Below are 61590 nucleotides of genomic sequence, written 5' to 3'. Positions count from 1 at the left end.
TCGGGACCATTTTGGTCAAGCTGTCTTCCTGACGGCTCGAGTAAAATGGTCACGACATTGCAATGTGTCTCTAAGTAAGTACCTTGTACCGTATGTTTGATTGCACTTTACTTTCTTGCTGAACTAATTTTCAGTAAAGCTTTTAGACGAACTTAGACTTTGAGGTGACTTGTTTTATGGTGTGTCTGCCTCCCGTGTTTAACGTGATTTTTTCCCTGACAGGACCTTCCCCCAAGAACCAATTCACAGGACCGGCTTGGAGTTGCTCAGACACCAGGCACTCCAGGTGGAGGTCTTCTCCGATTAGTACCTGAACGGATATCGGGGACTGCCGCACCTTTGGGTCCTGGGCCTTCACGCCTGAGAAAGAGGAGCCCAGGCTGCAGTTACAGCTCTCTCAGCACCTCCTCAAACGAGGTGTCTTGTGTTGAACGTGGATCCCTTGCCCAGAACTGTGATCACACCCAACCCGATCAAGGAAGCCTCAAAGCACTGTTCCAGAGCAGTGCCCGGGGCAGGAGAATTTGACAGACCTGGATTCTTGTGGAGTCTGCCCAACTTATAGCTAGACCCCCTCACTCACTGCCTTGTAAGGAAACGAGAGCCCTGGTCTCTCCCCCTTCTTTCCAGTTTCAAGGGATCCCTGGATTTCTCTTAGCCTGAGATCTGGGTGTGGGTGGAAGGGAAATGAAGCCCATTTCTGGTGTTGAGGTGGAGAATAGAATCACAGAATCACAGGATCATAGTGCTGGAAGGGACCTTGGAGGTCTTTTGGTCGAACCCCCAATCATAATTATAAAAATTATAAGAGGAGACATGAGAATAAGAGAATTATATGCATTCACATTTGTAAGGGGTGCAGAGACCCCCCAACTCAACTGAAGGTTCTTTAAATAAAGATACACAAAACATGAGTGAAATCAGAGGAATAGTAAAGCCTCATTGATTTTCTTAAACTAAGCTAGCTCTGCACACATTCCCACCTGTACTTTCTCACCAGGACCCAACACAACCAGGGTTGGCCAAGGCACTGAAAGGGATGAAGAGAGGATGGATGGATGGATGATAGATAAATAAATCTCCAGACAACCTGATCTACAATTTCATCTAATCCAGTTGAGCACGGCTGGCTTTTAAGTGTCAAAATAAAATTGCATGCCTCTGGATTCCCAAATTGGACAGTACAGCCATCCTCAGAGAACTCAGAGAATTTTTGCTTGTAATTTCATCCATAAGTCTCGCCCCAAAAGACTGGCAGGGCATTTGTCCATATAAAGGAACTGGTGCTCCAGCCTTCTTCCGTTTACTTCTATGGGCACAGACTCCATCAAGGCCACCCTCTCCATTCTCCCCGAGGCATCAACTACTGTTTTCCCTTTTGCCAATGACAAAGTGGGTTCTGTTTCGGGGGGTTTCGCTCAAAACAGAATACGTGGTGCTGGTGTCTATTAACCATGGGGTCCCCAGGTGATAAAGCAAAGACCCCGGGACCCCGTCAGGCGCTGTCTTCAGTTCTAAGGGTTAGCTGGGCGCCTCTTCCTTTTTCCGGGCAGTCTCTCCCCCAGTGCCCCATCCTTTTGCAGATCCTGCACTGATCTCTTCTTAGGGAGGGCCTTCCTCCTCGGCCCCTGCCCCTCCCTCTCCCTCTTTCTATTTTGCCTGGAGTTAGTCTGCACCAATCAATCGGCGCCCCAATGGTCTCTGCCTCTAAGCTTCCCTCCTCCGGCCACGGCCACGGAGGGAAAATTTCCTTTTGAGATGGCCAATCTTTGTTACAAAGATAAATTAATCTCTCTTTCGTCATTCCAGACCGGGAATCTCCCAGAGCTCGCCAATTTTTAATTACACACCCGAGAGGCGTCCCCCTGTGAGGGTGTGGCTTACTGGCACAGCTGCCCATGCCAGAAGTCTTCCGCACACCTAGCGCTAGGACTTTTCTCCACGGGTCCCGCTCGCTTTCACTCACACACGCGGACCGTCACTCGCAGCAGGACGGGACAAGCTAGTGGCGAACGGAGCACACTGGCTTTCAACTCTGGCAGTCGTTGGTCTCAGACCTCGTGCCAAAATTGGGGCATCTATTCCCCGTTCGCTGAGCAGTCCTGGTCGCCCCCGGGAGGCAAGACAATAGGCACACACCCCGTTCCTTTCAACCGGACCGCCCGGTTTTTCCTTTCAACTGGAAAAACCTGCTTGGAGTACTCGAATGTACTCACCCGTTCTGGTGCAGCTCAAGGGAAATTCCCAGGCAGGAATCGTCAGATCTCCCCTTTGTGGATCCCTTAGGGGTCACCGGGCCCCAAAGGGCCTCCCCCCTTTCAGGATCACCGGACACTTAAAGAAACCCCAGACAAGCCCCCATTTTTGTTAGCCAGATTTGAGTTTCTGACTCTCCCCAGTTAGGATTCAGTCCAGCAGAAGATCGACACGAAAGTACCAGCTGAGATTTTAAAGTGTTATTGAAAGTGAGCCAATAGAGTCAGCTGGCTTCTCCCCTTAAGGCAGAGAAGAGCCTCGGTCACACCCAAAGAAGAAGAATTTATACACATTCCTTACACAGAGATACAGCAATTAACAAACGATTGGCTGAAAGTGGCATAAGGCTGGGATCCTCCTTATTACTGGGGAAAACCTATCTTCCCGATGACCAACTGCTTGCTAGTCAGAGTTCGGGGTTTTATTGCTTGATTGTTTCCTAGACTGCAGGGGGATCGCCAGAGCGGCTGCAGGTTGTTCTGAAGGCTAGCAGACCGGGGTCACCTCCACCCGAATCCTTATGGCCTCAACACTTAAGGAGACAGGACGTCTGCCTAGAGCCTTCCACGTAACAGAAATGAGGCAAATGCGTGAAGGTTCATGAACGTCAGCTTCCTTGTCATCCCTCTGGCTTCCAAATGTAAGGAAATAAAAGGTGAGAGAAACTGGGAGCCCTTTTTTATAAGGTTTCAGTTTGAAGCGACCCGGCCCTCCTTCAGCTACTACTTCAGAGGCCACCCCAAAGGGAGATGGAGAAGGAGACGACCAGGACAGGACAGGTGTTTGGGTGACTGCAGGTGCGGGCAGCCCTTAAACAAAGCGTCATCAGAAGCTCTGAAGCCGCCATACAAAATGCAAGGAACAGGTGTCAACGTGCATGTTTCCTCGGTCCATCCCACGGCCCTCACCAAGCCAGGGACCACCGTTGGCCCTCCCGAACCTCACTGCTCTGGTGCCCTTCCTGGCCGCTCCTGCCTGTTCACCTGGCCCTTCGGGGGGGGGGGCAATGGGAGACACCTTTCCCCCAAGGGTCCAAAATCCAGGGCTGGCCCTTGCTGGGGCACCTGCTAATCCCCGTTCGCAGCAGTGGGCGCGTCTCCCCTCAGTATCCAGCTACATCTAACCGTGGTAACCTATTAACCATATTCACCTGCAGTTGAAATCTCTTGAGGAAACAAAGGATATGGGGATGGGTCCACTGCAGAGAAAAGATCAAAGGGAAATCCCAGTTAAGGTGATGAAGAACTTCTTGAACCATCAGTAATCTCTAAATGTTATATCTCCTTGAAGCAAAATGTATAAAAACCCTGATCTCTTTGTGTTCAGGGAGCCTCTTTAGATAGAGGCATCCCCTTTACTGCGGCGCACCAATAAAGGAATTTACTCTAAAGAGTTTCTCGGGTCCGGCGAAGTTATTGGCAGTCGTCTCCGGGCTAAGAACCCCGTTTTGGGTCCAGGAGTTTGGCGAGCCAGCCAGGAGACCTCTCGGACTTCAACACCAGTACAGTATCGATGGGAAGGTGCGCCCTGAACACTTTGTTCGGTCCCCTCAAGAGTGTGGTGTAGCCGAACGCCAGAGTGGTCTCTGGAAGCGAGAAACCGAGAGCCCAAGGGGTCATTGCAAGGGACGGAGGCAGAGAGTGGCTGGGTGGACGGGTGACGGCTGGAAACGGCAGCAGAGAGGCGAGGGTGAGTGGCATTTGCCTCTAATTAGGGATTGGGCATGTGAGAAATGATAAAAGTGTTTTTTTCGCAGGTAAACTAATTTGACAGTATATGCTTTAAAATAAACTCTAATGAGCAACTAGTAGTAAAAGGGGATCTCCCAGGCCCCTGATTTTCTAAGCAAAGCAAATAGAATGACACAATCAAGTTACTAGTCCTCAATTGCATAGGGGGATCTTAGCATAAAGTAGTACCTGACTGCTTAAAATAATAAGAGCTGAAATGCAGAAGATGTGGTAATGTGTAAGGGAACTCGTGTACGTGAGTCTCTGAACCGACCTGAGTTGGTTTTGTAATAGTTGCACAAGATCTGAAACCACCTCGCTGAGCACGTACTGCTAATGTCGAAACTGCCATAGAAGGAAGGAAATGAATATGGGAAAGGGGCTTCTAAAATAAGGGTAACGGGAGATGTAAACTAAGGCGGGACTTCCGTGACTTGTATTAGGCGTATCGGATAGGTTGCAAACTCCTGAGTGCCTAACCAATGGGGAAATGCAGGAGGGTCTTTTCGCTCCTGCACAGGGAATAAAAAGTGCATGCATCTTACCACAAGGTGTGCCTACTTACTGGACATCCGCTGTTGCAACAACGTAGTATTTAGCTTTAGCTGGTTTGTGCGCTGCGGAGTTGCCATGTGGTTGTAATAGCCTATTGGTAGTTTCTGAGGCGTTTCTGATGTATGGCAGCGTGATCCTTTTCATGGCTTGTGTGGGTTGTGTTGTAATAAAAAGTGAGTCAGGCACTTTTGATACAGCTGCGTGGGTATCCGTGTTGTTGGAAGACGACAAATTCCTGGAACATGGGCTCATCGGTCCAGGGGCGTCTCCTTGCAATACTCCTTGCTGCCTAACCCCTATACGTTGCTGACAACTATACCAGCCTCTGGGGCGGTTTCCAGTTTTGGATCTAAAGGATGCCTTTCCTGCATCTCGCTGGGAGAGGGAAGCCAGAAATTGTTTGCTTTTGAGTGGGAAGATCCTCAGATGGCACAAAAGACCCAGATATACTGGGCTGGGGTTTTTTGCCCCAGGGATTCAAGAAGAGCCCAACTCTATTTGGGACGGCCCTGGCCAGTGATCTGGGGTTGTGGTCATCCCCCTTGAAAGAGACTGTGTTTCCAGTAGGCAGATGATCTGCTGTTGGCTTCGCCATCAGCCTCAGAGTGTGTGGAGGCTCTGCGGTCTCCTTAAACCACCTGGCCACGTGTGGATACGAGGCATCAAAGATAAAGCGCAGCTAGTCCAGCGGAAGGTTGTTTCCCGAGGGTTTGAGCTTTCACCGGGACAGAGGGCGTTATCAAACACAGGCTCCACGCACTCGGAAACAGCTAAGGCGGGCTCCTGGAGACGTTGAGGAGTGGCACAAGGGCTTTCAGGATAATCAAACACGGCTTTCGCAGCCTCCAGCGTTGGGACTCCCCGATCTGGAAAAGCTCTTCTCCCTTTTCCTGCAGGAGAGGATTTTGGATCTACTTGTTCCTGACTCTCTATTCTCAATTCCAGTAATTTCACTGCGATTTCCCCATCTTCCCCAGTAATCTTAACTCCTAATTGTGCAATCAACTCCTTTCCGGCCAAGTTACAACTTCCCTTTACCAACACAAAATCGCACCACACCTTTGCCTCTTTACCCGAGCAACACACCATAGTAGGTTTGAATACCTGGATCTAATGGGCAGCTGGTGGCATTTACAGCCCGGAGGACCCTGCCCACTTCCTCAGGTCCAACAGGATCAAACTGTTCCCAGATAACAGGGCAGGTCCGTACCCCAGGCATCCATCTCCACAGGCCATGCCACACGCTTGGCATCCAACTGGGAACGATCCAAGCGATTTTATCCTCCAGATGCCCAGAAAACCCCTCTGTGAGGCTCCGTGGGTGGGTCACTGGGCCCCCCTTTCCCAAAAGGGATCAGGTGACCTTAAACAGGGCCGCTGGGCGGCATTCTGCGGATGCATAAGAGCAGAGAAATATTCACCGCCACAAGGTAGGCCTTAATGGCGGCTCTCGCCTGTGTTCAGTTGGATTCGGTCCTTTTTTTCCTCCAGTGGCCCTCTAGACATCTCTTAATAATTTTCAGACCCCTCAACTCCTCCATGAACCATGGGGAGTATCGGTCTCGATGGGTCAAGGGGGGCCGCATGGGCGCGATTTGTCCAAGGCTTCGGCCACCTTCCTATTCCAGGAGGCGGCCAGGGTCTCCATGGACCGTGCAGCAGCTCCTCGGGTATAGCCCCCACCTCCCTCTGGGACCCCATCGGGTTGATCAGTTGCCGGGGGCGACCAATCGAATGGGCCTGCCTCCCTGTGGAGTGGGGTGGCATAGGAGAATCTCAAGGCCACCCAGGCATGATTGGATCATGACAAGGGGGCAGCTGTAATTCCCCCTTCAGATCACATTGCCTCTGCTCGGACAAGAAACCAGGTCCAGTCTGAGGCCACTGTCCTGAGTCGAATAATCAAATAATCTGGGACAGGCCCATGGCTGCCATGGTGGCCATGAACCCCGGGGCTGCCTCCAAGGCACGTCCCAGGGACGGCAGATTAAAGTCCCCAGAACCATCAGCCTGGGGGTCTCCACCGCCAACCCAAGTCCGCCTCCAGAACTCAGGCAGGGGGGTTGATGCCCAGCAGGGAGGCTGGTAGAGCAGCACCAGTCCCAGCTGTTCTCGCGAGCCCAACTTCAGGAACAGGGTCTCACAGCCGGCCACTCGTGGAGCAGAAGCCCTGAAGACCAGCAGAGACTCCCTGTCAGAGTCAGCCCAAGAAGAGCAACGAGGCAATCCAGTGCAGTTCAGTTCCTTTATTGGCTCGCACCTAATAACACTCTTTAACTTTTCCTCCATTCCAAGGGTCAACTAGGCATCTTGCAAGCCTTGCCCGCATCCCAGCCAAACCTATTTTTGCCTGCATCCCACCAACTCAGAGGTCCGTGAAAGAGCAGTGGAGATGGAGGGAATTGCCCAGTGCCCATCACCTCTACCTAGTCTGGGGGAGTTTGGGGAACAGTTGCCACTTGGCGAGTTTTGAGGTCATATGGCGAGCACTTTCACAAAATGGCCACCACAGTGGGTGAGGGCTGGAAGGACACACCCATTTAGCAGGTGGGCGTCCTTCCCTCTAAAGCCCTAGGCTGCAGCTCTGAATTCTTCTTCTTTTCTTCGAATGCTTCCTGTGATGGAGGACTTGGATGAGGAGGTTCAAGGTCATGGGGAGAAGCATCTCCTCAGCCCACAGACTGAGTGTGTGAAAGCAAAGAGAATGAGACTGGCACCACAGTAAGGAATTCGTAGTGTTTAGTTGCAGACTTTGGGAGTTAGAGTGAGTCTGGCGAGATTGCTGTCAGGTTCAGCCCAAGAAAGTCCACGAGACGGTTCTGGAATTGCTCTGCTCTTTATTAGCTTACACCTACTAGACAGGATCTCTGGCGGAGGGTAGAGTGCAAAAACAGCTTTCAAAACGTTGCAGGTTCAGTGCTGAAGGAAGTCAACTCTTAAGGGTACAGACAGAAGGCTTAAGAAAAAACTTTGTACCACCTCTTAGAGGTCTGCAGCGCTAAAAAGGTTTATTTTCTTGGAATAATAAAGTTTATTTTTCCTATTTTAATACAGCGATCCTTCAAAAAATAACACTAGTAACCACAGGATGATGACCCACTTATCTAGGCTGATTCTCTGTCCCAGTCCAAAAAACTGCATCGACTCAGGATGAAAGTAAATGATCAAAGTTAGGCATTTGAGGCTGAAGAGATGACCTCTGAAATTATTATTTCTGCCCAGCAGCTCAAGAAATTTAGCTCAGCGTTCCTGATTCATCAGTCCAGGAGACTTCTCAGATGTATGAACCCTAAAGATGGGACCAAAAACTCAGATCACCAAAGAGTAAACAGCAAATCTCACACACTCACTTTTTCATTTTTCAAAGCAAGACAACGCAAAGGTAAAAATCTGTATTTCCTGAACTTCGTTGTTTCAGGTTCTGCTAAGAAATGTGGCCATCCCATGGTGACCACCCATGGGATGATGGATGCACTGAAGGCATCTTCATGCACTGGGGTCTTTATGTGGTGCCTCTAAACCTGCTGACATAATTTATATGGTTAGGATCTTTCCCATTGTCATGCATGTAGTGGGTGGGTGGCTGGCTAGCTTCAAACAGGGAATTTGCCCCAAACATGTGATTTACTCCCACGTCTCTCTCGGTTGACTGGGGTGGATCTCCGTCCATTCCTGGAAATCAAGTTGGGGTGCCACCTACCGATCATAGAGACCATGGTGCCTTTCCCCGAAGCCAGCTGTCTCTCTGGGTTGCCTGCCCTGAACTTCACGCAGTAGTAGGTCCCAGCATCTTCAGGGAGGATGTTTCGGATGGAGATGCTGAAGTCTGTGTTTGATTCTGGGTTGACCCTCACCCCCCAATTTGAAGCTCCTTCTTTATCACTGTATATGGGAAGTTGGCTTCCATCTAGGCCTTTGTACCACCGCACTGCTCCTGGTGGATTCTCCCCAGTCAGGATACACGTCAGATTGAGGGTCTCTCCGGCTGTCACCGACAGGGATTCCGGACGTTGCATTATCTTCACATTCTGTCCTCCAACAACTGAAACAAAAAGAGACACTTTTATATTAGGTTTTCTCTAGAAAGTGGTCACCCCTGTTCTTTAGAGATAAGAACAGCTGGTGCCTCTTTGGAGAACAGAATTACTTGCATTTCCTGAATGCAAACTTTCTGGACTCCGGGATCAACGCTCTAGGACTCCTGGCCATTTCTGAATGACCGCCTTGCAGCTTCCTAGTTCATACTTGACCACCTGTGACCAGTTGGCTCATCATTTCAGAGATATTTCCTTACCGAAGCAGAGGAACAGAATGACCCAGGGCAAAAAAGCAGGGGGGGGGGGGCAGGAGCGATTTCCTGGTGGCCTCACCAGTGACTTTGCTAGTGGGAAGCTGGCAGGGAGCATCGGAAATCGCTCCTCCTCCTTCTCGGCTGACCCGTGGAACTGTCTGCCACTTTCCTGGGGGGCAACCAAGGGAGCCTCACACCATGAAGAAAACTGCACCCCTGCTCCCCATCCTGCCATGTCCAGGGAGGGAGGGGGTTGACCCGTCAACCACCGGCACCCTGCAGCCAGCTGTGCCTCCCCAGCAGGCATCCAACTCGCTCCCTTGTCCTTCCTCCAGCGTCCGCTGCCGTTAAGAGATTCAAAATCTTGGTCTCGGTTTCAAAGCAGCCAATTGCCACTCACCCATTGCGCCTTCCCGCCATCCGATTGGGTGCAGTGCCCAAAGGCAGGCGGGAAAGCAGGCAGGGATACGCCCATCCCATCTTCCACTGAACCACGCAACCTACGGGTTTCTGGGAAGTGCAGTCGGAAGGCGCGGTGGTGCTGAAGCAGTCACAACTTTGCCAAAGTTCAACCCCACGGAAGTCATGGGTCCTGGGAGAACAGGCTGCTGGATGAGATGGGCCGGGGGAGCAATCAGGGCCCAGTGTATGTTCTGGTCTCCCTTTCCTTCACCACTTCCCAAGACCACATGGAGCACTTTTAGGAGGCAGCCCCCAAACCCCCAAACCGTCTTTCCCAAAGCGAAGGCCAGGTGGGAATAGGCTACATACCTGTTTCAGTTTCTGATATGGAGAGAGAGACACAGGTAGAGATATACATGTAGAGAGATAGAGAGATAGAGAGATAGAGAGATTTATTGTATGTATGTATGTATGTATGTATGTATGTATGTATGTATGTATGTAATTTATATGGCTGCCCAACTCACGGTGATATAGATATGGAGATGGAGGTGGAGGTTTTACAGTTGGGAAAGGTGCAAAAAAACCTCCCCAAAACCAGAGACCCAAATTTTGAAATGGGGGGGGGGAATATTTCTGCCATGCAGTAAAGCTACTGCTTGGATGGAGGCTAACGAGAGACACGTTGGCCTTGAAGAACATCATGCATGTTCTAGCGATGTTTCCCCCTCCTCTTTCACAGGGCCAGTTGGGCCACTGAGTCTCAGTGAGGGAAGTTTCGATGCTGGTAAAGAGAAGGACTTTGTGAGGCACTGCAGAGTTCAAGGGCGAGAATTGCCCCCTCAGCCCAGGCAACAGCCCCTCAGCCATTTCCAGAGGGGGAATTATCAATGTCTGCTGATGATCCTGCCGTCCTGCCCGGTGCCCCCGACCTGGCCCCTGCCTATGACTGTCCTCTGGCAAAGCTGTGGGGTCCAGCCGGGGGGATGGCCTGGAAGAAAACGGATGGTTTAATCTCTTACTTCGCCTTCAGCATTTCCTGCCTTGCCAGTCCAGCACCGAGGGGCTCCGTTGGTGGGCTGTGGTGAAGCCCTCCCTTGGCTTTAAGCTGGCCTGGACAGCCCTGGGCCCTCCACAAGGTTTCAGTGCTGTTCTGAATGAACTAGATCTGCATTTAAGAACCAAGTGCTCTCTCTCGAGGCAGAGCTTGGTCCTCTGCAGCCAGGAAGGACGCCCGCTTCTGCCGGTGGTGCGTTGCTGGATTGGCCACCAGCTGGTCACCGTCTCAAGCTGTCTGCTGCTTTTGCCAACAAAGGATTTCTTGTGGTTTCATTTCTTATGCCTTTGCTTCCCTTTTTCCCTGGGGTGGGGGAAGCCAATTTGCTGACTGCGTAACTGTTTTGCGTACTGCATGGGTGAGTCCTCAGTGTTACAACCATGGCCTCTCACTGGCAGGGCTGCCCGTGTGAAGGGTTGTGGGGGTCTGGGAAAGGAATGGAGGGGAGAGGAGAGATCAACAATCAAGGGGTAGAGGGTGAATCAACTTATCTCACACAGGGCAACTTTTAATTCAATATAAGAAACAAACTCAGCTCAGGGGAAGGAAGCCGGGAAGAGCCCTTTCAAATCCTTCAGAGATTCTGCCTTAATGAAGTCACTTTTTACGAGGCTGGGAATTTCCTCTTCCAGTTCCCAGGATGTTTGTATTTACTCCAGAGGTGCATAAAAGTTCCCCTCCTGAAATTGGGATAATTGTTGCTTCCTTGATCTTCTCCAGCTTTGTGGGGCTTCATGTCTTTACCTGAGGTTGGAGCTCGTTCATTATCAATCTCCCCCCACCTCCACGTTAGATCCCATGAATGGAATTGTACTAATTCAATTCTTTATTTATTCAATAAATTAGAGTGCCCCCAGTTCCTCCAGCAGCTTCTCCCCTCCCCCAGCCTGTAACTCCAGCCGCATGAAAGGAGGCTAACCATCTGCCCCAGACACTCCCCTCCAATTGACCAGCCCTGCAGCCCCACACATGAAGAGGAGTGAAAGGAGTGCCTCTTTGTTTTTCCCCAGGGAGCAGATGAAGGTCATTAGAGGAAAAAACCAAGCCATTTGTGTTCCTTAACTTGTCCCACCTTCAAATGGTTAGGATACCACCACACTCCATCCTTGAGGCAGAATTGGCTCCTTGATTCAGACCAGGCAAGTCATGTTGGGCTGTTCTTCTGCTGACTCAAGGATGGGAGGAATGCGCCATAGCACAGCCAGGAGGAAGAGTCCTTGGGGAACCAGCTGGGGGTCACTCTGCCCCTACGGCTGACTTGGTTCTTTCCACCTGTCCTTCAGTGGGCAGACACCTGGACAATTATGCAATCTACTGTCCCTGTGGAGGCTGCCCTTGAATGGGGGAAAAGGCTACTTGATCAGCAGGAGAATGTCAGTTTTTCTCACTCCTGGGCTGGAGATGAGATGAAGGTTGGTGTCCTGGGAACATGGCAGAAAAGAGCTTGTTTGAGCCATGGGGGACAAGCAAGTGGGCATCAACAGAAGGATAGGATCAAGATCAAGGGAAGTGATAGTACCGCTCTACTCTACACAGGTAAGGCCACGTTTGGAACGCTGCGTCCAGTTCTGGTCCCCACCATACAAAAAAGATGCTGAGACCCTAGAAAGAGTGCAGAGAAGAGCAACAAAGATGATAAGGGGTCTGGAAGCTAAGTCCTATGTGTAAGGTTTGCCCCGTTCGACAGAGAAACTCTCGTGACACGTGTGGTTCACAAAGAAGGTTTACTCATGCGTAACGTAGTAGTCACAAGCAAAGCCAGGACTGGCTTGGTACAATTGCATCACTTGTTATATTCCCCCCTTCCCGCGCTTTTTTCCCGCCCCGCGATCACGTTGCAGCTGCGGATTATGGGCCCCCAATAATCCCCCTTGATTGTTCATGATGGCAGGATCGGTCAGGGTCTATTGTCCTTGATTGCCAGTCCCCCTCCGGCTGGGTTGGTTCCTCCCCGTTACGTGCAAGCCCGCGGGTTCTGTGCTGCGTTGCGATCTTGTTTCGCTGCCTGCGGCCCCGTTCATTGCTGGCTCGCGCCGTTATCAGTTTATAGTTAAAAGCTTCCGCTGCGGTTTTCCGGTTTGGCTGGGCGCAGGTGGCCCGTTAATTAGCGGCGCTTTCAGTTCCTCTTTTCCCCGCTAGCTACCGCCGGTGGATTCCGCGTGGTCTGGCTGCGAGCTTCCCTGAAGCCCCGTGCTTCCCTGAAGCCCCGTGCTGACCGAACCTGACATACCGCCCCCCTGAAGACAATTCCCCCCGGCTCTATTTCGGCTTCCCGGGGTATTTCTTGTAAAAGTCCCGCACTAGGTCCGGTGCCCTTATGTGGGTTTTACTCACCCATTCGCTGTGGGACTTGGGAAAATGTTTCCATTGCACTAGGAGCTGGGTCTGCCCCTTGTGCCTCCGGGCGTCCAGTATCTGGTTGATCTCGAAATGCTGCTCCCCCCCGACCATGATGGGTGGTGGCACTCCCTCTGTCTTGTGCCAGGCGTTCCCCGGCTGGTGCAGCTTTAGCAGGCTGCAATGAAACACCGGGTGGATCCTTCCGAGGCTTTTCGGGAGCGTCAGCCTGACGGTTACTGGATTGATGACCTCTGCAATGGGGAACGGCCCCACAAACCTCGGGCTGAGTTTTTTCGATGCCTGGTGCGTCTTTAGGTTTTTGGTTGACAGATACACCTGGTCCCCCACTTTCCACGGCTCCTCGGGGAGCCTCTTGTGGTCCGCGTGTTTCTTGTAGTCGGCCTTGGCTCTTTGCAATGCCGCGTGCGCCGCTCGCCGGGTCGCGTCGATTTGGGCGAACCAGGCATCCAGGGAGTTGATCTGGGATTCCGGCTGAGGCAGCTCCTGCATGGGGACGAAGTCTCTCCCGGTGGCTACTTTGAACGGAGAGAACCCGGTACTCTTGTGGACGGCGTTGTTGTATGCCACTTCCGCGAATGGTAGTAGCTCTGCCCAATCGTCCTGTTGGTGCCCCACGTAGCAGCGCAGGTACTGTTCGAGCCCCCCGTTCAGGTGTTCCGTGGCTCCGTCCGTCTGCGGATGCGCCGCGGAAGAAAGGGCTTGTTTCGTCCCCACCCGCTTCAGGAACTCCCTCCAGAACCGCGCGATGAAGTTGCCGCCCCGATCGCTGACGACCCGTCGGGGCGCGCCGTGGAGCCGGTAAACATGTTGCACGAACAGTCTTGCCAACCCCTCTGCTGTGGGGACTCGCCGGCACGCTACAAAGTGCGCTTGTTTAGAGAATAAGTCCGTAACCACCCAAATGGCGGTCTTCCCCTTACTCTCCGGGAGCTCTACTATGAAGTCCATGGCGACCTCTTGCCATGGGCCGTCGGGTTCCGCTACCGACTGGAGTAGCCCTCTAGGTTTGCCTTTGGCCCCTTTCGCCGTCGCGCACACCGGGCAACCCCCCGAGTACGCCTCCACGTCCTTACGGAGTGTGGGCCACCAAAATTGCCGCCGGATTAAGTGGAGCGTCTTTACGAAGCCGTAATGCCCCGCGCTCCGGCTGTCGTGGGCTCTTTCCATGACCTCCCGTCGGCAACCCTCGGGCACGTACAGCTTTCCTTCGTGCCACCACAACCCCTCTTGGCTGGTTAGCGCCTCTCGGTTCTGCTTGAGCCAAGCGTCCCGCTCCGCCGCCTCCGCGAACCCTTGCCTTACTTCAGGCGCCGCGTCCCGTCACTCCCCCTTGGTCTGGCTTCAGGTCACCGCCTTTGCAGCCAGTCTGCTGGCAGGGATGATGGAGTCCACGATCTCCTCCCGTAGGCTGGCGTGCTGGGGCATGCGAGACAGTCCATCTGCTAGGAAGTTGCGCTTCCCGGGGATGTGTTTTAGTGTGAACCTGAACCTCCCGAAGTACTGGGACCACTGCGCCTGTTTGGGGGATAGCTTACGCGGGGTCTTCAGGGCCTCGAGGTTCTTATGGTCCGTCCACACCTCGAACGGTTCAGCTGCCCCCTCCAGTAGATGCCTCCACGTGGCCAGTGCCCACTTGACTGCGTACGCCTCTTTCTCCCACACCATCCACCTTCTCTCCGTCTCGGTGAATTTGCGGGAGGCGTAGGCGCATGGGTGGATGGCCCCCTCCGGGCTGGGCTGGAGCAGGACTGCCCCCGTTGCCACGTCTGACGCATCTACTTGGATTATAAACCGCCGATCTGGGTCAGGATGGCGCAGGATCGGCTCTGCTGTGAACCGCCGTTTTAGCTCCTCAAACGCCCCCTGGCATTCTGCAGTCCACGCAAGTGCCATGCTGGGCTTGGGGGGTTTCCCAGTGCCCTTGGTCTTCAGCAGGTCGGTTAGGGGAAGGGCGATTTGGGCGAAGTTCGGGATAAACTGTCTATAGAAGTTCGCAAACCCTAGGAAGCTTTGGAGTTGCCTCCGGGTTCGCGGCGCTTCCCAGCCCAGGACATCCTTCACTTTCGCCGGGTCCATCTCAATTCCCCGGCTGGATATTCGGTAGCCGAGGTAGTCTAGTTGCTCTCGATGGAACTCGCATTTCGATAGCTTCGCGTACAGCTGTGCCTTCAGCAGTCTCTGGAGCACCGTGCGCACCAGGCTCACGTGCTCCGCCAGGGTTTCGGTGTAGATGAGGATGTCGTCCAGGTAGACCAGGACGCCCCGATAGAGTAGGTCGTGCAGCACCTCATTTATTAGCTGCATAAATACCCCCGGGGCCCCTTTTAATCCGAATGGCATCACGGAAAACTGGTAGCTTCCGAGCGGCGTGTTGAACGCCGTCTTCCACTCATCTTTTGCGCGGATCCTGACTCTGAAGTAAGCTTCGCGCAAGTCCAGTTTTGTGAACACCCTCCCCTTAGACAGATGCGACATCAAGTCCTTCATCAGGGGGAGGGGGTATTTGTACTCCGTGCTGATTGCGTTCAGCCCCTGGTAGTCCACGCACATTCGAAGCGAGCCATCCTTCTTCTCCCGGAATAGTACCGGGGCCGCTAATGGCGACTTCGCGGGTTGGATGAACCCCCGCACCAGGTTCTTGTCTATGAACTCCCGCAGAGCCCCCATTTCTCTCCTTGACAGGGAGTACATTTTCGGCTTAGGCAGGGTCGCCCCTGGCTCTAACTCGATGGCGCAATCACTGGGCCGGTGTGGTGGGAGCTGGTCGGACTCCTTCTCCCCGAACGCTGCCGCCAGGTCTCGATACTGCCTCGGGATTCCACCGCCTGTCGTGGGTTCCCCGGGCCCGGCCTCTCTCTTTGCGGTTGTCTCGCCAGTCGCCGCTGCCTCCCCACGCCTCGGGATCGTTGCGGGTCTCTGGGGTCCCGGCGCTGCTGCTGCTGCTGCTGCCGGCCGGGTCTCAGGCTCTGTCTGCTCTCGCCCCGTCTCCCGGTGTCCCGGACCCTCCACTTGCCCGTCTGTGGTTGCGGCCGCACCCGTCTCCACGGCTCGGTCCCCTCGGCTCCCGCACTTCGCCGGCCTGTCGACCCCGAACCGCACTGCCTCCGCCGTCCAGTCGACCCGTGGGTTCCGTCGTCATAGCCACGCCAAGCCGAGTACCACCGCGTAGTCGGCCACCGGGACCACCACAAATCTCAGTTCTTCCCGGTGACTCCCGATCGTCATCTGGACCGGCTCGGTGTAATACTGAGCTGGCCCCCCCCCTGCCAGCGTGCCGTCTAGCTGGCTGAATGCAATGGGCTCCCGGAGGCGCCTCAGCTGTAGTCCGAGCCCCGAGACCACAGCTGGGTGCATCAAGCAGTGGGTGCAGCCTGAATCCAGTAGCGCCCGCAGCTGTGCCTCCCCTCCGGATCTCACCCCCCGGATGTGTATTCTCACCCGGAACGGAGGGCAGTCCTCATCTCCTATTGGGTCCGCGCGCCTCGACTCCTCTGCTCGCACTGGGACGCCGTTCAGTGCGAGCGCGCCTCGTTTCCCGTCGGCTCCGAGTCCTCTCCGGAGGACGCCGTCTCCGGGGTCGACCACCCCCCGCGTCCTTTCTCAGTCACCGCCGCCACTGCCCTCTTCTGCGGTCGGTCGCCGGCCCTTTTCCCGGTCGCACGCGGGGGCTTGACTTCAGGCCGTGGTGGGGCTCCTTCCCGCTCCGTCGGGCACTGCGCCGCTCGGTGGCCTCTGCCTCCGCACCGGAAGCACAGGTTCGGGGCTCTGGTCGCCTCTCGCACCCCGGTGGACTGCCGCCGACTGCTCCGCCTTTCCTCGGGGGTTCTCTCCCTCGGCTGGTCCCTCGTCTGGTCCCGTCGCCTCGCGCTCTGTTGGATCTGCCGCCACGCCGATTCCGCCGTTCCGGCCAGCCAGATCCAATCTTTCACTGTGGACGGGTCGTCCCGCCCCAGTGCCCGCTCCAGGATCTCTGGATTGAGCCCCCTCTTAAAATACTTCACCCTCAGGGACTCCGGCCAGTCCGTGAGCTTCTCTGCCAATCTCCGGAACTCCAGGGCGTACTCTGATACCAACTTGCCCCGCTGTCTGAACTGCAGGATGTCGTCCTCCGCCCGCTTGGCGCTCAATGTGTCCTCGAATCTGTCCCGGAGCGCCTGCATGAAGTCCGGGAAACTCCGTAGTTCCGCCGCATTGGCATCGTATAGTCTGATCACCCAGCTAGCTGCTTGACCATCTAGCAGCTCGGCCACGTAGGATACTCTATCCTCGTCCCTAGCGTATAGGTGACCACCCCTCTGCATGAACCCCCTAACGTGCGTCAAAAAGTGCGGCAGCTGTTCAGGGTCCCCTGAGAACTTCCCAGTGATACCTCGAAGTCTCAGGGCGTCTGCCGCCCGTCGGTCCACCGACCGGGGCATCGTGGGCGGTGCCGGCTGAGGTGCCGGACCGCCACCCCTGTTGCTCACCCTCTCGCTCACCGCAGGTGGTCCCACTCTCTGTAGCAGGGTCTGGAGCATCGCCTCCATGGCGTCTAGGCGCCGCTCGACTCTCTCCTCTAGTCGGGCGAACTTCTCGTCCCACTCGCGGTTCCGGGACCCTGAACCTCGGGTCATCGTGACGCCTGAACCGTCTGGCCCTTGGTTCACGCCCATCGACCACCGCTCGGCTGGAGGGCGCCCGGTCCTGGCCGCTGTCCCGTCGCTCCCGGGTGGCTCCGACCGTCCCTCCTCGAGCCTGGGTTCCTCGTGCTCCAGCTGACCCACGGATTCCTCGTCGCTGGTCATGCCTGTATTGGAAAAGGAAACGCTCCTCGGTGGTACCGGGTAGCGCTAACGGTGAGTCCTGGCTTTATGTAAGGTTTGCCCCGTTCGACAGAGAAACTCTCGTGACACGTGTGGTTCACAAAGAAGGTTTACTCATGCGTAACGTAGTAGTCACAAGCAAAGCCAGGACTGGCTTGGTACAATTGCATCACTTGTTATATTCCCCCTTCCCGCGCTTTTTTCCCGCCCCGCGATCACGTTGCAGCTGCGGATTATGGGCCCCCAATAATCCCCCTTGATTGTTCATGATGGCAGGATCGGTCAGGGTCTATTGTCCTTGATTGCCAGTCCCCCTCCGGCTGGGTTGGTTCCTCCCCGTTACGTGCAAGCCCGCGGGTTCTGTGCTGCGTTGCGATCTTGTTTCGCTGCCTGCGGCCCCGTTCATTGCTGGCTCGCGCCGTTATCAGTTTATAGTTAAAAGCTTCCGCTGCGGTTTTCCGGTTTGGCTGGGCGCAGGTGGCCCGTTAATTAGCGGCGCTTTCAGTTCCTCTTTTCCCCGCTAGCTACCGCCGGTGGATTCCGCGTGGTCTGGCTGCGAGCTTCCCTGAAGCCCCGTGCTGACCGAACCTGACACTATGAAGAACGGCTAAAGGAACTAGATATGTTGAGCTTAAGAGAAGACTGAGGGGAGACATGATAGCAGTCTTCCAATCCTTGAAGGGCTGCCCCAGGGAAGAGGGTGTTGATTTATTCTCCATAGCACCTGAGGTTAGGACAAGAAGCAATGGGTGGAAGCTCGTCAGAGGGAGATCCAGCTGGGAAATACTGTAAGGAGGAATTTCCTGACCATGAGAACTATTTAGCAGTGGAACAGCTTGCCTCCCGGACTTGTGGGTGCTCCATCACTGGAGGTTTTCAAGCAAAGATTGGACAGTCATTTGTCCAAGATGGTATGAGGACTCCTGCCTTGGGCGGGGGTTGGACTAGAAGACCTCCAAGGTCCCTTCCAATCCCATGATTCTATGATATCACATAGAAAAATGTCATCTGAGGTGTTGAATGTGTGGTCCTAATATCCCAAAGTCCCTGTTAGGGTTTTTCTTAATGTGGTACAGACCACAGACACAAAGACTGTATTTGTTTTTCCCCACACAAAACTGTTCTGTTGTTCAAAATGAAACTCCCATCTTATTCTTCCATCTTCCTATTACTAGAAGTTTACAACTATTTCTATTCTCATTTAATCTATACATTTCTGTGTTCCATTTCTATGTTCCTATTCCTATGTTAGCACTGCTTTTTCTTATCTTAACTATTTCTTCTTTAAATCTTTCCTTTTCCTCCAGGTCTTCAGCTCTTGTAGCCAGTCCCAGTCCATTTGCAAGTGAAAACCCTTTTCACTCCTTTATAGACTTACGAATGGGCTTTTCTCTCCCCCCTCCCCCTCGCCAGCACTCCCAGTCCTTTGTTTCTGGAGCTGGTTTGTAGAGCGCTGCACCTGGGCTGCTGAACGCAGTGGGCTTGACTGGGTCTGTGGACTCTGGTCCCTCCGCCCGTCTCTCAGCGGTCTTGCAGCTCAAGGATTGCAGTTTTCTCTTGCTGTCTGAAGACCACTGTGGAGGTGCTTGCCTTTGGGTTGAAGGTTTCTCTTTCCCATGTCTCTGCTGTCCTCTGGGCTCGACTCTTTTCCTCCACACATCCACATACCTGCTTGTTTTCAGATCCCTTTTTATAAAGCAAACTCTCCAATTAAGGAGGGTGGGGCTGTTTTAACCCTCCTTCTCAGGTAGCCCAAAATGCTGGATCCCAGGAAGAAAAGATGCCTGCTCACTCCAGGGGGTGAATGACTTCCATGGTCCCCACTCTGACAACGGCATCAAACCAGGTGGCCCCAGTTGATCTCCAGAACCTCCGATGCTCTTCTCGTTTGTTCTCCTACCACTTGGGCTGGGAGGCAATGGGAGAAATCTTCTCCTCCCCAAATTCAGCATCTGGGACTGGCCTTTGCTGGGAAATCTGCTCATCTCACTGTTCAGAACAGCACAGCAGGTTTTAAGCAGCCTTCATATTCATGGTGCAGTGGATTTTATTCCAGCTGTAAATCTGAGAATGGAAACTGCCTGATTTCAAAGGTCAACACTCACCCAGATCCTGCAGAAGGAGGAGGAACAGCAGCTGAAGTGATTCAGGGATTCCCAAGAAGGACCTCAAGGCAGCCATGCCGATAGTAGCAGGAGAAATGTTTGGAGTTTCTCATTTCTTGTCCCACCAGATCTTTCCTTCAGCAGAAGGAGCAAAAGAGGAACTCTTGTTTCTTTCTTCTAAAATTGGACAATTTCGAAAAATCATCTCGAAATCAGCAATATTCAGTGGCTAGTCTTCCTCTGTAATCAAAAAAATTAGAAGCTCCAAGCCAGCTCATTCCTTACATCCTCCTAGCCTTTTCCACAGTGCAAAGTGTGTATGTGTGAGAGAGAAAGAAGAAAATGCAGTTTTGGGTGATGCTAACTAAAGGTGACTTTGGGAAAGAAGCTACTGAAGGAAAAGCTAGATAGAGACCAGATTCTCACAATACACTAAACCACATGAAAGCTAATCAGGTTTAAAACTAAACCAGCTTCCCATGTTGTGTGAACACAGCTTATAGGCATAGAAGGTCATGTAGTCCAGCCCCCTGCTGTTGCCTGCCTTCTCTGACCTGGTGTGTTGTAAGAATAGGGTCTCTGAGTGTGCTCACCTTACCTGCAAAGCTTCCTCCAAGAGTTAATATGTTCAGACATACCAGGATCCCCTTGCCCTACACAGCATGTCACCTGATCCAGGAGTAGACCCATTCCTAACTCTAGTTGCTCTAGTATGGATTCAGAGGACACATGGGAAAGCTAGAGATTGTGGCAGAAGAAGGAGAACCTCTGACACACACAGGTCCCATTCAGTGGTTTAATGGTTTACTCCAATGACTTGGTGGTCCAGTCAAATAATGGGCAAAAGGTTGGACCTGGGCTTGGAACAATCATCAAGGTGTTTCACAAGGAAACAATGCATATAGGGTCTGGGCTGGGCCCAAAGAGCCTGTTGGAGGTCTCAATTCTCCTCTCCCAGAAGCCCCTGAGACCAGGTACCTTTGTTCCACCTCCTGCTTTGGTGGAGTAGCTTGGTAGTTTTCATCATTACCTCCTATCTTCCAGGCAGTTGCCTCCACCTGTCTTCCTCCCTGAAACTCTGGTGGGAATGATAGGGCCACCACGCCCTCTGCATCTTCCTAGGAAGAAAATGTTACCCCCCCAAATCATCGTCATCATCATCATCATCATCATCATCATCATCATCATCATCATCATCATCCCAGGTCTTCGGGAAGGACTTGATAGGTGGAAAAAATGCCAAGCCCAATCAAAACATCTGGCTGACTGTGCAACAATCATAGCCACCACCACCACCAGAGGGAACTCAATTCTGTAGTGTGCACACACACACCCTTGAAATACAGCTTTCTGTTCCTTATCTCCTTTGGTTCTGCTTTTATTTCTTCAACAGGACCCCCGTTCCCTAACTCTAGTCAAGAGACAAGGGGGTTAGGGAGTGGATTCCTCCTGCTAACTTACTAAAGATCATATCTGGGGCAAGATGCGTCTGAACACCTGAACGAGCAGCTGGCCGTCTAGTCTTCTGGCTCTGAGAATAAATGTCGGGGGTCTTGCCCACCCATGTGTGAGAATACATCAGCTTTTTCAGCCTATTCTGGCCATCCACACGTGCTCCCATAGCATGCAATGTGGTCCAAAGATACCCCCTTCCTAAAAATTCCTGGGATTCCTAAGCCAGACCTGCTGCCCAGTCCTCGTTCCCCAAATTTACTTGATGGACACCAGGGAAAGGCTGGAAACGAGGCAAGGATTTTCTAGAAATGCTCAGGGTTGATTCTTGGTATTGAAATGGCTGGGATGGCCCCTTCGTTAGGTAGCTGACTCAGCTGGGCTTTGACCCTAACCCTACTGTCCTAGTTCATCTTAACACATTATATATCTGGCATGGCTGCCCCAGGCAATGATAAACTAAGCAGACAGTGGACTGTATGGGGAGACAAGTGTCTTTATAGAATTAAAGATGATGGCACATATCACATCACAGCAGTGTTTGTCAACCTCAGCAACTTGGCTGGCTGGGGAATTCTGGGAGTTGAAGTCCACATATCTTAAAATTGCTGAGGTTGAGAAACACGGCATTAGAAGAAGAGCAAGCAAAGGGGCCTCTAATCTTGTGTGTGTGCTTGTTGGGGCCTGTGATGGTGCTGTTGGTCTAGATGTAGGGGCAACAGAGACATCTGGACTGATTGCAGGGTCTGGTTCCCATGGTGGCATCATTGTCCTGTTCTTTCTTGTACGTGAGAATTTGCTTCAGGTTGGGTGGTTGTCTTCCTGCCAGTATGGGCCTGCTGCCCAGCATCTGAGAACATGCAGGGCCATCATCCAGGATGGATTGTAGCTTATTAATAATCTGAGCTGTAGGTGAAAGTTATCTGGGAAGTTCATTTCCCCTCCTGAAAAGGTGTTGGGAATCGGAGTTCCTAAATTGAACTTTCAGCCTGTTTCACTTCCCGGGAAGATCTGGCAAAATATCTTGCAAGGCTGCCTCCGCGTTTCTTCATTCGGAAAAGGCCAAGAAGGAAGAGACACATAGCTACTTTGTTCAGGAAAAGCCCCATCCAGAGACCAAGGGTGGACTGACGCTGTGAGCCTGTGGGGAAAAAACAGTGGGTTGTTTTGAATTATCTGTAATAAAGCCAGAGGTTTCCACACAAGGAGTTTAGCTCCTTCTACTGCTAAAAAAGTGCTGATTTATTAAGACAGAAGAAGCAACAGCATCCGTTCTGAGTTTTCTTACTAATAAAATTTTCTTATTAGCGCAGGAGGCTGTAGCTCTGGAAAAAGTCTGAGATTTAGCTCCCTCCATTAATGAAGAAAGAGTTTGATTTGAGAAGCTGCAGCCTTGGGGCAGGTGAGTGAGGAATTGGGTGGGGGAGAGAAGGTAGTGAGGGAAGGGGGCAGCCCATGGAGAAGACAGGACAGGAGAAGGATGGTGAAGGAGATACCCTATGGAGTTCTTGGTGCTCTCTGAGCTTGGTTGTTTGCTTGCAGATGTTTAATGACCTAACCAGGGACATCATCAGTGTGATGTAACATCATCGGACTCCCATGGATGATGTTCCCGAGTTGGGCCATGAAACGTCTGCAAGCAAACAACCAAGCTCAGAGAGCACCAAGAACTCCACAGTTCAACCCTGAGCTGCAGATATTCCCTTCTACAGAAGCTACCATAGACCCAGCTAGGACAGATGTGGACCTGAGGGGGAATGACACACTTTTGACACTCTATCTTAATAAGATGTGTCAATACAGCCATAGTCACCTTCTCCTCTGGGATCACCAAGAAAGGCATATTTCTATTTTCTTCAGCCAGGTCTTGAACTTCCTTGCCTGGCTGGGGATGATGCACAACTGCGCAACCCAAGGGAACTCTTGCATGAGAACCGCCATCTGACTTCTAGTCTTGGGTGAACTTTTGCTAAGTTGCTCAGGATGCTAAACAAGGCTAGATTTGTGTGATTTGGATACTATTCCTCCACACTGCATATAACCATGGCATCAGAGACTCATCTCTGTACAGAATTGACCAGAAACAAACTAACAGATGCCAAACAATTACCACTGAAAACCTGATTTAGTCCATGTCCCACTTGCTGTAGCACAAACATTTTTTGCAACCGGTTTTTGTCGGCCGCATCCTAGGTTGTTGGCTTCATCTTATCTCTAGCCTCAGATTAAGCTACAAGTCCTCCTTAGCCATTCAAAAAGGATTTCCCCTTCCAACCCCCTCCACTGGCAGCCTCAAGGGGCATCAAATCAGTTCAACTCAGCACCATTTCTTCAGAAGGGTGCAAGGAGGGGGATTTCCAGGAAAGAAATGGTGAACTGCCAATGTCTGTGGCAGAATGAAGAGCTGGTGAGTAGACTGGCTCTTCGTAATTACTCTCCAGAATCAGAGAGATTGCCCACAAGTGCTTCAGACAGTTGCTCCTCACAAGGAGACCGCAAGACTCCAGCATATTTAGAGCTCTGGGAGATAAGGGAATAGCCATCTTTTTGGTCAAACCATGATTGGCACCTTCAAAAAGGACACTTGGTTCACATACTTCCTTTTCTAATCACTTACAGAAATTGCTTGTTAATTGCTTTTCAGCTATTAGGAACCTTTGGACTGACAAATTTTATAGCACTGGGTGAGTTTCCCTCAATTCTTAGTGAAAGAAGTTTTAAATACAAGTTTAAGGGCTTAATTTTTTTTTCTTTTGGAATAAACAGCAAAAGGGTGATTAAAACTTTGATTTTAGAAAGTTACAAATGGACTAAGGGTCCAGATAAATTTGAAATAAATTTTGGAATTAATTATAAGAATCCTTCCCATGGGAAACTGCTTTTGTTTTGTATTCTCTTAAAAAAAAAAGATAGGATGAGATTTTGAACGTTGGACACTAGAGGGAACCAGAAGGAACTAAAGATTACAATTAAAGGAGAAGAACACTTAAATTTGACTTACTAATACAGAATGGAGCAAAATACTTTAACATTGGATGTATTGGGGGATATTTGTGAACAAAGGACCCAGAAGATAATTATAAGAGTGTTTGCCTCTATAGATAGACTGTGTTTAAAAGATGTTATCGAAGAGGAACAAGAGAATTTAAAAATGACAGGCTACAAGAAAGATATGAAAAAAGGTACTACACTGGACATACAAAAGAAACTGGCTGATCTCTTAATAATTAAAAGGGCTGTACAAATAACAAACCAAGAGAATGATCTGGATAATTTTCCTATTTGGATTTACAAAAAAGGCTTGTTAAAGCTTTGAAGAGTTTTGTGAGAAGGGACTAAGAAAAAATGAAAATAAATTAAGTTCTAGGACATTATTTGAAGGGACTAAAATCAAGATTGTCAGAAGTAAAAGGAAGGAATATAAAATTGGTTTATTTGATCATGGTTAAAATAGGTTGTTATCTCTGGTAACCCTTAATGGGCTTTTGCTGATCCAGACTGAAATGACGAGGCTTTAAGGATTTGTTTATAGATAAGAAATGGGATGTGGGAGGAAGAGATCATTTGTTGTATTTTAAGAGAAGGTGATAAAAGTTATTTAAATTGTTTATACTTGTCCTGATGAAGGGGGAAGTCATTTCTTTATATATTTCTTTTCTTTTTCCTTACTATATTCTCATTTTTTCTTTTCTATTTTTCTTTCTATTTTTTTCTATTTTCTTTTTTTTTTTAGTTTGTTTTAGTTTTTAACTTTGTAATTGTAATGTTTGATAAAATTACTACTAAAAAAAAGGGTGCGAGGAGGGTTGACAAGTGCTTCATCTCAGTTGGTGGGGAAAGCCCTCACCTCTCTTAGACAATCATTTGAAGGGGAAATTATACATTGGACAGAAATGGTGTTTGCACCAAGGATAGTCTGGCATTTGGCAGAATCCACCCACCATGGAAGGATTCTCTGGCCCAATCTTCCCCTTCCAAGTTTTCAGGAGCAGTTTGCGTCCCTGGAGAGATATAACCATCCATTGGGCATACTTGCAGAAGAGTGGGAGATGGTTGGACCATGCAGCAGTGCTCCTGGAGGCCCCATGTGAATTGGGGTATGGGGAGGCCCACAGTGGGCAGTCTGCCTGCAATCCACAAATTTGAACCCAGGCGTGGCTGCAGCACTAACACCCAGGCCCCCAGACCCAGAAGCCAAATAAATAAACTTCTCCCACAGCTTTTTCACACTGACCTTTCACAACCACTAGAGTCCCACGTCCTTTGAGCCAGTCCTTGCTGTTCCCTGCGCTTTTCTTCTCCTTCACACAGTAATATGTCCCTGCATCTTCCAGAGTAACATTGTGGATGAAGATAGTGAAATCTGTGCGGGAACCTGGGGATTTCCTCTTTATTTTTTGATTGTTTCCAGGAGTCTGCTTGCCTGCATAGATGAGCTTCCGCTGGGGACCTTCTCCCAAGTACCATTTCACAGGACCAGCTTGGAGTTGCTCAGACACCAGGCACTCCAGGTGGAGGTCTTCTCCTATTAGTACCTGAACAGACTCTGGAGACTGCCGCACCTTTGGGTCCTGGGCCTTCACGCCTGAGAAAGAGGAGCCCAGGCTGCAGTTACAGCTCTCTCACGCCATCCCAGCACTTCCCAAACAAGGTGTCCTGTCTTGAATGTGGATGCCTTGCCCAGAACTGTGATCATATCCAACCCGATCAAGAAAACTTCAAAGCACTGTTCCAGAGCAGTGCCCGGGACAGGAGAATTTGACAGACCTGAATTCTTATGGAATCTGCCCAACTTATGAAGTGAAGTGACCCCCTTCATTCACTGCCTTGTAAGGAAACGAGAGCCCTGGTCTCTCCCCCTTGCTTTCCAGTTTCAAGGGATCCCTGGATTTCTCTTAGCCTGTGATCTCGGTGTGGATAGAAGTGAAAGGAAGCCCATTTCTGGTGTCGAGGTGGAGAATAGAATCACAGAATCACAGAATCACAGAATCATAGCGCTGGAAGGGACCTTGGAGGTCTTTTGGTCAAACCCCCAATTATAATTATAAAAATTATAAGAGGAGAAATGAGAATAAGAGAATTATATGCATTCACATTGGCAAGGGATGCAGAGACCCCCCAGCTCAACTAAAGGTTCTTCAAATAAAGATACACAAAACATGAGTGAAATCAGAGGAACAGTAAAGCCTTGTTGACTTTCTTAAACTAAGCTAGCTCTGCACACATTCCCACCTGTACTTTCTTACTGGGACCCAACACAACCAGGATTGGCCAAGCCCCTGAAAAGGACAAAGGGAGGGAGGATGGATGGATGGATGGATGGATGGATGGATGGATGGATGGATGGATGATAGATAAATAAATCTCCAGTCCTGGCACTCCCCTCCCGTCACTCTGCCCAGACCCAGCACACATCAAGTGCACTCATGGAAAACATGAGTGAGGAGGTCCAAGGTCATAGGGAGTCGGAGAGGAATCTCAAGCATCTCCTCAGCCTACAGCCTGAGCATGTGAAAACTAAGAGGATGAGACTGGCACCACCCTAAGGAATGCAGAGTGTTTAGTTGCTGTCATTGGGGGTTAGAGTTAGTCTGGCAGGTGTTAGAAGGTTGGGGCATGTAGACATTTTTATATATTAAGACATTTAGATGTTTAAACATCTAAATGTCTTAATATATAAAAATGTCTACATGCCCCAACCTTCTAACAATTGGCGACTCTGGTGGGACTCGAACCCACAACCTTTGAATTAGAAGTCCAATGCGCTATCCATTGCAAGGATGTGTTAATTGCTGACATGGTTTGCCTCTTCCTGACTGGAAAGGCAGCAACTCATGTAAGCAGATAAACTGTCTTGACCTGATAGTCTCTTCTTGTTCAGATGACCCCTCACAAAGAAAGATAAGCGGTCCTGACCTTGTTTCTTAGGGATGTATGTTTACATATGGCTGTTAACACTCAAGGTGATAGAAATTAGTTTACATACAGAAAGGAAGAACCTTATTTGGCATCAGAGAAAGGGGTCCTGGGTAAGGGGAGGAGTATGGATCAAGGTAACTGGCTTTGATTGGATCAGAAAGTCATGACATCTTAACGTGGGTTTGAATGTAACAGAAGGTATATAAGGTACTGTGGGGAGGGGCCCCAGCGCGGCCGCCCACCTAACTGCCTGCTGTCATTGCTTCTGCACTTGGGTGAAGAATAAATCTCCTAACTTCATGCAATTTGTCAGTGTCTTTACTCCCGGCTCAGAAACGGACTTGGTAAGATAACTTTTTCTTCCAACACAGGATTCTGTCTAGTAGGTGTAAGCTAATAAAGTAACTGAACTGTTCCTGAATTGTCCCGCTGAGTTTCTTGGGCTGAGCCTGACAGTGCCAAATCCATCACTAAAGCAGATCTGAACAGCAGACTGAAGGTTAGCAGATTAACACAGTCACAAAGGAGCCAGATTCTGCCTGAGGTCCTTTGCCTGCTGCTGAGCTGAAGAGCCGTCCATGGCAGACAGTTAGATTGGCATGAAATGGGCAGCCCCATGGCTGATTCTCCTCCTGTTTTTATTGCTTCTGTGCCCTGTCACTGCAGTCCCCAAACTTCACTCCAAGGGAATGGGACAGACAATGACCAGACACTTTTACCCACCTTGAGGATGCCTTAGATGGTGTGGGAATAAGAGAGAAAAGGCTACGTGAACACAGAGACAGCCAAGGGAGACCGAAGCTGGCTTGGGGATGAGATGAAGGCCACCTCAAAGGGAGATGGCGAAGAAGATCAGGCCAGGCCAGGTGCTTGGGTGAGGTGCAGGTGTGGGCAGCCCTTAAACAAAGCATCATCAGAAGCCCTGAAGCCGCTATCCAGAATGCAAGGAACAAGTGTCAATGCGTACTTTTCCTTGATGCATCCCAAAGCCCACTCCAAAGCAGGGACCACCATTGGCCCTCCCCGAACCTCAGTGCTCTGATGCTGTTCCCAGATATTCCTGCCTGTTCACCTGGCCATTCAGGGAGGGGTCAATGGAAGAAATCTTTACCCCAAAGGATCCAAAATCCAGAGCTGGCTCTTGCTTGGGAATATGCTAATCTCCCTGTTCGTAGCAGTGGAGCGCATCTTCCCTTAATATCCACCTTCCAGCTGGAAATCTGAGCAATAGCACTAGCCTGATTTCAGATGCAAACACTCACTCAGGTCTCGCACAAGCAGGAGGAGTAGCAGCTGAAGCAGACCAGGGATTCCCAAGAAGGGCCTCAAGCTACCCATGCCGATCACCGCAGGAGAGACGTCTGGGGTTACTTCACATCTTGCTCCACAAGACCTTTCTTCATCAGAAGGAGCAAAAGAGGAACCCTTATTTCCTTCTTCTAAACTTGGAACAATTGCCCAATTTTGGATTGTTTATATAAAATATCTAAGTTCAACCAAGGGGAAGAGAAAAGAAATTGTGGGTGGAGAAACAAGGATGGTGGAACAGGCAGAGAGTGGTAAGACATCATCCACACTGTCCACAGGTGACGAGATTCTCAAGACAGAATAAACCTTTATCTAAAGCTTCTTTAGATAAAGAGATGCAGGACCTGAGAGAAACCAGAGCAGCAACAAAGCCTTATTGATTTTCTTAAGCAAAGCTAGTTCCACACACATTCACACCTGCACTTTCTTACCACACAGCCAGCCCCCACACAATCAGGCACCGGCAAAAGGGAGGGGAGAGTCTGATCCAGCACAGAAGTAGCTCCATTCCTTTCTTGGCTTCACTTCATCTTATGCAATGACTTGTTGCTGAGCAGATTCAGACACACGTCTTTTCTACAAGAGCTTAGGTGATAGAGAAATTAGTTGTGTCTTCCTGCACTCTGCCGCAGTTACCAGAATCTTTTGATTTAATTCGATTGCCTCCCCTTGTGGTTTCTTGTTTCCTCTTTGTGTGCCTGGCCTTGTTTTCACCTTATATAATAGATAATTCCTAAGCTCACAAAGATGGCTCTGCCAGCATTGACTTGGCTTGTGGGAAGCTGGAAGGGAAGGTCACAAATGGTGATCACGTGACCACAGGACGCTGCAACTGTCGTAAGAGTGATATGGTTGCCAAGTGCCCAGATCATGATCACGTGACCGTGGGGGTGCTGCGAGGGCCGGAACTTCGAGGACCGGTCTTAAATACCACTCGTTCAGCTCCATCACCACTTTGATCAGTCACTGAACGAGTGGTCATTAACCAAGATGTACCTGTCCTGATAAAAAGAATTTTAAAGACTAAGATTCAGCTGAAACCAGAACTTGTTTTGTTGGGATTAATGGACAGACAACTAGAAAAAATCCATGGCAGATGGTTTTTATATATGATCACTGCTGCAGGACAGCTATAAGCACAAAAATGGGAAGATTCCGAAACACCCACAATGGAAAAATGGTTGGTGAAGATGATGGAACTAGCAGAGATGGCAAAATTGACTTGTTTGCCTAGAAAAAGATCAACTACTACATATATAATTGACTGGAAACCCCTTATGGACTTTTTGCTGAAAAAAGAAAAAAAATGAAATGATGATTTATGGATTTTATGATTAGAAAGGGGAGATTATGGAAAGAAGGAAACTTTGATATAACCGTAGAAAGGGCAAAATATACATTTACTTATAACAGCTGTTAGGAAGACTGGAAGCCCCTTCTTTATTTTTCTTTATTTTTTTCTTTTTCTTTCTTTTCTACTTTTTCACTTTTCTATTACTTTTCTCCATTTTTCTTATCTTTAACTCAACATTTGTATTGTTTTTACTCTGTGGAAAAACTTTTAAAAAGATTTTATATGGATAGAAAGAAAGAAAAGCCGACTCAAGGCTTTAGCTCAGTCACAGCTGTAAGGAATAGCAAGGAATCAATGGATGGCAATAGGAAACCTGGCCTAATCAATTAATCACAAGATCCAAAGGAAGGACAATCTATTAAACTTGTAAGATATACATAGAATAATTGAAATGATGTACACAGATATTGAGAAATGGGTTCTACCCAGTGATGATGTTCAGATGGTCCACACAGCCAAAGCAGGTAAGATCTAAAGGCTCTAGCGGCCCCAACATGCTAACCAAGTTACTTTTCATCTTGATTATTTGTTGTTGGCTGGGTTATTTTTGGTGACTTACTTGCTTGTGCAGCTCAGCCTCTTTGGCCAGTTTAGGGTTCAATGTATTATGTGAATCTGGATCAGGGTTAGTCAGTAATCTGGTTAAGCATATTGTGTGAATCCCCCTATTGTGACATTGAGGAAGAACAAAAAAGGCTGAAACTAATTTAGTGAATAATCATCAGGAAATCACCTTTCTAGGGTTGTGTTGCATTAAAAATGCAATTTTTGCCTAGTGCCTTTGCCCGGTGAATTCTACAGTCTAAAATTCCCCTCTCACCCCTATGGGTGGTACGTGTCTTCCTCAGTCTCGGGTCCTCTACCAGAGGCCTGGGAGTTTGAGGGTTCTGCACAGTATCTTAGCTGTTTCTAGCACTGCACTCTTCTGGACAGAGAGCTCTGATGTTGTTCCTGGGATGTGTTGGAGCCATTCCCATCTCCCAGCTTAGGAGTCACGGCCCCGAGTGCTCCTGCCACCACTGGGACCCCTTTGGCCTTTACTTTCCACATCCTCTCTATTTCCTCCTTCAGGCCCTGGTCCTTCTCCAGCTTCTCATGCTCCTTCTTTCTGATGTTGCTATCCCTTGGCACTGCTACATCTATCACTACCGCTGTCTTCTGGACTGTCTACTACCACGATGTCTGGTTGATTGGCCAGTACCTGTCTGGATCTGGAAGTCCCACTGGATCTTAGCCCTGTCATTCTCCACGACCTTCTGTGGAATCTCCCATCTGGACTTGGGGGAGTCTAGCCCATACACTGTGCAGATGTTCCTGCCCACAAGGCCAGCTACTTGGTTGTGCCGTTCAGTATATGCTGTTCCTGCCTGCATCTTGCACCCTGCCACTATGTGTTGGACTGTCTCTGAGGCCTCTCTGCATAGTCTGTCCCTTGGGTCCTGTCTAGTGTGGTAGATCCCTGCTTCTGTGGATCTGGTGCTTAGTGCCTGCTCTTGTGCACTATGATCAGTGCCTCAGTGCTGTCTTTTAGTCCAGCCCTTTCCAGCCACTGGCAGGATTTCCCAGTGTAGCCACTCTGTCGATGGTACATCCCATGCAGGGGCTTGTCTTGCCATGGTATTTCCTCCACTTGAACTTCCTCCCATGTCTGCTGCTGCCTGAGACATTCTCTCATCTTTGGGTGCCATCTTAGTGATGTACTCCTGGATGCTCCGGGTTTTGTCCAGGACAGTGGCTTTGACACTCATCAGACCCCACCCACCCTCTTTGCGGTTGGTGTACAATCTCTGGATGTTGGACTTGGGGTAGAAACCTCCGTACATTGTGAGGAGCTTCTGGGTCTTCACATCGGCAGCCTCCATGTCTTCCTTTGGCCAGCTCATTATACCAGCAGGGTATCTGATGACTGGCAGGGCGTACAGGTTGATGGCATGGATCTTGTTCTTCCCATTGAGCTGGCTCTTCAGGACCTGTCTTATCTTTTGGTGGTATTTGGATGCTGCTGTCTTCCTTGCCTCCTCATCATGGTTCCCATGTGACTGTGGGACACCAAGGTACTTATAGCTGGTCTCTATGTCTGCTATGTGGCCCACTGGTAGTTCCACTCCATTGGTCTTAACTACCTTCCCTCTCTTTACTATCATCCTGGCACACTGCTCCAGTCCAAATGACATCCCAATATCCTTGCTGTAGATCCATGTCAGCTGTCTCGTTCACTCTTAGCATACAGCTTGATGTCATCCATGTAGAGGAGGTGACTGATGGTGATTCCACTCTTGAACTTGTACCCATATCCAGTCCTTGTGATTATCTGGCTGAGGGGGTTTAAGCCTATGCAGAACAGCAGTGGGGACAGTGCATCACCTTGGTATATGCCGCACTTGATGGCCACTTGTGCAAGCTGTCTTGAGTTGACTTCCAATGTTGTCTTCCACAGTCCCATTGAGTTCTTGAGGAAGGTCCTTAGTGTCCTGTTGACTTTGGATAGTGCCAGGCATTCACAGATCCATGTGTCTGGCATTGAGTCATAGGTTTTCCTGTAGTCAATCCAGGCTGTGCTCAGATTGGTCTGCCTAGACCTTGAGTCTCGGGCGACTGCTCTATCTATGAGTAACTGGTGTTTTGAGCCTCTGGTGTTGTTCCCAATGCCCTTCTGAGCTGTGCTCATGTACTGGCCCATATGGTCTTATAGCTTGGTGGCTATGATGCCTGATAGAACTTTCCACATTGTGGGGAGGCAGGTTATTGGCCGGTAGTTGGATGGTGCTGTTCCCTTGTGAGGGTCTTTCATGATCAGCACTGTCCTTCCTTGTGTGAGCCAGTCTGGGTGGGAGCCTGCTGCTAGCAGTTGGTTCATCTGTGCTGCTAGGCGTTCATGCACTGCTGTTAGTTTCTTTAGCCAGTAGGTGTGGATCATGTCTGGGCCAGGTGCCGTCCAGCTTTTCATGTTCTTGACCCGCTGTTGGATGTCTGCTACTGTGATGGTGACTGGTTCCTGTTCTGGGGATTGCTGTGGTCTGCTTTTAAGTCCTGCAACCACTTTGCACTGGTGTTATGTGTCTTCTCTTTCTCCCATATGTTCTTCCAGTACTGTTCAGTTTCCGTTGCTGGTGGCTCAGCTGTTATTGTGTGGTTGCACTGCAGCTGGGAGTACACTTTGGATGGTTCTTTGGAGAACAGGGCATTTGTCTTCTTGGCCTCTGCTCCTCTAGTGTATCTCCTTAGCCTGGCAGCCAGTGCTGTGAGCCTTTGTTTAGCAGTCTCTAGGGCTTCAGATGGAGTCAGGCCCATGTATTTTTTCAGTAGCCAAGTCTTATCCTTAATCTCCACACCCTTCTGTAGTTCTACCAGCTGACTGACTTCTCTCCGAGTTGCCTTGATCTTGGCCTTCAATCTCATTTTCTGAGGGGATATGTACTGCTGTTCTTCTTGATCGTGTAGCCAAGCATTTCCAGGATTACAGTGGCTGTAACATATATCAGTTAAGTTTTTTGAGTTATGGTAGTAGTAGGGATTGTCTGGAGGGCTCTGTTGACATCTTCTAGCATACTATCTGATGGTACTTCTCCACTGAGCCTTGGTAATCAGTCTTGAGGGTTGACTGTAGCTAGTTTATCCATGATCTTATGCCTCATATCAGCTGCTGTGCTCTGTAATGGAGGGGGTGGCAGTGCTGTTCTAGCTTCAGGTGTTGGCTGCACATCCAGTTGTTCTTCTGGGTCTTCTTGAGTCCGGGATGTAATGTGTAGTTGGTCTATCTCAAGTTGTGAGAACAGCTTCCTCTTCACTATGTTGAAGTGTTGGGTAACTGTTTCTCAGTTAGTGCGGATATAGGTCTTCTATCCATCCATAGCCCCCTCATACATTTTATATATCCCCTCTCATTAGGTCTGCTGTTGTAGTACCATTCCATCAATTCCAGGTTCTCTTGTCTTGTCCATGTATGGTTTGTTTCTAGGATTGTGTTGCATTTATATATGCAATTTTTGCCTAGTGCCTTTGCCTGGTGAATTCTACAGTGTGTGTGTGTGTGTGTGTGTGTATAATTTTGGCTGAATGTTACCAACTAATTTGTAGGGGCTGGGTTTTAATAAAGAATTGTCATTTTCATTCATATTTGTTTCCATACAATGCACATTTCATTTCAGTAAGTTGCAAAATGCAGATGAATCAGAGAGCCATTGAAAAGGAAATATTCAGGGGTGTCCATAAAAGGGGTCAAAAAAGTCAAGATGGGTGGCTCTGGTCACCATCTTGTCTTTTCTGATTCCTTGCTATGGATGCCTCTGAATGTATTCCTTATTTTCCCTTATGGAGTGGACAATGCTACTTTTGATGTGAGAGTTAGTTCTCATACTAAAAAATGAAAAGCAGTTATCAAAAAAATGTGGTCTTTTTTTAAAATTAAATTATTTTTTTTAATTACAACAAAAAAGGAAAAAAGTGCTTTAACATAAAAGTGAAAAAATACAACAATAAAAAGTTAATATATCATTATAATAGTACACAGTTCCAATGCTATATATGGATATACTCCAATGGTATATCTAATATACCATTGGTATACCTAATACAAATATTATTCAAGTATATATATATTTCTAATAGAGTTACATGACTATGTTTTTTTTGTAATCCAGTGTATTTTGTATAAATGAGTCCCATTATACTTTCATTATACTCGTCTGTACAAAGTCTACGTCTCTAGGCAATCCGCTCATAAGTCACAAACGTAATCAAGACTTCGATCCATTGAGTGAATGGGGGCCGCACATTTATCTTTCCATTGCTGCAATATCAGTCTTCTGGCCATCGTAAGGGCACGGAGAATCCATTTACCTTGTCCAGTTGTCAAATTCCATGTACTAGACATATAGTTCAACAGAATATTATCCCCTGAAAATTTTAGTTTTTGTCGCACGATCATATTTACATAGTTCCCTACTTTCTCCCAAAACTTAGTAAGTATAGGACATTGTAAAAACATGTGTTTTAAAGAAGCATCGTCCTTACTACACCTACAACAAAATGCTATTTTTGACAGTCTTTTCCATACATAGTGGAGTCCAATAAATTCAAAATATTGTTTTTTGTTGTATGTTGCAATTTGAGGTCCACTGACACTCTTGGTATAGAAGTTAAGATGCTCTCCCATTGTCTTGGCAATATAGAGACCTCTAATTTTTTATCCCACTCATCCCTTAGCATCTGCATATCAAATTGATTTATTGATAACAAATATCTATACAAACTAATAGTAGGTTTTTAGTTTTAAAGAATTTAACAAGTTGTTCTAATATCAGGTGTCTCAGAAGCTGGAAATGCTGCTGATCCAAACAATGTTGTTAACAAATATTGTAGCTGATGAAATGTACATTCTGTTTATCTCTTAACACAGCATATGTTAAAAATTCATCTTCATCGTCTGTCAGTTGATCCAAAGTCAATATCACTTCCATCCAATTTTTCCATATCACCATCTTTTCCCCAATTTTTAAAGTTTGGTTTCTCCATAAAGTCAATTTAGCATGGGAAAAAGAGTCAAATCTTTTTTTATTAGACATTATGTTCCATAGTTTTCTAACTGACGAAATTGCTTCCAGAGATATTAGAGTTTTAGCATATTTTGATCCTAATACTGTCCATCTGACCAAAGGTGTTATATATGTATATTCCAAAGTTGCCCAAATTGGAAAATTAACACCAATTGTTGGCTTCCAGTATTTAATACTTGACAATAGGTAAGTATGATGATATAGCTCCAGATTCAAAAAACCAAATTCTCCCTCATTAATTGGCAATTGCATTTTCTGTAAAGATATTCTCAGAATCAAACCCCACAGAAATTTTCTAAACAAAGAATTTATTTTCTGAAAATATTTTCCAAATATAAAAAATGGAATTCCTCTCAGAATATAAATGAACCTGGGAATAATATTCATTTTGAGAGTGTTCACCTTTCCCCAAGGGTGAGGTTTAATGACTCCCATCTATTGATATCTGAAGAAACCTCTCTCTGTATTTTATTTATATTACATGTTGCTGAGTTATATTGTTTGGTATAGACATACCTAAATATTTAATAGATTTGGTACAAATACGGAATTGATGATCCTTAAATGAATGGGTAAGCATTTTCACCTATTGGCATCAGTTCCAATTAGGACCAGTTATTAGAGTATCCTGCTATTTTCTAAAGGTATCTATCATTTGCATCAACACCGGAATTAGTAATGTGAGGTTTAGAAATATGATGTGGCCTTTTTTGTGGTTTTAGGGGCTTGAAATGTCTTTATATTATAGAAATATATGTTTCTATATGGTCTAGATTTAACAATATGTTAAAAGACTATATATCAATACACAGTTTCATTTTAATACTATTTTGTTAAGCTTTAGCTCATTTAAACAATAATAAATTACACTATTGCGCTATTAATAACATGAATGTATTAATGATTACTGAAATTTAAAAAAGATAAAGATGATATAATAGTGGTAAACAACTATATCCACCACCGGATAAAGGCCTCTTCACTGAAAGTTTGGACCATAATCTACCACTGCAGGTTGGTAAACAGATGTTTCTTGACTTTCCAGTTTAGGGCTGGAAGAGACACACAGAGGCACACAGACACTCACACAAATAAAGAGATGCAGACTCCTCATCACTGCCATGGAAGAACACAAGAAGATAGGCAAGAGTTTTGCTGCTTGATTTATTGATATGTGCCACCAAGTTGGTGTCAACTCTTAGCAACCACGTAGCTAGATTTTCTCCATGACAATCAGTCCCCAACCTGGTCCTTCAGCATATCCAGTGGTACACCCATTGCCACCGTAACTCAGTCCATCCCCCTTACTGCTGGTCACCGTCCTCTTCTCTTTCCTTCCACCTTTCCCAGCATTAGAGTCTTCTCCAGAGGGTTGAGTCTTTGCATAATGTGTCCAAAGTAGGATAATTTGAGCCTGATCAGTTGTGCCTGGAGTGAGAACTCTGGGTTGATCTGTTTGATGATCCATGGGTTTGTTTTCTTGCTGTCCATGGTATTCGCAGGAGTCTTCTCCAACCCCAAATTTCTAAAGCATCAGTACTCTTCCTATCCTGATTCCTTGGTGCCTTAGGTTACCTTTATATAGGTACATTTGAAAGTACAGGTAGTCCTTGCTATCTGACCACAATAGGGACTGGAATTTAGGTCGCTAAGGGATTTGGTTGTTAAGCAAATTGTCATGTGACAAGCTGATTTTACAACCTTTTTTACAATAGTCATTAAGCAAATCACCACGGTCGTTAAGCAAATCACATGGTCGTTAAGTAAATCACATGGTCATTAAGCAAATCCACCTTCCCCAATGGACACTTTTGCCAGAATTCGCTTAACAACCATGTGATTCACTTAGTGACTATCATAAAAAAGGTCACAAATCACGATCATGTGACCATGGGGGGTGGTGTGACAGTTTGCGATGGTCGTAAATGCAAGTACAGGTCGTAAAGCACTTTTCCCAAGGCTGTCATAATTCCGAACTATTGTTAAACAAACAGTCGTTAAGTGAGGACTACCTGTACAGTAGTTGCTGCAATTCTTAGCCTTCCCCCTAATAACAGCTATTAATCAGAATGCTTAGATTGTTATTTCTAGGATTCACTCTTCCCTATTGAAACTGCAAGGAGAAAAGTCTGATATTAAAGGCAAGTTATAAGAAATGAGTTCTGACAATTCATCCACAGATTGTGTTATTAACCTCCTTACATAAGATCAATTGTTTTTCACATAAATAGCCTTTCATTTCCCTTTTGCTTAGTAATATGTTCTTGAGTCATGTTTTGTGGTCTGTGGGAAGCTGACGATGACACACTCTTCGGCTCTGTATTTTCAACAGAGCAGCAAGAAACCTTGGACCAAAATCATCAGGAATCTTCATCAGATTGGGAGTGTGCCTATTTCAGAAAACAATGGTAAAATTTCCTCCTTCCAAGGGGTTCCAGATGGACCACCAATCTCTCTCCTATATCTCTTGCTAACAAGGGTTTAAACAAGGGTTGAGAATCTTTTCAGAACTTTGGTGACCCAAATTATCTGAATCAATACAAAATTAGGTGATCTTGCAAGAGTTTGGCTTTTAATGTTTAGAAGTTATTTTAACTGTATTGTAACGTGTGGAGAGGATTGCAGGTGCCTTTGGAGGGAATAGTGGATACCCTGCCTACAACAGATGTTATATTTCAATCCTTACTTTATAGCAATGTTTCTCAACCTAGACAACTTTAAGATGTGTGGACTTCAACTCTCAGAATTCCCCAGCCAGCATTGCTGGCTGGGGAACTCTGAGAGTTGAACTCCACACATCTTAAAGTTACTGAGGTTGGGAAACACTGCTTTATAGGATTAATTTGTATGGTTTATTTTGAGAGATGTTTCAGTCTAAGTTCTGGTCTCTTCCTTCCATTTCTGTTGAAAACACAACGGCAGCCAAGAGGAAGGAAGCAAGTTCTAGGCAGTTGTCTGTCTCCGATCTACCCTGTCATTTTCCTTTCTTAGAAAGAAACATAGAAGAATGAGAACAGCTCCAATTTTCGCCATGACAATTCCAATCCAGAGTCCAGAGCTGGACAACCGCCACATAGCTGCAGACAAAAGAAACACCAGGAGACCAATCAAAATGTGGGAAGGATACAGAGCAGTTTCATCATGACCTTAAGGTAGCCAGTCTGTCCACCGACTTAAACACTGTCCAAGGAACATGGCTCAGCCCGCAGAATTTTAGGAATGATTTTGCCCTTTCAACATGGAAGAAGGTACTGCATGAACCTTCCTTAATAGGAATCTGTGGATTAACTGTGGCTGGAGATGATGGGAGATGTGGTTCAGTGTTTTCTCTTTTACAGTTACAATGCTTATTGCCCCAGCCACTAAAGGCATTGTATGCCAGGGTTCCCTCCTTCTTCCCCTTAACAAATGTTGGGTGGTAAGAAAAGAGGAAGAAGAAAAGAGAAAAAGACTTACAAATGGAGCTAAATGGCATTGTGTCAGCCCTTCAAGGTAGACCAGACTAGGAAACCGCCACCCAGAGTCACCCATTGGGGGGAGATGGACGGCATACAAATTTAATAAATAAATAAATAAATAAAAACCAAAGTTATGAAGGCCAATACTACTTTTATTATATGGTTACAGTAACAGAATCTTGCAAGTCTGAATGTCCTTCCCCCTTCCCTCCCTTTGTCTTCTTGGGAACTAGGGAGGGTCAAGTCTGATACGTTTTCTCAAATTACATCTCTGCTTTGGACTCATACTTCTTTTATCTGATCATTGCAGCTCTTCCTGTTCCTCAAGGTTTTTCTTGCAGCCCTTTAAACATCGGCGGGGATCCCTTCCTACCCCAAATTCCATGAATGTGGCAGGACATCTGCACCATAAATGCTTGATCTGGAAGGACTATTGTGTGTCCTTGTTCCCTTTTAATGCCTGCAGACTTTTCACAGAGCTGGGATGTGGTCCCACCATTGCCACTACCACCACCCTTGATTTTTCCCTTTATTTTGTTTCTCTTAAAATGAGAGCATTTCTACCCCACTTTTCTCAGACAAGTTCAAGAGGGCTAAAATAATTTTGGAACCTATGAAACAGCACAAGATATGAGCCTCAGAAGCAGAATCCAGAACACTCAGCAAGGAATTGCCAGGGAAAATAATGCAATCGAACATTTCATTTTTAATGAATTAAGTTTAGTGTGAAGTGTGGGGTCAGAAGCTTCCTGAAAAGAAGACACTTTCCCCAGAGGAGATCCATCCATTGGATCCATTGAATCTTTCCTTCCCCCAATTACGAATGTGTATGTTACAGCCCACTTTACAAAATAGATTTCCATTCTAGCTGATTTAGGCATGGATTCTTAATAAATATCTGGACATACGTTTGCTGGACTATTTCAGGGCAGAAGAGGATTTACTTAGTTCTAAAAATGTATGTTCCCTTCCTTTATTTTCATAGTCTAAACACTCTACATGTCTAAGCAGAGGGGGCTTACTTCAAAGACTGCTTCTCGTGTGCAGCATTTGCGGGTTTGACCATGTGACCACGGAACAGGGACTACTTTCACACAACACACTGAAGCAGGTTGTGGTTCCTATGACCATTCCTTTAATGACCGTTCAAAGTTACAACAGTGCTGAAAAAAGTGACTTATGACCAGTCCTTGCACTTACAACCATCGCATCATCCCTGCAGTCACATGATCAGAATTCAGGCACTTGGCAACCAGCCTGTATTTACAATGGGTGCAGCATCCTGGGGTCATATGATTGCCATTTGTGACTTTCCCAGGGGGTTCCCAACTAGCAAAGTCAATGGGGGAAGCCAGATTTGCTTAACAATCACAGCAAAAGGTTATAAAATCGGGTGTGATACACTTAACAACCGCATCACTTAGCAATGGAAGTTCTGGTCCCAATTGTGGTCATAAGTCGAGGACTACCTGTATAGGCATGGGGTATGACCTGTGCACTTTCACCTCTCTTTAGCCATGCTACTTCCTAAATATTAGAAGGAATTTGCTGGCAGCTTTTCTGATGTAGAAGTTTTATTAAACGACAGAAACTTTTTAATAAAGATAGCTTTGGATGAAGTGAGCTCCAGCTCATGAAAGCTTATGCCTTTTAATAAAATGTGTAATTCAAAAAAAGCACTACCAGACTCCTGATTTTTTGCCACGGTAGACTAAGACAGCTCTCCCTCTACTTCTTAAGGAACTGAATGTTTTTTGCTCAGCTGGGGCGGACCTGCTATGAAACTTCTAATTTCAGAGGAACTGATGACCTTCTACCTCAGCCTGGGGATCATCCGTTTTTCCCCCTTGGTGATTACTTTATACTCAAGCACACAGACACTGTTATGACAGCATGTCTGTGCCACCAGCAAACATCCAGATCACTCTACCCTGTGCTCCTTTGACATAGGTTCTGTGCAGATATTCCAGAACCAGAGCAGAATTCGTCTTCTGCTTCTTTACTGAAACTCAAGAGAATTACATAAAGCCATAAATTACTGTCTTTGCTTGAAACTCAGCAGATGATCCCATCTTGTTATAACCTTGTCTATAGAAGTGATGTTGGAGAAAACGTTTGATAGCCAAGAAAATAAACCAATGGATTGTCAAACAAATCAACACAGAGTTCTTACTAGTGGCACAAATGACCAGGTTCAAATTATCCTACTTCAGACAAATTATGCAAAGACCTAGCAGCTCTCTGGAGAAGGCTCTGATGCTGGGAAAGATAAGAAGAGGACAACCAGCAGCAAGGTGGAGGGACTCAGTTACAGGATTGATGGAGACATCACTGGAAGATCTGAAGGAACAGGTTAGGGACAGATCGTCATGGAGAAAATCTAGCTGTGTGGTCGCTAAGAGTCGACACCAACTTAATGGCACATAATCAATCATAGAAAGGAAAAGGCAGGGAAGGGACATGGGGATAAGAAAGGATGAGGAGGGAAGGAGGGTAGACAAAAGGAAAAGTCTGCTGAGGTTTTCATGACTCAGTCAAGCTGGGATTAAATATTTCTCACCCTCCATGGTGGATCTATTCAGAGATGGCTTAGATGAAGCAGGAAGATTTTGGTAAGAAGAAAGCAGAGATACAGAAAGGAGAAGTGGCTGGATCTTCCTTCTCCCTTTCGCAAAGTCTTTCTTTGGATGCTCAAAACTTCTTTGAGGGGGATGTTCTCTCTCTTTCTGCTAATTGGTCCTTTCACCCCATTCTCCATATATGCAAATAACCTTCAGTGTTTATGTGAACCCTTGACAGGAGGAGCTTTTTTTCCCCCTATGACAGATCGTGTGTTGGTGTTCTTCTAACTTATTTCCTCCTGATTCTGTGGTTAACCAAGAACATCTGGAATCTGAGTTGAGGCTGCATTAACCATCTGAAAGAGCTGCTAAGGAACCGAAGGGAGGGAGGAAAGGAGTTGAAGGCATCTAAATAAAGGGGAGGAGTGTGAGCTCTGGAAAAACCACAGTCTTCTAGGCTAATCATAGTGATCAAATTAATTTATTGTCTGGATTCATATACTACATTGCACCATATGCTAATCAAACAGGCTGGGTTCATGTGCTCAGCTATGCTGCAGAACAATCTAACCAAGGTGAAGTGGGTTTAAGCAAGCTGGATAAATGCATCTGCCAGGTTTTATGTGGACTGTTTAGCGCATTGTGTGAACACAACCATGGAGTCACATCAAAGTCATTGCTTTCTATTGGGAGAAGACAGATGAGGTGCAGTTATTCAACTGGTGGAAAATGCTGCCACCTGCTGGTGATCAAAATACATGACATCCATATTGTTCCAATAATCCTGGATCTGCTTTAAAATTGTGAGTTATGAGCAGACCGCTTCCAATTCCCTTTAGAAGGATTTAATTTAATGTTATTTTTTAATTGTAAGCCACCCAGAGTTACCCTCTGGGGGAGATGGGCGGCATAAAAACTTAACAATAAAATAAATAAATATTACAAAAGCAGGCATCCGAATAAAAAAATTGCTATAAAATAAAGAGTTTCTTTTTCATTATTCTTACAGTTAGGGATTATTCTTATGTTTACTCTCAGTTGCTCTACCCTAGTCACTATTGCACAGAATCAAAGAATTGGGGAAGACACCCCAAGGATCATCTGGGCCAACTCTTGGCAGCGTGCAGGAAAGCCAATTCAACCTTTCTTGAGAGGTGCCTGTCCAGCCTCGTCTTCAAAATCTCCAGAGTTGGAGAGAATTGACAACCTCCATTGTTAGACTGTTACCCTGTTAAACAGATTTTACTATCAGGAAATTTTTCTTTACGTTTAAATGAAATCTGGGTAGCCGTAACCTGTTATTTCGCTCCTCCATTTCAGCGGCCATGGAGTTCAACTTTGTTTGCAATTCTGCAATCAAAGTGTGCCTTTGTGTTCTACGCAGAGTCTATTTTAACATCCTGCATTACTATATATATCTGTCTAAGCTGGTGTTTCTCAACCTTGGCAACTTGAAGGTGTGTGGACTTCAACTCCCAGGATTCTGGGGAATTGGGGGAACTGGGGAATTGGGGGAACTGGGGAATTCTGGGAGTTGAAGTCCACACACCTTCAAGCTGCCAAGGTTGAGAAACACTGGTCTAAGCTATCCCATTCTAAGTTCCCCTTTAATCCAGCCTGGCCTGCTTCTCTCGAGCCTTTCAACTTCCCCCAAGTGTCCCAGAGTCCCTGGTGGGACCTCAGGAGGCTATGCGTGGAGTGGCTGTGCTCTGCATCTTCTGGGTTCTTGAAGTTGGGCTGGGACTTACCCTCAATTTTTTTACCCACAGGGGGACTTACCCCCTTGCTAGCACCTGACCTCTGGAGTTCAGGGTTTTCTGAATCTTCCCCCTTTCTGATCTTCTCCTCCTGAGTTTTTGGAGCTGGACAACATCACTGTCCTTATTGTCCCACCAGGGACCTGGTGTCGTGCTCGCGTTGGCTTCTGGCATTGTAAATGGCGGCCACCTCTAGGCTCAGCTCAGCCCTAGGAGCATCTGCAGGAAATAGTAAAAAAGGTCAAGATGGCAGCCCTCTACGTGCAATGGAAGCCCCTCCCCTTTTTTACACATATAGCACACGGGGCACACCTAAAAAAGGGAAGGGACTTTGTCTATCCAGGTAGACCTGCCATTTTGACTTTTTGGAACCCTGCCCTGCAGATCTCCCTGATCTTTCCTCTCAGTTTCTAGGTGGTATCATCATCATCATCATCATCATCATCATCATCATCATCATCATCTTTGTTTTATTGGTCTTATATGGCTTTCCAATCATCCCAGACTGAGAGGAAACCATTGTCAGCCCTTCAGGGTAGTCCAGACCAGGAAACCAAAGTTTTGAATGCTAATACTACTTCATTATAAGGTTACAGAATCATGCAAGTCTGAATGCACCTCTTTCCTCCCTGCCTCTATGTTCAAGAGCCCCAGGAGGCACTTTCTCAAATACACTCCTGCTTTGGACTCAAATTTCTCTTATCTGATTGTTGTCTTGTTTGTGGCTCCTCTTCCTGTTCCTCAAGGTTATTCTCACATCCCATTACATCCATTCACGGGTATCTGCAGGCTTTGGTCCAAAAAGTTACGTTGGTGGCTGCAATGGTGCAATCAAAGCTCTGCCTGGTTTTTATATGTATCACCCACAAAAAACAAGAGGAACTTCAATCACCCCATCATAGCCATCATCTTCACTTTTATGGACCACACTGTGCAGATACCCCAATATTGCTTAAAGTTCTACATAGTTTGGGATTTGTGTTTATATGGCTGGATTCCCCTGGTTATAGAATTCACGCATCTTCTGGGTCTGCACAGTACACTGAGCCACAGAGAGCTTAACCAAGATTAATCTTAACCCAATTTACAATGCTAGACAAATGCATCTGCTAGAGGTTTCACTGAGCTAGCTAAATGGGTGGTCTGAAGACCACCAAATCAAAGGTGTTTGAAAGATCTCTCCTACCTCCCCATACAGGGTTGTCCCAGACAATGAGAGACTTTGGCTGGTGTGGGTTTTCCGGGCTGTGTGGCCGTGTTCTGGAAGTTTTGTTTCCTAACGTTTCGCCAGCACCTGTGACCGGCATCTTCAGAGTGCAGGAGCACAGACAGGAGTAGTTCTCTCTGTGCCCCACAGAGACCCACACCAGCCATCGTATGCCGGCCGTGAAAGCCTTCGACAATACAATGAGAGACTTTCTCAAGCATCCCTACAGGCCAGCAAGATGCCAATGGAGCATTGTACTCTTTCACCTGCATCTTTCTCCAACACATAACTAAACAAAGTTGGACAATTTCTGATCCATTTCTGCACCTACCGATCACAGAGACCACGGTGCCTTTCCCCGAAGCCAGCGGTCTCTCTGGGTTCCCTGTCGTGACCTTCACGCAGTAGTAGGTCCCAGCATCTTCAGGGAGGATGTTTCGGATGGAGATGCTGAAGTCTGTGTTTGATTCTGGGACGACCCTCACCCCCCGACTTGAAGCTCCTTCTTTATCACTGTAAATGGGAGGTTGGCTTCTGTCCAGGCCTTTGTACCACCGCACTGCTCCTGGCAGATTCTCCCCAGTCAGGATACACGTCAGATTGAGGGTCTCTCCGGCTGTCACTGACAGGGATTCCGGACGTTGGGTTATCTCCACGTTCTGTCCTCCAACAACTGAAACAAAAAGAGCTCCTGTTTATTCTGGAGAACAGAAATTGCTGCAATCTGGACAGAGGTGAAAGCAGCTGCAGGATTGGTTCACCTCCTGAGATCTCCTATTGCAGAGTAAGATTAATTAACCCCCATGCTGGCATGTTGTTCCTTCTAATTCTACCCACTCTTTTTTCATTTGGATAGGAAATCATCTCTCAGTCAGAGGTTCACAGTGTTTGGATGGACTTCCTGAACCATCCCCAAAGTCATGGACAGCTGTCCAGCTCAGCTGCCAACCACCAAGGAGCCCTTGTCAAGAGGTGAGGTGTCTGTGTGTTTGTGTGCACATATGTATGGATACACTCTTGAGCACCACTGCCTGAAATACAGGTAGTCCTTGACTTATGACCATTCATTCAGTTACTTTTCGAAATTATGCTGGCACTGAAAAAAGTGACTTATAACTGGTCCTTGAAGTTACGGCCATTGCAGCACCCCTGCGGTCACATGATCAAAATTCAGGTGCTTGGCAGTCCACCTGCACTTTCGACCACAGGGGCATTTCAACTCCCCCTATCTATCCCCCCCCCATCTCTGCCCTTCTGGCTGCCCTGCACCCTGCCTTGTAGGACGGCAAGCAGCCCAGAACCACACGGCTCTGGGGCTGTTTGCCATGCCCCAGGGAGCCACAGCCACCCCAGCCCAGTCCCAGCCACAGTCGCCCTCACCACCCTGCACTCTGCCGCCCCAGCTGACCTTGCCGTCTTCTTGCTCCTGCTGCTGCTGAGGCATGCTGGGCCTGGCCCTTCATGCCAAGGAGCCCCTTTGCACGAAGCTGGCAAAAGCAAGCCCCTTTGCAAGCAGTTTCTCTGGTGAACGATTCCTACACGTGGCTCCCAGAGCTGGGGGTTGGCTCAGTGAGCTACATGTAGGAATCGTTCACCGGATTCAGACCTGGGTATGGGACAGAAACAGCATTGGTCACACTTCTGGATGAACTCTGGCATGGGCGGGACGGAGGTTGTGTGTCCATCCTGCTCTACTTGACCTCTCGGCAGCTTTCGATACCGTCAACCAGGGTATCCTTCTGGATCAGCTCAGGGGACTGGGGGTGGGCAGCACGGTGCTGGGCTGGTTCACCTCCTTCCTCCAGGGCTGATTCCAGTCGGTGGTGGTTGGGGAGCAGAAATCCCGCCCTCGGCTCCTGTTATGTGGGGTGCCTCAGGGTTCGGTACTCTCTCCCCTCCTATTTAATATCTACATGAAGCTGCTGGGTGAGCTCATCCGTTGCCATGGGGTGAGGTATCATCAGTATACTGATGATGCCCAATTATGCATCTCTGCCCCTGGCGAAGTAAGTGATGCTGTGGACGCCTTATCCTGATGCCTGGAGGCTGTGGGGATCTGGATGGGGAACAACAGGCTTCAGCTGAACCCTGCAAGACTGTGGCTGTGGGTTCGGGGTCCTGCCAGTTCTGGGACTATGCCATCTTTGGTACTGGATGGGGTGGCACTGCCCTGGGCAGACCTGGTACACAATCTGGGGGTCCTTCTGGACTCACAGTTCCTGCTTAAAGAGCAGATGGCAGTCGTGGCTAGGAGGGCCTTCGCAAAACTTCGTGTTGTGTGCCAGTTGCACCCCTTCCTGGATTGGGAGGCTCTGCTCACAGTCACTCATGCCCTAGTCACCTCCAGATTAGACTACTTTAATGCACTCTACAAGGGGCTGCCCTTGAAGAGCATCTGGAAGCTTCAACTGGTGCAGAATGCAGTGGTGTGGGCAGTTACATGTGCTTGTAGAAGAGCACACGTTGCATTGGCTGCCAGTTTGCTTCCGGGTCCAATTCAAGGTGCTGTTTTTGACCTTTAAAGCCCTTCGTGGCATGGGGCCGGGGTACCTGAGGGACCGCCTCCCCCCGATCACATCAGCCTGTCCCATTAGATCGGCAGGGAAGATACGCTACGCATTCCATCAGCCAGGGACTTGCATTCGGTGGGTCCCGGGAGGGGGGCCATCTCTGCTGTGGCTCCCTCCTTGTGGGACCTTCTCCCCCCTGGAGTGAGACTCGCCCCTTCCCTGCTGTCGTTTAGGAAGTCCCTCAAGACCTGGTTGTGTCCTCAGGCCGGGGGGGGGGGGGCTTTGGGAATCGGAGACATTCTTAGATGGCGCCACTCTAACTGATATTCTGCTCTCTCTGAGAGGTTTGTATATTTTAAAATCTTTTAAAAATCTTTTTTGAAATTTGTGACCCAGTTTTTGTTCTCATAATAACTTTTTATCTTTTTGTAATGACTGCTTTTATTTACTTGTTATTTTAATTGTTGTACACTGCCCAGAGTTGCTTTGTATGAGATGAGTGGCTATATAAATGTGATGTATAAATAAAAGGGCGTCCTTTTGCCAGCATCATGGCGGCTGGGTGAAAAAGGCGAAAGGCTGGTGCAGGGAACTGGGAGAGAGGGCAGCTGGGCGAACGAAGGCTCACTGGGGCAGCCTGGGGTGGCTGGGCTGTGGCCTGGGGGCTTCTTGCAACCCCAGAACCACGCAGTTCTGGGGCTGCTTGCCGCCCCGCAAGGCAAGGTGCAGGGTGGCCAAAAGGGCAGAGATGGGGGGAGATAGGTGGGTGGGGGAGTTGGAGGCAGTCCCTTACCCTACTGAGGCTCGGGGCAGGGAGGGACCAAGCCCGGAATGGCTTGGATCGGGGTGGGTCCTCAGCTAATGACTGGTGGAATTCAGTTAACAATGGCAAGGGGAATTGCTGGGAGTGTGATTGCCAAGCAATGCAGTCATGTGATGTCTTGCTTTACAACCGCATTGCTTACTGACCGAAATTCCAGTCCCAATTGTGGTTGTAATTCAAGGACTCCCTGTAACTGTGGAAAACAAAATCCTGAGTGAAAAGTAGATGCTAGGAGGGATGAATTGCTTTCCAAAGGAATTTTTGCACGCTTTCCCCAATATTCCTGACCCTTTCTTAACAGGAAGAGCAGGAAGAAAATAGGTAGTTGAACATCCTTGTCTGAAGTCATCCTCTTCACTTCTTTTCAGCAATGGAGTGATCTTGTCCTAAGAGCTACTACAAGACTCCCTTCTTGATTTCTCCCCTGCAGTTCGTGAAGAGGTCATCCAAAGCTTTAGGGAACAGATTACCATGGATTGAAACGAAACCCAGGGCCAGGCTAAGGGCAGATCTTTGCCTTCTGCTTGACCCATTGTCGGTAAGGGCTCCCCACCACTTCCTGAGTGCAGAAACAGATGATCTCCATCTCCATCTCCATCTCCATCTCCATCTCCATCTCCATCTCCATCTCCATCTCCTCCTCCTCCTCCTCCCCCTTCCAGCCCATTGCAAAGGCCTCCTGGACCCGTGTTCTCCTCCATTTTCTAAGCTGAGGTGCCTTCAACCCTTCAGAGTGGAGGATCTCCAGTGCTTCATTCTGTTCGAGTCCAGACACGCCAGGCGCTGCAGCCAATGCCCAGTTTGCATCGGCTGCAGTGCCTGGCGCATCCCTCTCCTCCAGCTGGGGCAGCCACTTCATCGATGAACTATTTGAACCCTAGAACCTCATGCCCCGTTCAACCTTTTCACCTCCCTGTGGGCTCCGTTTCAATTTCTGCCCAGGCTGCATGAAACACACTCCCCTTGCTTTCCCACTTTCCCCGCCCACAGGACTGCAAAGCTTCCCTTTTCTTTATTTTTTTTTTTAAAAAACATCTGTAAGTTACAGCATAGGGCAGTTCCTCCTTTGCTTCTAGAAAGCTGAACTATCCGTTCTTCCACGCTGCAGAGTTTCCATGGAAGAAGGAAGAAGCATCTGTTCCCTCTCAGTTGGATTCTGGTAACATCAGAGCTGTGGTGCTGCTCTGGAGAATTCAGACGTCCGGAGCGCAACACTGCGGAGAAGGACCACCTGGACGGCAGGGGTCGTGGGGGGCTGCCTCACAAGAAAGAGGGCCCCCAAACCATGGGAAAGCAGAGATTCTTATGGAAGCTGAGGGCTGCTGGGCAGGAGATCCAAGGGATCTGCTGGGCTGGCCCGTTTGGGGGAGCGCGGCAGGTCCTCACGGTGCCCCAGGGTCTTTCTGATGTGGGGCAGAGGGCCCCGTCCGGAGGGCAGCAGAGCTGGGGAAGCCCCAGCAGAACATTGAGACAAGGGGGGCGTGTCCCGAGAGAGGGCGCATTGGGGATTCTCCCCCAGACATGACTCCACAGCTCCCCCCTTAGGGGTGCCCTCCGGCGGTGCTGGGAGTGGGGGGGGTGAGGAGGCTTCTGTTCTGGGTCCCGGTGGGGTTGCAAGGGGGCTCTGTCTGGGTCAGGAAGGGGCAGTGAGGTGCTGATAGGACTAGGAAAGAGAGGAGCTGGACTGCACCCTCCTCGCCACCAAAAGACAGGGAGGGAAAGGGGGCCGCCTCCCTCTTGTTTGTCAGATCTATTTTCGCCACCACAGCAGTACCATAAAAGACAAAAAGAAAAAGTAGAAAGGGTCTGTGTTAGTGTCAAAGCAAGGTGTGGGTGCAAATTTCTGGGTAAGCAAAGGCAAGGCACGTGGCCTTGTGAAGAGGGGACAGTCTCTAGAAAGAAGGGAAATGACCAGCCAGGTCTTGCAGGGGCTGATTGCAGCCTGGCTTCGCTGCAAACCAGACTGGAGCTTCTGAAGTTGGCTTAAGAAATGGCCAGGAGGCAAGCAGCGTAGGCTACTGTGTAGAATTGCCCTACATCTTGGCCCAGGGAGATCAAGCATTTGGAAAGCCAGCGTTTGTGGGCATTCCTCTGATTTGTTGGTATATTTGTCCCTCAAACTGAAAATAGGTAGCGAGGCAGAGGTTGATAGGTCCATGATCCTGGGTGTTTCGATCTGGGTGTATTTGGTTAGGTGGGGTGTGTTGTGTAGTACCGCTGCGTGCCAAATCAGAGCACACCCATGGGATCCCCACTCTCAGGACTCATTGCAGAGATTGTGATGCAGTGTCTAGAAACTATAGCACTCCCACACATAGAACAAAAGTATGGATCCGGTATGTAGATGACACCTTCGCCATAATAAAAAAGGAACATCTAAAGAAGACACATGAAACCATCAACGACCTCTTCAAAGGAATAAAATTCACCAGAGAGGAAGAAAACAGCGACATGCTACCCTTCCTGGATATCCTCATCAGCAGAGGAAACAACAGGAAATTAGAAACCCAAGTCTATTGAGAAACAACCCACACTAACCAAGTACTCCATGACCAAAACAACAACCCAACCTCCCACAAGAGGAGCTGGGTAAGAACATTATTCAAACGAGCACAAACACACTGCAGCAACCCAGAACAGCAGAGAAAGGAAATAGACCACCTATTCAACACCTTCCAACAAAACGGATATCCACGCAACTTTATCAAAAAGTGCCTGGCCACTCGACCTACTACAACACAACCCACACAAGCTATGAAAAGGATCACACTGCCATACATCAGAAACATCTCAGAAACCACCAACAGACTGTTACAACCACACGGCATCTCCGTAGCACACAAACCAGCTAAAGCCCTCCAGAACATCTTAAGCAAACCAAAAGACCCAGTAGCCCAAGAAGAAAAAGCAGGAGTCTTCTACAACGTACAGTGTAGGGACTGTAACAAGCACTATGTAGGACAGACAGGCAGAAGGCTTGCAGAGCGCATCCACGAGTACCAACTAGCAGTCAGAAGACACGATGAAAACTCCTTAATCTCACAACATGGACAGACTCAACCACAGTTTCAACTGGGAGACTGTCAGCATCTTAGACCAAGCTAAATCCAAAAATGCGAGGGAATTCCCGGAAGCTTGGCACTCAGACAAGGCAGCCATCAACAGACACATAGAGGTAAACAACATTTACACACCATTCAAAAGAGACAATAAAAAGGAAACAAACAGACCAGACTACCTCCTTGCCAGCAATCAACACCCAGATAAGCAGGGATTAGCACCAGACAAATGATCAAGCAGTAAACAGCAGCCTAATCTAGGAACTACCAAGGAGAAAACAACTCCCCACCGGCACTGGCCACAGTATATAAACAGAGAGAAAACCCCACTCCCTTCTAGCACTGAAGACGTTACCTAGCCGGGTAACGAAACGTCTGCAAAAAAACAACCAAGCTCAGAGAACCCCAAGGACTCTACATTAATCCAGTAATCTAGAATGTGTTTCATGCCAACGCAGCCACTGGAGGCATTCCCATAACATGTTAGACCTGAGTTTAAAAACCACAATTACAGTCACCCGCTGGGGGAGATGGGCAGCATACAAATTTAACAAATAAATAAATAACTGTGTTTCCATAATTTATTCACATGCATGCACACACACGTCAACTATATTCTGTCTTAGCTTGATGTTCTCATTCACCTACCATGGCAAACAAGAGACACAGAGCATGCTGATCCACAAACTAGCTGGCCCCATTTTAGCTCAGCATGGAGGAAGTGTGAACCAGTCATAAGATTGTGGGGGGCGGGGGGAGCACAAATGGATGGGCTGAAGGGAGATGGAGGAAGATCCCCTTGGGGAAGAGGCTCACGACTGAGCACCACATGAAAACCTGTTAATGCCACTATTCAGAGCAGCAGGTCTGGTGTTCGTATTCATTTTGCCACAGCTGGAGATCAACAGAACATATTTACTTTCCCATCTCAACACTCACCCAGACCTTGCAGAAGCAGGAGGAACAGCAGCTGAAGCAGACCAGGGATTCCCAAGAAGGACCTCAAGGCAGCCATGCTGACAAGAGAGATGACTCCATCTGGGGTTGCTTCATCTCTTGTCCTGCCAGATCATTCTTTCTGCAAAAAGAGCAAAAGAGGAACTCTTATTTCCTCCTTCTAAATTTAGACTCATACTCCTGCTTTTGTTGATGTTGTTCAGTCGTTAAGTCGTGTCCGACTCTTCGTGACCCAATGAACCACATTGCGCCAGGCCTTCCTGTCCTTCACTGCCTCCCTGAGTTTGCTCAGTTTCATGCTCATTGCTTCAGTGATGCTATCTAACCATCTCATCCTCTGCCGTCCTCTTCTCCTTTTGCCTTCAGTCTTTCCCAGCATCAGGGTCTTTTCCAAAGAGTCCTCTCTTCGCATTAGGTGACCAAAGTATCTGAACTTGAGCTTCATTATCAGTCCTTCCAATGAGCAGTCAGGGTTGATTTCCTTTAAGATTGACTGGTTTGACCTCCTAGCAGTCCAGGGGACTCTTAAGAGTCTTCTCCAGCACCACAGTTCAAAGGCATCAATTCTTCGGCGCTCATCCTTCTTTATGGTCCAGCTCTCACAGCCATGCATTACTACTGGAAAAACCATAGCTTTGACTATGCGGATCTTTGTCGGCAAGGTGACGTCTCTGCTTTTTAATATGCTATCTAGGCTTGCCATGGCTTTCCTCCCAAGGAGCAAGCGTCTTTTAATCTCATGGCTGCAGTCTCCGTCTGCGGTGATCTTGGAGCCCAAATAAATGAAGTCTGTTACTGCTTCCATTTCTACCCCTTCTATTTGCCAGGAATTGATGGGTCCAGATGCCATAATCTTAGTTTTTTTAATGTTGAGTTTCAAGCCAGCTTTCGCACTCTCCTCTTTCACCCTCATCAAGAGGCTCTTTAGTTCTTCACTTTCTGCCATTAGGGTGGTATCATCTGCATATCTGAGGTTGTTGATGATTCTCCCTGCAATCTTAATTCCGGCTTGTGATTCTTCCAGCCTGGCATTTCTCATGCTGTACTCTGCATATAGGTTAAATAAGCAGGGTGACAGTATGCAGCCTTGTCGTACACCTTTCCCTATTTTGAACCAATCGGTTGTTCCATGACCGGTTCTAACTGTTGCTTCTTGGCCCGCATACAGATTTCTCAGGAGACAGGTAAGGTGGTCTGGTACCCCCATCTCTTTAAGAATTTGCCACAGTTTGTTGTGATCCACACAATCAAAGGCTTTTGCATAGTCAATGAAGCAGAAGTAGATATTTTTCTGGAACTCTCATGCTTTCTCCATGATCCAGCGAATGTTGGCGATTTGATCTCTAGTTCCTCTGCCTCTCCGAAACCCAGCTTGTACATCCGGTAGTTCTCGGTTCACGTACTGCTGAAGCCTAGCTTGTAGGATTTTGAGCATAACCTTGCTAGCATGTGAAATGAGTGCAATTGTGCGATAGTTTGAGCATTCTTTGGCATTGCCCTTCTTTGGAACTGGAACATAAACTGACCTTTTCCAATCCCGTGGCCACTGTTGTGTTTTCCAAACTTGCTGGCATATTGAGTGCAGCACTTTAACACCATCATCTTTTAGTATTTTAAATAACTCAGCTGGAATACTGTCATCTCCACTAGCTTTGTTGTTAGCAATGCTTCCTAAGGCCCACTTGACTTCACTCTCTAGGATGTCTGGCTCAAGGTCAGTGATCACACCAGCGTGGACATCAGGGACATTAAGATCTTTCTTGTATAGTTCTTCTGTGTATTCTTGCCACCTCTTCTTAATCTCTTCTGCTTCTGTTAGGTCCCTGCCTTTTTTGTCCTTTATCATGCCCATCTTTGCACTAAACGTTCCTTTGACATCTCCAATTTTCTTGTAGAGATCTCTAGTCTTCCCCATTCTATTGTTTTCCTCAATTTCTTTGCATTGTTCATTTAAGAAGGCCTTCTTATCTCTTCTTGCTATTCTCTGGAAATCTGCATTCAGTTGCTTATATCTTTCCCTTTCACCCTTGCTTTTCGCATTCCTTCTTTCCACAGCTATTTGTAAAGCCTCATCAGACAGCCATTTTGCTTTCTTGCATTTCTTTTTCCTTGGGATGGTTTTAGTTGCTGCCTCCTGTACAATGTTACAGACCTCCGTCCATAGTTCTTCAGGCACTCTGTCTACCAAATCTAATCCTCTAAATCTATTCATCACCTTCACTGTGTACTCACAAGGAATATGATCTAAGTGATACCTGAGTGGTCTAGTGGTTTTCCCTACATTCTTCAATTTAAGCCTAAATTTTGCAGTAAGAAGCTCATGATCTGAGCCACAGTCAGCTCCTGGTCTTGTTTTTGCTGTCTGTATAGAGCTTCTCCATCTTTGGCTGCAAAGTATATAATCAATCTGGTTTCGGTATTGACCATCTGGTGATGTCCATGTGTAGAGTCGTCTCTTGTGTTGTTGGAAAAGAGTGTTTGCTATGACTAGCTTGTTCTCTTGACAGAACTCTATTAGCCTTTGCCCTGCTTCATTTTGTACTCCAAGGCCAAACTTGCCTGTTATTCCGATTACTCCTTGACTTCCTACTTTAGCATTCCAGTCCCCTATGATGAAAAGGACATCTTTTTTTGGTGCTAGTTCTAGAAGGTGTTGTAGGTCTTCATAGAACGGTCAACTTCAGCTTCTTCAGCATCAGTGGTTGGGGCATAGACTTGGATGACTGTGATATTGAATGGTTTGCCTTGGATACGCACTGAGATCATTCTGTCGTTTTTGAGGTTGTACCCCATTACTGCCTTTCCCACTCTCTTATTGACTATGAGTGCAACTCCATTTCTTCTAAGGGTTTCTTGCCCACAGTAGTAGATATAATGGTCACCCGAATTAAATTCACCCATTCCCGTCCATTTCAGTTCACTGATTCCCAAGATGTCAACGTTCAATCTTGTCATCTCATGTTTGACCACATCCAGCTTGCCTTGGTTCATAGATCTTACATTCCAGGTACCTATACAATATTGTTCTTTATAGCATCGGACCTTCTTTTCGCTTCCAGATACATCCACAGCTGAACGTCCTTTCGGCTTTGGCCCAGCCGCTTCACTCTTTCTGGAGCTACTTGGAATTGCCCTCTGCTCTTCCCCAGGAGCATATTGGACACCTTCCGACCTGAGGGGCTCATCTTCTGGCGTCCTATCTTTTAGCCTTTTGACATTGTCCATGGGGTTTTCTTGGCAAGGATACCGGAGTGGATTGCCATTTCCTTCTCCAGTGGACCACATTTTGTCAGAACTCTCTGTCATGACCTGTCTGTCTTGGGTGGCCCTGCACGGCATAGCTCATGGTTTCACTGAGTTACACAAGCCCCTTTGCCACGACAAGGCAGCGATCCATGAAGGGGACTTCTGCTTTGGGATTCCCACAAATGCTCACATCTCTAAGAGATTATGTATCTTCCAAAACAGGTTCACAGAAGGTCTGTTTTCATGAAGACACCCACCCCCCGCCCCATCGTTGCAAGTGCATTTCTGTAATTTCATGGAGTGTCCAAGCAAGACCCTCATCTTTTAGTTATTGAAATGTACTTAACAGTATTGCATTGGTTTCCCTGATCAGGGGGTCTGCATTGTATGGTCCAAAAAGTCAAGATGGCAGCCATGATGTTGTGATTGAAATGTTGCACGTAAAAAAGAGGCAATCATCACATCATCATGGCTGCCATCTCGACCTTTTGGACCATACTCTGCAGACACTCTTCCCCCTGATGTTGTCTTGATTATATCAATATGGTACTCAATATTTGTGTATCTTTCACCCACATTTCTGTTTGCCACAGAACATTCATTGTGTTGAGCAGAACCTACTTCCTCATTCTCACCATCATGGAAATACTACTCACCTTTAACAACAGGGTTGGGCAATGTCTCACTTCAGAGAGCCAAGAATGCTTCAATCCCATCTCCAACTCACTCAACTTCCAAACAGGATGGTCAGTTTGGAGCAAAGCATGGCGTTGGGTCAGTTCAGCAATTCAATGACTTGGTGGACGTTTGACATGCATGCAAAGGCCTTTTTCATGAACCAGACTGACTTTCATCCAATCAGATAATTTGCTAAGGCAGTGTGAATTGATGCAAAGATCCAAATCGATGATTTGAATAGATTGTTTGATGATTGAGATCACACTGTTTCTAGTCCATGTGCATGTACTTTCCCAGTTTTGGGCATATGATTACAGCTCTGCCTGGAGATCTCATACTCAGTTGTTCATTCACTAATCTGGCCAAATTCCAAATAGCTTCTTGTTGGCTTTGCTCACACAACCAGGCTTGGTAAAGACTTAGGAAGCCCATTTGCACTGCACGTTAAAGTTGGTTAGTTTATGTCTTATGTTCGGTTGAGTGGCGTTTGTGTCTTAGCGCATTGCCTGAATTTACCACATTGGCTTACTTTACAGTTTATTATTGTTAACTAGGTTTGTAAGGCTGCCCCACTCAAACAGTGTGACTCTGGGCAGCCTAGACCGTGAGACCCAAACCGTAGAACATTAAAACATGTACAATAAATAAAGATAAAATCCAAACTATGAAATGGTGACCAAGCCCCATAACATAACAACCAAAAGAAGACTCCACTCACCTCTCCCAAATGCCTGGGGGGAAACACCAGGACTTAACGGTTTAGTATCTTGTGCAAATTCAGACAATAGGTGCATGGAATCCCTAGGCTAAGTATGTTGGGTGAACAAGGCCTCTCTGTGTTGAGATACATATTCCTTCATTTTTGCTACTCCCAGTAGAGAAATAGATGGACGGTCAGCAGGTGGAGAAGAGGTCTCCACAATCTCTTTTCTGGTTTTTGTTTTTTTTTTACTGGAGATGGCTATTGCTTTGATCAGTTGCAGCATCCAATGCAGCTGATAAGTAACAAGGATGATTACAGATTTGTTGGCTTGGCTGGAAAACATCCTGTTACCGCCCACTTCACCAAAGGAATGGTTTTATGCGTAGCAGAATTGCCACCACATTAAACGCCTTGTCCAACTAATCTGCCTGCATCTTAACCCACATGGCCAAGGCTTTAATCACAGTATGAGCTGATTTTCTAAAAGGTTTCCAACAGGGATAATTGTTTAACTCTTAAAGAATTATTAAATAAATAAAGTTCCTACGCAGCCAATCTCCAAAGGTGGGGATATTTTATTCACGTTTTGCTCCATCTCTTTTGAGTACAGGGACTTCTGAGTTTACATTGACCCCCACTGTTATGCCTTCCTAGGAGACAAAGATTCATTATGATTTATTAATTAATTAATCAAATTTATAGGGCTGCCTCTCTAACCTGTGGAATTCTGGGCAACAATAATCCCCAGGATCCTCAGCAAACCACGATGCAGCCAAAAGAGTGACACGTGTAGTAGCATCATGGCCTAATGTCATCAGAAGTTCAGTTAGTTAGCTAGGAAATTTATATAGCCACCATCTCACTGAACATGACTTTCAGACTTGCAAGATTCTGTTACTGTAACCTTACAATAAAGATAGTGTTAGTACTCATGGTCGGTGCTTCTGGTCTGGAGTCCTCAAAGGGCTGACATCAATCTTGCAAGTCTGAAAGTACATTTCTCCCCCCTCGCTAGGTGTAGACACATGACAGCATCTGAAAATCTTTTCCAAGTCACCTAGGGATCTACAGCTAAATGACAATAGCATGCTGGCAATGTTCAACTTACGTCCTCCTGAACATCTGAGGAGACTTCCTACACAGCACCCTTGTGATCTCACATGATGCTCTCTACTGAACAGCTGAGCTGATTTCCTGCTGACTCAGCAGGGGCACAAAATGAACCCTCCTGAAGTCAGCTGACCACCAGAAATGCCTATGCTCTGCAGGGCTTAGGGTTTACACCATTTTCCCTTTGCTTCTCCCATCCCCACTTGCACTAACCATCACACCCCTGGCAACATTTATTTCCTCCCTGGTCCCACTGATGCTGCTTCAGGTCATCCCCAACCCAGATGTGAGTCAGATTTCAGTCATTTTTGGTTATACTGATGTTAAAGTAGCATTTGTTTTCCTTGAGGGCATCTAAGGCAGCGTTTCTCAAACTTGGCAACTTTACGATGGGTGGACTTCAACTCCTAGGATTCTCATTCCCAACAGTGCAATACACACACACAATGATTAAACAATAAGAGTTTATCCATTGAAATCTGAATCACAGTGACAGTGCAGCAGTTTATGGTACAATAATAGGAAGAGAGAGCCAGTTTGGTGTTGTGATTAAGGCATCAGGCTAGAAACTAGGAGGCCACGAGTTCTAGTCCCATCTGGGCACGAAGCCAGCTGGGGGATCTTGGGCCAGTCCCTCTCTCTCAGCCCTAGGAAGGAGGCAATAGCAAACTGCTTCCGAAAAACTTTGTCAAGAAAACTGCAGGGACTCGTCCAGGCAGTCTCCAAGAATTGGACATAATTGGACAGATTAAAAAATAAAAAAGGAAGAGGAGGAAGAACATGAGGTGGGTCACGAATCAACTGACAGGTCTGATCCGGTAGTGTCAGGGTTTAGCAGTTAAATTTTGTGGAACCATCTTCCACTGGCTCTGATCATCTAACCCAGTGTGTTCCAAACTTGGCAACTTTAAGCTGTGTGGACTTCAACTCCCAGAATTCCCCAGCCAGCCATGCTGGCTGGGGAATTCTGGGAGTTGAAGTCCACACAGCTTAAAGTTGCCAAGTTTGGAACACACTGATCTAACCCCATGCCTTGATCATGATGCCAAGAACCATCTCCAAGCCCATGAACATTTTGATACCACCTTGTGGAGAGCCAAAAAGCAGAGCGAGAAAAGTATGCCAGGTTGTGTAGAAGAATAATTTGAGAGTAGTTATCAACTTGCGAATAATGGATGACTTTGGGGTCATGGTTAAGTTGCTGGACTAGAAACTAGGAGACTGTGAGTTCTAGTCCACCCTTTGACATGGAAGCTGGTTGGGTGATTTGGGGCCGGTTGCACTCTCTCAGCCCAACCCACCTCACAGGGTTGTTGCGATGGGGAAAATAGGAGAAGGGAAGATTATATACACCACCTTGAATTGTACAAAATAAAGGTACAGAGAATCTAATAATAACAATCCGAGTCACTTGTTGAAATGGGCAGCTATATAAATTGGTTAAAAATTAAAATAATATAAAGTATTTCTCAGGGGTAAACTATTATTCCAGAGGAGTCAAACTTCTGCAATCAATGCTGCTCAGTAGGACCAAAAACGTCTAGTATCAAGAGCTGGACCTGTTTCTGTAAAGGCTGATCCAGAATCTCTACTTGGTTTCTCCATTTCTGTGAGAATCTAAGGATGGATTAACACAACACACTAAGTGTGGCTTGTTTGAACTCGGGTTGGTTTTCTCTCTCTATGTCTGCTGATGCGTAGATAGCACCGTGTGTTGTGTGAACCTAGACACAACCAGATCTGGGCTGGAAAATCCAGAGTACCACTAGATGGCAGCAGAGAGATAGAGGAAAAAAATTAACTTTTTACGGTCATCTACTGAGCATCTGGACATTCAAAGCCTGGTCTGGAAGCTGTAGTGAACCCAGCTACAGTACTTGGGCTAATTTATGATTCAGTGAATCAGTGAATCATCAATGTATGAAGTCAGAAAATGGTTTAATTTGGTAATCAGGTTAAGTGTGTTGCTACCTCAACTTCTGAATCAGTCTGAGGTCATTTCTCCAATAGTGATTTATAGGGTCTTCATAGCATTAATCCAGCCATTGCTGAAATGATATAAAGCTTGTCTTCACTGTGGTCATTTGGCTCAACGACTCCAGATAATGCTGTTGAGTCACCAGCGCAGAAGTGACCTGAGCCTCAATGTCATGATCTGAATCCTGAACTGGATCATGTCCATGCTTCTGTCTGCTTCTTCCCCCATAAAGAACTTGTGCTCTTTTTGACTTTCAATTGTCTGATGATGTTATTGCTTTTAGCGGGTCAAATTCAGGAAAGAACAGAACAACCGGAACAAAACTACAAGAGAAAATGCAGGGTCTCCTGGTGTACAAGGAAGCAGGAACTTCATAAGCGTTCAGCTCCCTCTGTGCAAAATATTTTCTTTTCTCATAAAATTTCCATAGCTGCATTTTTATGAATGTGCAGAAAAGGATAGTCCAGAGCATGGGAAGTAATGCGCCTCTATTCTGCCCTAGTCAGAAGCTCCCTTGAAGTCCATTCTGGGCACTGCAGTCTACAAATGACATTGTCAGATTGGAGTGGGTTCATGGAAGGGCGATCAAGATGGTGAGGGGTCTGGAAATCAAGTCCTATAGAGAACTAGTTAAAGTTTCTGGGTATGTTGAAGTCCACGCATCTTCAAGCTGCCAAGGTTGAGAAACACTGCACTGGAGGACCTCTGATAGATGATCCCTGTTCGAAGACCTCCTGAAAACAAGAGAGAAGACCAAGGAGGAATATGATAGCAGATAGCTGAAGGCTTGTCTCACGGAAGAGGGAGTCAGGTTGTTCTCTCTTGGCCCCAGAAAGTAGGACAAGAACCAATGGATTCAGAGTACAAGGAAGGAGGACCTCCTGATTGTGCAAGCTGCCAGCCGGTGGAACAGACTGACTCATGAACAATGAGTTCTCCTTCATGGGAGGTCTTCAAACAGTGTCTGGTTGATCATCTATCAGATGATCAGAGATAGTCTAGTGCAGTGTTTCTCAACCTTGGCAACTTGAAGATGTGTGGACTTCAACTTCCAGAATTCCCCAGCCAGCAAGGCTGGCTGGGGAATTTTGGGAGTTGAAGTCCACACATCTTCAAGTTGCCAAGGTTGAGAAACACTGCTCTAGTGGATCCTGCACTGAGCAGGGGTTAGACTACATGCCCTCTAAAAACCAAGCCCTTTCTATTGTTCCTGGCGTGAAATTTGTTATCATTATTTCTGCTTCTCTTCCCAGTCACCGCTGGTCTTCAAGGTAGCAACTCCCCAAGGATTCTCCAAGTCCAAACACTTTCTGAAAATTGTTCATGAGAGCATTTGTCTCCCCTCTGCTCCAGAAAAGACCCAGGCAAAATGTATTTTGCTCAGTGAAACCTGGCTCAGAGTTTTCCCAACTTTTTTAGACCCTGGAAGCTGTTACTTGAAAAAGAACATTCCCAGAACTTTTGATCAGGAAGCAACGCTGGAGTGATAAAAAAAAATCCAGTGATTTTTTTCCCCCTCTCTTCGTCTCTCCGGAAACTCCTTGAAAAACCTTGATCTATGTTAGTCAGCGCGGGCCATTTATGGAGGAATTTTTTTCCCTACAGTTTTCTTCTCTAAACTGTAAGGCAACACAGAACACATCTGACTTAATGTCAAATCAGTTTCCTGTTGTCACTTCCCATATGAGGAGTTGGCAAATTTGCAGCCACGCACTACGCAGAACCATCTGATTCTGTGGGCGACGTGCCGATTTATGCCATGATCAAGTAGACACAAGAGTTGTCGCTGTTTTAACTAAACCAGCTTCTCAGATGGCTTCTGGTGTCTTTCTTTTTGGTGTGTTTTTCAGTCTGCTTTCCAGCCTGCTTTCAGCAAGAAACGGAGGTGAGTGATCCGACAAAAGGCTTTAGGCAGAAGATACTGACACATTAAATTAAACAAGTTGGACTCATCACAAAATGCTCAAACCCTCAGCTAATTAGTCATGCCCTCTCCTAGGATACTCTCTTGGATTCACTCCTCTTTAGTTTTCCATTTTCTCTCTTTAAAAACAATAATAACATGGATGGCTACTGCTTCGGCTATCTGGAGGGAAGTTGGGTGAAGGAGTTGATCTGCTTCAAAAAAAACTCGGTTCTCCCATGCTCATTCTTCCTCTTGTTTCTGAATGTCTTCTCTTTCTTTTTTGTTGGGGGGGGGATTCATAAGAATCACTCATAATCATAATTCATAGAATCACTCATGCTCACAATCAATGTAACTGTCTCACTTTCCATCTTTTAAAAATGAAAGTTGTCTTGGGAGCAGAGAAAGGACTGCTCAATGGGTTGTAGATATTTTCTTTTGGTTAGTGGTGGTTTAGGGCAAAAATACAAGCTGCGGAAGTAAGCTATGG

General features: G+C 47.4%; 2 protein-coding genes across 2 annotated transcripts in view; one reads left to right on the top strand and one right to left on the bottom strand.

Moving 5' to 3' along the window:
* Window positions 1-21550: 21550 nt before the first annotated feature.
* LOC103049302 (signal-regulatory protein beta-2-like) lies at window positions 21551-51580 on the bottom strand. Its single transcript, XM_088154039.1, has 6 exons — window positions 51462-51580; window positions 44462-44803; window positions 38097-38224; window positions 28193-28223; window positions 25246-25596; window positions 21551-22152 (listed from the first exon to the last, which is right to left on the bottom strand). The coding sequence occupies exons 1-6, from the start codon at window positions 51535-51537 to the stop codon at window positions 21983-21985; spliced, it is 1098 nt and encodes a 365-aa protein (XP_088010165.1). The 5' UTR covers window positions 51538-51580; the 3' UTR covers window positions 21551-21982.
* Window positions 51581-60914: 9334 nt separating this feature from the next.
* The window catches only part of LOC112542811 (signal-regulatory protein beta-1-like), a 10100-nt gene continuing 9424 nt past the window's right edge, over window positions 60915-61590 (top strand). Inside the window, exon 1 of the mRNA XM_025176522.2 lies at window positions 60915-61079. Within this exon, the coding sequence (XP_025032290.1) occupies window positions 61007-61079 (73 nt within the window). The 5' untranslated portion in view covers window positions 60915-61006. The remainder of the gene's footprint in view (window positions 61080-61590) is intronic.

Source organism: Python bivittatus, unplaced genomic scaffold, assembly GCF_059951505.1.
Source record: "Python bivittatus isolate LINGU-HERP-01145 unplaced genomic scaffold, Pbiv_v1 ctg000700_np1212, whole genome shotgun sequence".
Taxonomy (NCBI): Eukaryota; Metazoa; Chordata; class Lepidosauria; order Squamata; family Pythonidae; genus Python; species Python bivittatus.
Note: the sequence above shows the minus strand (reverse complement) of the source record. Positions and strands in the feature narration are given on the sequence as shown.

Bases quoted from the DNA above. Each gene is read 5' to 3' on its own strand.
- LOC103049302 (XM_088154039.1), bottom strand. From the start codon at position 51,537: ATGGCTGCCTTGAGGTCCTTCTTGGGAATCCCTGGTCTGCTTCAGCTG. The intron at 44,804-51,461 runs GTGAGTGTTGAG...TTTTTGTTTCAG, and splicing joins CCTGCTTCTGCAAGGTCTGG to TTGTTGGAGGACAGAACGTG. The intron at 22,153-25,245 runs GTCAGTGTGAAA...TTTTCCCCACAG, and splicing joins GACTCTAGTGGTTGTGAAAG to GCTCACAGCGTCAGTCCACC.